Below are 72,089 nucleotides of genomic sequence, written 5' to 3'. Positions count from 1 at the left end.
CTCTGCCTGCCTCTCTGCCTACTTGTGATCTCTGTCAAATAAATAAATAAAATCTTTAAAAAAAAAAAAAGAATTGAACTTTACCTCTCAAATTGAAGTTCAAAACCCATACCATTATAATAGGCTCCAAAGAGTTAACAGCATAAGAATTTGTATACGATATTGCTTGTTTAGTGAAAAACGTTAGCAGAGTTATATAACTATTGTCCTAACCTATTTCAGCATAAGATGACTGCATATGAAGTTTTTAAGTTTTTAATCAAATTCCAGTAAGTTAACATACAGTGTAATATTAGTTTCAGGTGTACAATATAGTAAAAAAATAGAATGAAACACTGTCATTTACAAAGACATGGATGGAGCTAGAGAGTATTTTTCTAAGTGAAATAAGTCAGTCGGAAAAAGACAAATACCGTATGATTCCAATCATATTTTGAATTTAAGAAATAAAACAACTGAGTAGAGAGAGAGGCAAGCCAAGAAAGACTCTCAACTACAGAGAAAAAACTGATGGTTATTAGACGGAGCGGGGGAGGCTAGTGTGGTGGGTTAAATAGGTACTAGGGATTAAGGAGTGCACTTACGATGTTTTTTAAACTAACACAATTGTTTTGAGTCATAAAGTTGTTCTCATTTACCTCATTTCTTCCTAATCATCTTACCTGTAGAAATCGTTTTTTTTTTCTTTTTTAAAGATTTTATTTATTTAGTTGACAGAGATCACAAGTAGGCAGAGAGGCAGGCAGAGATAGAGGGGGAAGCAGGCTCCCCGCCAAGCAGAGAGCCTGATGCAGGGCTCAATCCTAGGACCCTGAGATCATGACCTGAGCCAAAGGCAGAGGCTTTAACCCAGTAAGCCACCCAAGCACCCTGAAATAGTTCTTTTATTAGAAAAGTTTTTAAAAAACATTTATTCACATTTTCTGTGTCAGCAGATATTAACTTTGTATTTCTTATTTTGAAAATTAATCAAAATTTTAGACTATTGACATATTGCATTTCTTATAATGAGATGCCTCAGAGTTCCAATATTGTATACCATCAAATAGGGTTTTTATTTATTCATCATTTTCATTATGAGTACTCTTCATGCTCAATATTTTAGTCATCTGAATAAATAGCAAAATTATACTGTACAATGTCATGAAAATGAGGTTAGTCTATGTACAAGTCAAGTGAAAAGACTTTCTATCATCTAACTGAATTTGTGAACTAATAAATAATGTAAGAGGGAAAAGATTGGCTGCTGAAAATCAATTCCACTATCTAAAGTATATCAATAAGTTGAAAATATAGAAAACTGTAATAAGACAAGTCATTGCAGAAGTGAGAGGGAAAAAAAAATCCACTAACTTGCAATATAGAATTTCATTATATATAATATTCCACATCACATTTGGTCAAAAGACCATGATTCAAGTCAAACTTTCTAAAATAAGGCATAAATTTCCAGGAAGCACTGTTATAAATAAACTTATCAACTAAGATTTGAAGAGTATTTAAAGATTCAGTATAAACCTTCTTTAATTTTGTGCCTGGGTAGTCTCTCAACTTGTAACTTATCACATAGTATTTTTATTAAAGTGCCTCTCAAATGAAGAAAGTACATTTATAATGCTTTCAATTAAAGACTTTCTATTATCTAATATTATCAAAATTACTTAGAAGGAAAAAAAGTATTTTTTTCTCAAAGCAAAAACTCATTTTTAAAAAATTTAAAATTTGTGTCTATGACAATGGCTTTCCTCAAAATTAAATGCTAAGAATTGTTTAAAAAAAAGAATATCAAAATATATAAAGGAGGAAAAATTTCACTGTCAAAATCAAAGGCATATAGTTATACACACATACACACAAACACACACACAATGAAATATTATTCAGCCAGAGAAAAGGGAATGGAGTTCTGATTCATGCTACAATATAGATGAACCTAGAAAACGTTGTTCAGTGAAAGAAGCTAGACACAACAGTCACATAGTGTATGATCCCATTTATATGAACTACCTAGTATAGGTAAATCCATAGAGACAGAAAACATCTTTCTGGTTGCCGGGGCTTGGGGAATAAGTAGCATAGGGAATGACTGCTTAATGAGTATGGGATTTTGTTTTGCGTGGATGAAAACGTTTGGAACTACAAAGAGGTGGTAGTTGAACAATAATATGAAAGTACTAAATGCCATGGAATCATATGCTTTAAAATGGTGTATGCTGTTTCTATTAAAAAGCATACCAGGTGCTGGGTATTATAGAGGGCACGGATTGCATGGAGCACTGGATGTGGTGAAAAAATAATGATACTGTTATGCTGACAATAAATAAATTTTAAAAATATAACAATTTTTTTAAAAAGCATACAGATTAATACATTTCATAAAATGAATGCTACTGTGTAACTAGCATAGATGAAACAAGAGAATGTTACAGAACAGAAATTCCCTTCAATCCCACTAGACTGACCATCCCCTATTACTCTTGCCCACCCCACACTCTGACACATATAGTTTTATAGCTTGACCACTTAACATTGCAAATTAGTTTTGTCCATTTGTGAATTTTCCATAAATAAAACAAGGAAGTATGACTTTTTGTTTCAGAAAATATGAAGAGTCCTCCCTGCTCTTCATGTGGCTAGACTTTTGTTCTTGTTTTCATTGTTGTGTAGTAATTCATTATATAAATATATCATCAATTATACATATGACTTCTGATGAGCTGTTTCTAGTTTGGGACTACTACAAATAGTATTCTACTAAGTAACATTCATACACATAACTTTTTATTAAATACATCATTCCTTTATCTTGGGTACGACTTAGAAGTAGAATCATTGAGGCATAGTATAAGCATATATTGAAGTATATATGTACACTGACAAACAGTTTTCCAATATATGTCAATTTTCATTTCCACCAGCAATGTAGGAGAGTTGATGTTGCTCCAGGTGATCATGAGTTCGTTCTACTTACCTTTTTTTTTTAACTTTAATTTTTTATTTTTTAAAAATAAAACATATATTTTTATCCCCAGGGGTACAGGTCTGTGAATCACCAGGTTTACACATTCACAGCACTCACCAAAGCACATACCCTCCCCAATGTCCATAATCCCACCCCCTTCTCCCAAACCCCCTCATGCAGCCATCAAAAGAAATGAAATCTTGCCATTTGCGACAGCATGGATGGAACTAGAGTGTATCATGCTTAGCGTTCTACTTACCTTTTAAAAAACAGTTTAGCCACCTTGGCAGATGTGTAGTGGCCTCTAATTGTGGTTTCAATTTGGATTCATTTTATATCTCATAGAATAAACCACCTTTTCATAAATTTATTTGCCAATTGGATATTCCTTTTTTGTGAGGTTATGTTTCCAGTTCCTTTTGCCCTTTTATATGAATTTATCTGCTTAACTAATTGAGGAGTTTTGTATGTATTCTGGATATAATTTCCTTCCTTTTTTGTAAATAATTTATTTTAGAGTGAGGCTTATCTTCTTAAAGATGTGCTCTGAAAAACAGAAGTTAAATTTTAATGTAGCTCAACTTACCAATTTTTCCTTCTTTGTTTTTAAATAATATTTGCTGTCTACAAAGTTATGAAAATATTAAGTTCCCTTACTTTTTACATTAGGTATACAATATAGACTGAAACTGATTTTTATCCATAACATGGGGAAGAGGTCAAGATATAATTTTTCATATAAATATCTAATTAAACTAGCACCATTTATGAAAAGACTTTTTCTCATCTTTTTATCAATATATGGTAATGCCATATTTAGCATAATTTTTATTATGTATATTTGTGAATGTTTCTGAACTCTATAGTGTTCTATTGGCTGTTTTGTCTTTCCTTATACCAGTATAATATTACCATAGGATTTATTTGGTAAGTCCTTTAGTTTTTCTTTTCAATATCACATTCTTTTTTTTTTTTTTTTTTGCCATATGAATTACCACATACAACTTGGAATCATCTATCCATCTCCCTAGAAAAGTTTACTGTGATTCTGATCAGATTTGAACTGCACTGAATTTATGTATCAATTAGGGAAGAACTGATACCTGAAAATATTAAGTCTTCTAATTCATACACATGGTACATCCCTGCACTTACTGGATCCCCATTACTCTCAATAAGGTTTTACAGTTTTCACTGTAGAGATCTTGTACATTTAATTTTGTGGTGGTTGTTATTTTGTTTTCACAGAAATAATATTTGTTTTCAATAATAACACTGTAAAATATTTTGTATTTATTGCAAAGGAAATTTATACCCACATTTATATTATGATATTATACTGTTAATGGGTTTACTGTCATATTTTTAGTACTTCATTTATTATTCTGTAAGAACACCTTCAACAAATTTTTAAGTGAGCAGTGCACTACTAATAACTATAGGCACAATATTATATAGATCTCTGGAATTTTTTCATCTTTCACAACTGAAACTGTATATAAATTGAACATCAACTCTGTATTTCTCCTAACCCCCATCACCTAGCAATCACCATCCTACTGTCCATTTATAAGAGTTTGACTATTTTGAATCCCTCACATATATTTTATTATACATCATAAGTGGAATCATGTAGTATGTTTCCTTCCATGATAGGCATAATGTTCTCCAGGCTCATCCATAATGTGTATGGCAGAATTTCCTTCTTTTTCAGGAAGGAATAATATTTCATTATATATCTATCAAAATACCACCAGCAGTTTTCACAGCGTTACAACAATTTTTTCCTAAAACTGGTGTGAACCACAAATGACTCCAAATAGCCCAACCAATTTTAAAAACAAAAACAAAAACAGAGCTGGAGGAACCGCAATTCTGGACTTCAACTTGTATTACAAAGCTGAAGTGACCAAGACAGTATGGTACTAGCATGAAAACAAACACATAGATCAAAAGGACAGAAAAGAAAACCCAGCAATGAAACTACAACCATATGGTCAATGAACCTTCAATAAAGCAGGAGAGAATATACAATTGAAAAAAGACCATCTCTTCAACAAATGGTGTGGGAAAGCTGGACAGCAACAGGCAGAAAGCTGGACAGCAACAGGACCACTTTATTACACCATACACAAAAATAAATTCAAAATGGATGAAAGACCTAAATGTGAAATAGGAAATAATCCAAATCCTAGAGGGGAACACAGGTAGCAACCTCTTTGACATAGGCCACAGCAACTTCTTACTATAGATGTGTCCATTATATATCTATATCACAATTTCATTCACCTATTGATGGACATTTAGGTGGCTTCCATAATGTGGCTATGATGCTTCAGTAAACATTGGAGAGCTCTATTTCTTTAAGATCGTGATTTCAGTTATTTTGGACATATGCCCAGAAATGGAATTGCTGTAGCATAAGGAGGCTAAATTTTTAAATTTTTGAGGAATCTCTATGTTGTTTTATATAGTAGCTGACCCATTTTAGATTCCCCCCAAGAGTCTACAAGGGTTCTAATTTCTCCACATCTTGGTCAACACTTGTGCTGTTGATGTTGTTGTTGTTTAACAGCTATCCTAACAGGTGTGAGGTGGTATTTCTTATGGCTTTTATTTACATTACCCTGATAATTAGTGATACTGAACATTATGTCATATACCTGTTAGTTATTTGTATGCATTTTTTTTGAAGGAACATATATTCAACTCCTTTGCCCATTTTAAAAATCATTTTCTTTTTAACTTAAATTGTAAAAGTTCCTCATATATTTTATATATGTATTAACTCCTTATCAGATACATAATTTGTAAATACTTACTCCCATTCTATAGGTTGCCTTTTCAGTTATTTGTTTCCTTTGGTATGCCAGAACTTTTTAGTTTGATGTAGTCTACTTGTATATTTTGCTGTTGTGGCTTGTGCTTTTTGTATCACGTCCACAAAATCACTGCCAAATCTAACTTTATGAAGATTTCCCCCTATATTTTCTTGTAGGAGTTTTACAGTATTGGGTCTTTTCTTTAAATCTTTACTCCACCTTGAGTTGATTTTTTTATATGGTATAAGACAAAGTTTCAATTTCATCCTTCTGTATGTGGATATCTGTACTTCTCAGTAAAATTTATTGAAGTGATTGTCCTCTCTTCATTATGTATTTTTGGCATCCTTGTCAAAGATCAGTTGACTGTTTTATCTTTGGGTTTATTTCTTGCTATTTGGTTCACTGGTGTGTCCATAAGTCTGGTTTTTGCTAATCCCGTACTGTTTTCACTACTATAGCTTTGTAATATAATTTGAAACCAGGAAGTATGATGTTCTCTGCTTAGTTCTTTTTTTTTATTAGTTCTTTGTGTTTGATTAGTTTTTATACTTAACATATTACAGTAACATATATAAACAGTATAAAAATTCTAATAGCTCAAAATTTTTATTTAAATTTTAGAACGGTATAACACATGAAATAAGAGTATACAAATCTTCATTTTAGCTCAATAAATTAAATATATTTAGACACATATGCAACCCCTATCAAATCAAGATAGAGAAATTGCCTAGCAATCAAGAAAGTTACCTAAATTACCTTCCCTTATCCCAGCCTTAAATGCAACAACTTTTCACTATTTAATTCCTTTAACCTTACACCTATCTTATATACTATTACTGTTACATATTCTGCTATGACATTATTTTATAAGCATTACAATTATTGTTTCTTCAGACTGTTGATAGCCTTTTATATTTACCAAACTATTTCTTTCCTGGTACTCTCCATTCTTTCTCATTCCCCTCTGCCTCCCACTGGGGTAGTTTACTTTCAGCTTGTTCAAATATTTTCTATTATTTATGGTAGTGCATCTGATGTAACAAAATCTCTCAGTTTTTTGCTGTTCTGAGAACTTGTTTTTTCTTCGCTGTCATTTTAGAATAAAGTAAACAAAGCAATAAACATTTAGGAGCAAAAAAAAAAAATCCATAATATTGAAGTATTATATAGCTAACCTAAATTTTGATAATGCAGGTAGTAAAAAAATAGTTATTTGGATTGATTAACTGTGATTCACTGTCTATTTTTTCCTATGAACCATATACTGTTTTCTATGTCCAAGGAATCATTATCAATATGTATTTCCCATCATAATAATTATATACCCAAAATATAATTTTCCATGCCACTTTTCTTGAGAGTCATAATAAAATTATTTACTGATAATAAAATTTTAATTTAAAATACACCATATGTCAAATAAATATAAAAGTTGTACTCACCTGTATTATGGACTGATTACTTATTCTCCCCCAAAATTCATATACAGAAGTAGCCCTAACACCAAATGTGATGGTATTTGGAACTGGGGACTTTGAGAGTTAATTTGGTTTAGCTGAGGTCATCTGGATAGAGCCCCCATGATGGGATGTCCTTATCAGTTTCCATATAAGAAGAAGAAGAAAGACCAGAGCTTTCTGTAAGCTTGTAAGGCCACAGTCACTGTCTGAAAGCTAGAAGGCGGCCATCAGTGCAAAGTGAATTGGCCACCACTTGATCTTAGACTTCTCAGCCTTCAGAACTGTGAGAAAAAAATGCCTGTTTAAACTACATGATCTATAGTATTATATTACAGCAGCCTGGGCTAAGACAACCTCCTACAGTTATAATGAAATTCTAACAGATAATGTACAAAATACTTCGCATAAAATCTGGAACACAGTAGTTCTGAAATAAAAGCTGTTAGTAGAGACAGTGTTTATAATATGCAGTAGCCTAAGAACAAAAATGTCTCAACTTTCTCATTTCCCCTTCAGAGACAGCTATTCTTGCAGTGAGAAGCAGTCTCTTACCCAAAATTTTGAAACTAGACTAGCCTTGTTACTTGATTTGAAAAACCTAATGTGGATAAAGTGAGTTTTTCCACTTCCAAGCCCAAATCTCAAAAGGCTTTACAGGCTTTCTATCTCTGTTTCTCTCTCTTTGTTTCTGTCTCAAACTTGCCTTTCCCAAAAGGACAAGCTTCGGCTTCTTTGATAGATTCTGAGAACACATTGAGAAGAACTGAGCCATTTCAGCAAGGTCCCAGATCATGCAAAAAACACTAAGTCAATATAGCCACTTATCTTACCAGCAGTTGACCACAGATGTATGCTTGAAGCCATCTTAGCAAGGAAGTTTAGAATAATTAGGTACTAGTTAATGAACAGTAAGTAATTAGGTAAATTAATAATTAGAATCATTTTGAAGAATAAAGGGAGAAAAGATATATAATCATCAAAATAAGAACAGAAAAACCATTTGAATAAATTCAGAATCTATTCATGATTTTTAAAAAAGAGCAAACTTGAAACAAAAGGCATATCTTTATAGAATAGCTTTTCTAAAAACCTTCAATTATCTTAATGATAAAATGTTGCTCATGTTCTTATGATTGAATAAGAGACAAGAATACTTTTAATGACTATATCTATTCAAAGTTATGTTAAGGTTATTGAAACCAGATTGATATTCAATAATTAATTATACATTAATGTGCCAACAACAAATTAACTGAAATTTTAAAAAGTAGCAGTAAAAAACATCAAATAAAATCAGTGAAATGTAAAAACTCTTGCAATAAAATCTCCCTATATCATGAGGAGATATTTAATAAGATATACAGAAACAAAAGGAAAAATCAGGTCCATGGTTGACAGAACAAAACTGAAAGTTTGTGAAAGTATAGCAAACAACATTTTTTTATTCCAACAAAAATTATTGCATGATTTTTTTGTAGAAATTTACTAGCTAGCTAGAAAACTATTATAAAAATACCTAAGGTTGGGGCACCTGGGTGGCTCAGTGGGTTAAAGCCTCTGCCTTTGGCTCAGGTCATGATCCCAGTATCCTGGGATCAAGCCCCATGTCAAGCCCTACATCGGGCTCTCTGCTCAGAGGGGAGCCTGCTTCCTCCTCTCTCTCTGCCTGCCTCTATGCCTACTTGGGATCTCTGTCTGTCAAATAAATAAATAAAATCTTTAAAAAAATAAAAAATAAATAAAAATAAAAATACCTAAGGTAAAAATAGTAATCACAATCTTGACAAAGGACAACAAAAGTAGAGTACCTGCACTACCATTATCAAGCTATATTATAAAGTCATATTAATTATAAAATGTGATATTGTATGATACAAGGACAGATAGATTGGTTAAATAGAAAGTTCAGATGATGCCACTACAATGCCATGAGGAAAGAAAGGATTATGTATCTAATCTAGGTGGGTCATATCTATGAAAAAAATCAGACCTTGTTCCCTACTTCTCAACACACACAAACAGTCTGACATGTAAATGCCCACAGCAAAACAATAAAAGCAAACAAGAAGAAAGGCATAGAAGAATATATTCTCAATATGATTGTATGTAAATATTTCTTAAATTCAAAAAATAGCATTAGACATATAGGAAAAATTGAAACTATTAAATAAACACTAAGAATGTCTTTTCATTAATCAATACATCAAGAGAGTAAAACTACAGATACACAGGTATGTATTAAAATTAAAGGATATCTATACATTTGGAATGATAAAATACTGTCATTGTATAAGTCTAACTATTACTAAAATTCAATTGTCCGTATTTTATCTATAGATTTACTGCAATTTCAGTAATCATCACAACAGGATTTAGGTTTGTTTTTGTTTTTGTTTGAGGAAACATACAGGTTTATTTAATAAAGATGGTCTTTAAAAAGCCAAAATATGAGACAAATGATGAAAAACCAATAATGGTATCCAAGCCAACCTGATATGTTCACTTTTCAGCAATAAGAGAGCATAATATTGGCACAGGAAGACAACAAATAAAATGAAATAAAAACTGGAGGGCAGAAACAGACCCAAGTTGATTTACTCAATTTCGCACAAAATGAGTGAACATCAGTAAGTGGTACTTGGACTATAGATTAACCTTATGGAAAAATACTGTTAAGTGTATCAGAAAGATTTCTTTTAAAAAACACCAAAAGGTCAAATCCTTAAGGAAAATGTAGGTAAAGCTGAAAATATAAATTTCTATGTCTCAAAAGATGAAAGTTAAGGGCAAATTAGGTAAAAATAAAAGCAACAATCTGAGAGACAAATATTCAGAATATACTGAAAATGCCTAGACATCAATAAAAATAGGCAAGCAAGTATTGTATAGAATATCAGCTTCAAGGGCAGGGATTTTTATCTATACTTTCATAATTTTTTCCCAATTTCTGAAACAGTGTCTCACATAAAATCTGTTCAATAAATATTTTGTTCAACAAAATAATTGATAAATACCAACCTAAATATAAATCAGGGAATACACACTAAAACCAAAATGAAATACACTTTTAATATAAAGTAGAGGAGTCAAGATGGCGGAGAAGTAGCAAGCTGAGACTGCTTCAGCTAGCCGGAGATCAGCTAGATAGCTTATCTAAAGATTGCAAACACCTGCAAATCCATCGGCAGATCGAAGAGAAGAAGAACAGCAATTCTGGAAACAGAAAAACAACCACTTTCTGAAAGGTAGGACTGGCGGAGAAGTGAATCCAAAGCGACGGGAAGATAGACCCTGGGGGGAGGGGCCGGCTACCGGCAAGCGGCGGAGCAACCGCGCACAAAATCAGGACTTTTAAAAGTCTGTTCCGCTGAGGGACATCGCTCCAGAGGCTAAACCGGGGCGAAGCCCACGCGGGGTCAGCGTGGCCTCAGGTCCCGCAGGGTCACAGAAGGATCGGGGGTGTCTGAGTGTCGCAGAGCTTGCGGGTATTGGAACGGGAAAGCCGGCTACAGAGACAGAGCCGACAGTAAGCTCGCAGCTCCGTGTTACCTTGAACCGGTCTCAGGCTCGGTGAGCTCGGAGCGCGGCCGGAGGTCAGGCCGACGGGAGTAACTCGGCGCGGTTCTCTGAGGGCGCACTGAGGAGTGGGGCCCTGGGCTCTCGGCTCCTCCGGGCCGGAGACCAGGAGGCCGCCATTTGTATTCCCGTCCTCTGGAACTCTACGGAAAGCGCTCAGGGAACAAAAGCTCCTGAAAGCAAACCCGAGCGGATTACTCACCCCGGCCCCGGGTAAGGGCGGTGTAATTGTGCCTGGGGCAAAGACACTTGAGAATCACTACAACAGGCCCCTCCCTCAGAAGATCAACAAGAAATCCAGACGAGACCAAGTTCACCTACCAAGGAGTGCGGTTTCAATACCAAGGAGAGCAGCAGAATTCCAGAGGAGGAGAAAGCCAAGCACGGAACTCATGGCTTTTTTCCTGTGATTTTTTTTAGTCTTGCAGTTAATTTAATTTTTTCTTTTTCATTTTTTTTTTTTTCTCGCCTTCGGGTAAAATTTTTTTTTAACTGTTACCTTTTTCTTTTTTAACGATTTTTTACTAGTTTATTTAATATATATATATATTTTTTTTTACATTTTTCTTAGGTGTTTTCTTTTTTTAAAAATATTCTTTTCTTTTCTTTTCTTTTCTTTTTTTTTTCTTTTTTCTTTCTTCCTTTTTGAACCTCTTTTTATCCCCTTTCTCCCCACTCACGATTTTGGATCTCTTCTAATTTGGTTAGGGCATATTTTCCTGGGGTTGTTGCCACCCTTTTAGTATTTTACTTGCCCCTTCATTTACTCTTATCTGGACAAAATGACAAGACGTAAAAATTCAACACAAAAAAAAGAACAAAAGGCAGTACTGAAGGCTAGGGACCTAATCAATACAGACATCGGTAATATGTCAGATCTAGAGTTCAGAATGACAATTCTCAAGGTTCTAGCCGGGCTCGAAAAAGGCATGGAAGATATTAGAGAAACCCTCTCGAGAGATATAAAAGCCCTTTCTGGAGAAATAAAAGAACTAAAATCTAACCAAGGTGAAATCAAAAAAGCTATTAATGAGGTGCAATCAAAAATGGAGGCTCTAACTGCTAGGATAAATGAGGCAGAAGAAAGAATTAGTGATATAGAAGACCAAATGACAGAGAATAAAGAAGCTGAGCAAAAGAGGGACAAACAGCTACTGGACCATGAGGGGAGAATTCGAGAGATAAGTGACACCATAAGACGAAACAACATTAGAATAATTGGGATTCCAGAAGAAGAAGAAAGTGAGAGGGGAGCAGAAGGTATACTGGAGAGAATTATTGGGGAGAATTTCCCCAATATGGCAAAGGGAACGAGCATCAAAATTCAGGAGGTTCAGAGAACGCCCCTCAAAATCAATAAGAATAGGCCCACACCCCGTCACCTAATAGTAAAATTTACAAGTCTCAGTGACAAAGAGAAAATCCTGAAAGCAGCCCGGGAGAAGAAGTCTGTAACATACAATGGTAAAAATATTAGATTGGCAGCTGACTTATCCACAGAGACCTGGCAGGCCAGAAAGAGCTGGCATGATATTTTCAGAGCACTAAACGAGAAAAACATGCAGCCAAGAATACTATATCCAGCTAGGCTATCATTGAAAATAGAAGGAGAGATTAAAAGCTTCCAGGACAAACAACAACTGAAAGAATTTGCAAATACCAAACCAGCTCTACAGGAAATATTGAAAGGGGTCCTCTAAGCAAAGAGAGAGCCTACAAGTGGTAGATCAGAAAGGAACAGAGACCATATACAGTAACAGTCACCTTACAGGCAATACAATGGCACTAAATTCATATCTCTCAATAGTTACCCTGAATGTTAATGGGCTAAATGCCCCTGTCAAAAGACACAGGGTATCAGAATGGATAAAAAAAAAACCCATCTATATGTTGCCTCCAAGAAACACATTTTAAGCCCGAAGACACCTCCAGATTTAAAGTGAGGGGGTGGAAAAGAATTTACCATGCTAATGGACATCAGAAGAAAGCAGGAGTGGCAATCCTTATATCAGATCAATTAGATTTTAAGCCAAAGACTATAATAAGAGATGAGGAAGGACACTATATCATACTCAAAGGGTCTGTCCAACAAGAAGATTTAACAATTTTAAATATCTATGCCCCCAATGTGGGAGCAGCCAACTATATAAACCAATTAATAACAAAATCAAAGAAACACATCAACAATAATACAATAATAGTAGGGGACTTTAACACTCCCCTCACTGAAATGGACAGGTCATCCAAGCAAAAGATCAGCAAGGAAATAAAGGCCTTAAATGACACACTGGACCAGATGGACATCACAGATATATTCAGAACATTTCATCCCAAAGCAACAGAATACACATTCTTCTCTAGTGCACATGGAACATTCTCCAGAATAGATCACATCCTCGGTCCTAAATCAGGACTCAACCGGTATCAAAAGATTGGGATCATTCCCTGCATATTTTCAGACCACAATGCTCTAAAGGTAGAACTCAACCACAAAAGGAAGTTTGGAAAGAACCCAAATACATGGAGACTAAACAGCATCCTTCTAAAGAATGAATGGGTCAACCGGGAAATTAAAGAAGAATTGAAAAAAATCATGGAAACAAATGATAATGAAAATACAACGGTTCAAAATCTGTGGGACACAACAAAGGCAGTCCTGAGAGGAAAATATATAGCGGTACAAGCCTTTCTCAAGAAACAAGAAAGGTCTCAGGTACACAACCTAACCCTACACCTAAAGGAGCTGGAGAAAGAACAAGAAAGAAACCCTAAGCCCAGCAGGAGAAGAGAAATCATAAAGATCAGAGCAGAAATCAATGAAATAGAAACCAAAAAAACAATAGAACAAATCAACGAAAGTAGGAGCTGGTTCTTTGAAAGAATTAATAAAATTGATAAACCCCTGGCCAGACTTATCAAGAAGAAAAGAGAAAGGACCCAAATAAATAAAATCATGAATGAAAGAGGAGAGATCACAACTAACACCAAAGAAATACAAACTATTATAAGAACATACTATGAACAACTCTACGGAAATAAATTTGACAATCTGGAAGAAATGGATGCATTCCTAGAAACATATAAACTACCACAACTGAACCAGGAAGAAATATAAAGCCTGAACAGACCCATAACCAGTAAGGAGATTGAAACAGTCATTAAAAATCTCCAAACAAACAAAAGCCCAGGGCCAGACGGCTTCCCGGGGTAATTCTACCAAACATTTAAAGAAGAACTAATTCCTATTCTCCTAAAACTGTTCCAAAAAATAGAAATGGAAGGAAAACTTCCAAACTCATTTTATGAGGCCAGCATCACCTTGATCCCAAAACCAGACAAGGATCCCACCAAAAAAGAGAGCTATAGACCGATATCCTTGATGAACACAGATGCGAAAAAACTCAACAAAATACTAGCCAATAGGATTCAACAGTACATTAAAAAGATTATTCACCATGACCAAGTGGGATTTATTCCAGGGCTGCAAGGTTGGTTCAACATCCGCAAATCAGTCAATGTGATACAACACATAAATAAAAGAAAGAACAAGAACCATATGATACTCTCAATAGATGCTGAAAAAGCATTTGACAAAGCACAACATCCCTTCCTGATCAAAACTCTTCAAAGTGTAGGGATAGAGGGCACATACCTCAATATCATCAAAGCCATCTATGAAAAACCCACCGCAAATATCATTCTCAATGGAGAAAAACTGAAAGCTTTTCCGCTAAGGTCCGGAACACGGCAGGGATGTCCATTATCACCACTGCTATTCAACATCGTACTAGAGGTCCTAGCGTCAGCAATCAGACAACAAAAGGAAATTAAAGGCATCCAAATCGGCAAAGAAGAAGTCAAATTATCACTCTTCGCAGATGATATGATACTATATGTGGAAAACCCAAAAGACTCCACTCCAAAACTGCTAGAACTTATACAGGAATTCAGTAAAGTGCCAGGATATAAAATCAATGCACAGAAATCAGTTGCATTTCTCTACACCAACAGCAAGACAGAAGAAAGAGATATTAAGGAGTCAATCCCATTTACAATTGCATCCAAAACCATAAGATACCTAGGAATAAGCCTAACCAAAGAGACACAGAATCTATACTCAGAAAACTATAAAGTACTCATGAAAGAAATTGAGGAAGACACAAAGAAATGGAAAAATGTTCCATGCTCCTGGATTGGAAGAATAAATATTGTGAAAATGTCTATGCTACCTAAAGCAATCTACACATTTAATGCAATTCCTATCAAAGTACCATCCATCTTTTTCAAAGAAATGGAACAAATAATTCTAAAATTTATATGGAACCAGAAAAGACCTCGAATAGCCAAAGGGATATTGAAAAAGAAAGCCAACGTTGGTGGCTTCACAATTCCGGACTTCAAGCTCTATTACAAAGCTGTCATCATCAAGACAGCATGGTACTGGCACAAAAACAGACACATAGATCAATGGAACAGAATAGAGAGCCCAGAAATAGACCCTCAACTCTATGGTCAACTAATCTTCGACAAAGCAGGAAAGAATGTCCAATGGAAAAAAGACAGCCTTTTCAATAAATGGTGCTGGGAAAATTGGACAGCCACATGCAGAAAAATGAAATTGGACCATTTCCTTACACCACACACAAAATAGACTCAAAATGGATGAAGGACCTCAATGTACGAAAGGAATCCATCAAAATCCTTGAGGAGAACACGGGCAGCAACCTCTTCGACCTCTGCCGCAGCAACATCTTCCTAGGAACAACGCAAAAGGCAAGGGAAGCAAGGGAAAAAAATGAACTATTGGGATTTCATCAAGATCAAAAGCTTTTGCACAGCAAAGGAAACAGTTAACAAAATCAAAAGACAACTGACAGAATGGGAGAAGATATTTGCAAACGACATATCAGATAAAGGACTAGTGTCCAGAATCTATAAAGAACTTAGCAAACTCAACACCCAAAGAACAAATAATCCAATCAAGAAATGGGCAGAAGACATGAACAGACATTTCTGCAAAGAAGACATCCAGATGGCCAACAGACACATGAAAAAGTGCTCCATATCACTCGGCATCAGGGAAATACAAATCAAAACCACAATGAGATATCACCTCACACCAGTCAGAATGGCTAAAATCAACAAGTCAGGAAATGACAGATGCTGGCGAGGATGCGGAGAAAGGGGAACCCTCCTACACTGTTGGTGGGAATGCAAGCTGGTGCAGCCACTCTGGAAAACAGCATGGAGGTTCCTCAAAATGTTGAAAATAGAACTGCCCTATGACCCAGCAATTGCACTATTGGGTATTTACCCTAAAGATACAAATGTAGTGATCCAAAGGGACACATGCACCCGAATGTTTATAGCAGCAATGTCCACAATAGCCAAACTATGGAAAGAACCTAGATGTCCATCAACAGATGAATGGATCAAGAAGATGTGGTATATATACACAATGGAATACTATGCAGCCATCAAAAGAAATGAAATCTTGCCATTTGCAACAACATGGATGGAACTAGAGCGTATCATGCTTAGCGAAATAAGTCAAGCAGAGAAAGACAACTATCATATGATCTCCCTGATATGAGGAAGTGGTGATGCAACATGGAGGCTTAAGTGGATAGAAGAAGAATAAATGAAACAAGATGGGATTGGGAGGGAGACAAACCATAAGTGACTCTTAATCTCACAAAACAAACTGAGGGTTGCTGGGGGGAGGGGGTCTGGGAGAAGGGGGTGGGATTATGGACATTGGGGAGGGTATGTGATTTGGTGAGTGCTGTGAAGTGTGTAAACCTGGTGATTCACAGACCTGTACCCCTGGGGATAAAAATATATGTTTATAAAAAATAAAAAATTAAAAAAAAAATAATAATATAAAGTAGACTACCAATAAATAAAATGACTAACAGTAACAAGTATTAGGGAAGTAGAAGAGAAACAGAAATCATATACACAGGTAGGAAAATAAATACATAAATCAATGCATTCTAATAATGACTTATTATCTAGTATGTGTGAATAAATGTATATCTTAAGGTCTGGAAATTCCAGACTTTAAGATGTATATGTAAGATTTAATATACTTATTAGAGAGAGAGAGAGAGCACACACGATCAGGGAGGAGCAGGGGCGAGGGAGAGAGAGAGAATATGAAGCAGACTCCACGCTGAGTGCAGAGCCTGATGCAGGGCTCGATCCATGAGATCATGACCTAATCTGAAACTAAAAGCTGGAGACAACTTACTGAGCCACCCAGGAGCTCCTAGAGCTATATGTTCATAGCTATTATTTAAAATTTTTCATTGCTAATATTCTATTGTATGAATATATCTTCAATTAATTTTTCCATGTATATGTTGATGGATATTTAGGTTGTTTCTAGTTTTTTGCTATTAAAAAGATTATTTTTGAAAATTAATAGTGCCACTTGCAAACTTAAGTTTGGTAAGGATTAAAGGAATTAATATACATATAGAGCATACTGTTACATTCAGTACTTAATTAATGATGTTATTATCAATGTTATTATAATGAACTTCCTAAAACACAAAGAAAAAAATCTGCTATGCCTTCTCCTGGGTGTGGAGGTTGGAAGAGAAATGAAAAACTCAATGTTCCCCTTTGCTTGCATGATATAAAGGAACTCCTCAGGATGCTATTCATATTACTTTCTACAGTGCCATACTATTTTTTCAATAATATTTCCTACTTTATCCCACTCAAAATGTGTAATTTTTGAGTACCATAATACTACCTTCTTTTTCCTAAAGTATGAATTTTCATACCTCTATGTTTTTGCTGACACTATTATTATTGTGTCACATATTCTTTCCGAACTTCTGAGATCTAAAAAATCATTTCCCTACAACAACAGGACATGATCTATGAGAGAAGGTATTCATAACCTGAACTTCATTAAAATTAAAAAATGTCTGCTTTGCAAGAGATACTGTCAAGAGTATGAAAATACGAGCCACAGACTGGGAGAAAATATTTGCAATAGACATACCTAACAAAGGACTGTCACCCAAAATATACAAAGAACTCTTAAATTCACAATAAAAAAAAGCAACCTGATTAAAAAATAGGCAACAACCTGAACAGATATTTCACCAAAGAAGTATACACATGGTAAAAAAACATGTAAAAGTTGCTGTGTATTATGTCATTAGGGATATTGCCAAACTTTGAAAGCAACTAAGATGTCCTTTAGATAGTGAATGGATAAACTACAGCATATCCAGACAATGGAATATTATTAAGCAGTAAGAGAAATGAGCCATCAAATCATGAAAAGACATAGCAAAAACTTAAATGCATATTGCAGAAGTCAATCTGAAAAGAGTACTTTTTGTATGATTCCAGACATGTGACATTCTGGAATAGGCAAAACTATGAAGACCATAAAACACCAGTTGTTTCCATGAGTTAGGAGGAAGATAGGGATGCACTGGTAAAACACAGAACATTTTTAGGGCAGTGATAATTATCTGTTTGGTATTATAGCAGGGGATAATAAAATTTTATTATATACTTGCCTAAAGCTATAGAACATATAACACCAAGAGTAAACCATAATATAAACTATGGCTTTAAGGTGATCATGATTTTTCAGTGTAGGTTCATCACTTATAACAAATGCACCACTCTGGTGGGAGATGCTGATAGGGAAGTTGTATGAGTATGGAGACATTGGGTATATGGGGAATCTTTGTCCTTCTGCCCAATTTTTCTGTCAACCTAAAACTGCTCTGAAAAAACATCTTTTTAAAAAAGTTTCTTATCTCTATAACATGACATCATTTTTCTGTACTTCAAATTCCTATTCAATTATACCTGAATACAGTTATTTGTTTTTGTGTTCATTACTTTATTTTACATAGTTGATCATTTCAATACATCTTATAAATTGTCTGAAGTAGGATTTTTATGCAACAGGAAACTAAAAAGTGATTTTAAAGTGGAGTTATAAAGTACTGTAAGGAATGAGAAAGTTTATTCTGTGTTGCTTGATATTTGGTAATGCATGAGACTAATAAAAGTACCCTTTTTTTCTCTTAAATACAGAATACATACACAATGTAATTACCATTGACAATTTTTTTTAGTAAGTTGCTAAAGAATTTGAATGTATATTTAACTTCAAATACTACCTTAAAATTATTATAAAATGTTAAAATATCACAAATATATTAGAATAAAATATGTCTTTGCAGTCCTACATCAGATATAACAAAGCTAGAGATAAATAATTTCAAACAAAATCTTTAACATTTAAGGGCTGGCTGAACATTTCTTCAGAAACCTTGACTAACTGGAGATGCTAGACTCTAAAAAAAATGGAAGATAATTGTAAATGTAATTATGCATAACATGCCTAAGAAGTTTTGTTCTGGGGGACCTGGGTGGCTCAGCTAGTTAAGCATCCCAACCTTGGTTTCACTCAGGTTATAATCTCAGGGTCATGATACTGAGCCACGGGTTGGGCAATGTGCTCAGTATGCTTGAGATTCTCTCTCCCTCTTCCTCCGCCCTTCCTGCTTGTGCTCTCTCTCTTCTAAAAAATAAGTAAATAAATCATTTAAAAAAAAGTTTTGTTCTGAAGCCACCCGATTTTATCCTTTTCTTCTCTATGAGTTTTTTTTTTAATTTTTGAAAGTTTAATCATTTAAGAAAATTTACATATATATTGAGATTGAACACATTTTAGCCTTTTATTAACAGTGTCAGTGAACAGTTTTCTAAGTCAAATGTATTAACTTTTTGTGTTCTTCCTTCCTTCATCTGTAGGTATGGAGTAATTTTTTAGAAATTTCTTTGTTCTTCTGCTCAGAGAAACTATACTTTTATTCTTGCATAACTAATCTCTTTTAAAGATCTGTAATTATCTCTGGAAGTATTTTCATATGCATTAGAATTTAAAGATAGAGGCTGAGATTACTTTTCTACATTTTGTGAATTTTTGTATCTATTTATCTCTTCCTGTATGGTTTTTAAAATTGTTGTTATACCTCAAGTGTTTTGTTTTGGGAAATTAAACAAGTGCTTAAACTGTAAATAGTACTTTTATCAGAGAGGAAATAGCAAAGCACAGAAATGGAGAAAATGCTGTATCTCACTATTTCCATAAAATACTTTCTAAAAAATTAATTTAAGAAACAAAAAATTAAAGCAGGTAAGGTCTATTTTAAGGTATGTTTCAAATATCAGTAGAAATAAGAGCTGATTGCATATCAAGGCTGTGTAACTCTATTAGCTGTCTGTGGCCTTTTACAAATGATTGTTTTAAAGATAAACAGTGATGATAATTTTGTTGTAGTTTATGATCCATTCATATGACTTTGTATAAGAATAAAAGCCCAATAAAATAGGTCTCAAAGGAACATTATAGAATCTATGAAATAGAAAACAAATAGCATTTTGTGCCACATGTAAAATTTCTATCCCGCTAATGTGTGCTGGAACTGAAGACAATAGATCATAAAATATTTTAAGCTAGAAAATTCAAATAAATCACCTAAAGTAAAAACAATGATACTTTTGTTTATTTCATCATACATTTATTTGCTGAATATGCAAGCTTCAATGGGGAGGTTTGTCTCAATTTGTTTGTAGTTATTGATTATAACTACAATTTTATTGATAAAATACTATTAGGAGGTTAAAAAATGTGATAATTCGCCCAGAAGTTCCACTGTCAATTGTTCATATAATATTATTCTTATCAAACCAACAAATTCTCTAACTACTAGCTAAAATTACTTTAATACTTGATTGATATTGGCTTGTGTTAAGTACAGATAAGTTTGACAGAAACATTTGCAATACAGAAAAAAAGAAAATATACTCATAATACAACCAGACCTGAATAATTTTTAAATAATTTCAGAATCTAAATTCTACCAGACATTTAATTAATGTTCTGAGAAATTACAGTTAACTAATTTCTTTGATGCTGTTAAATTATTTGACTATGGAAAGAAGCCCAGTTATAGGGTAACTATGTTAACATTATCAATAATATCAATAAACCACCCAAGGTTTAACAGATAAATATGTTTATGGAATAAATAGCTGAAAAGTATTCAAAGGGGATCTGGTTTGATTCAACACTTTAAAGTATGTTTTATTAAAAATATTATGAAAATACAAGTAATAATTTAAGAAAAAAGTAACTTCAAAAATTACAATTTAACCTGCCATAAAGTCTAGGACATATAAAAGTGGAAACACAAATGATCTTAAATAAATCAGAGAAGATTATTTTAGGCAGAAAGAAGACCAGATATCAAGGCCTGGAAACAGATATGCAGCTAGCAGTGAACTCAGAGCTGTTTTATAAAAATAAAATTATTTCATAAGTAATTTTTATAATTGCCAGTTTTTACTTAATAAAATTATCAGAATGCTGTTATTATATGCCACAAGTTATCATATGTTGTTATATCTATAATAACTTAATTTTGGACAGCTACAATTTTTATAGATTTTGTCTAAAATCCAGAACACATTAAATAATCTTGTGGTTGGATCTTTACAGATAAGCCTAAATATTTCTTTAGAATTGACTTAAAATATGGGCCAGTGTTTGAAATTACTGCTTTTGATCCATACCACCATACTATATGTATAATGCTTACGGAAGAATTTTAAAAATACTAAATACACACACACACACACACACACACATCTCAGTATTAACATATGTGTATATGTGGGTATATATATTCATACCTATATCCATACTTATATCCATATTTTTAAAAATAATTATTAAAAGTATTTAAAGGAAAGCAAATTCATATTCAGTACTCATCAGGGTGTACGTAGACAGAAACACTGTGACAACTACTGTAAGTGAAAGCTACATGAAACCTGTAATTCAGAAAATCCACTTATGTGTGTGTGTGTGTGTGTGTGTGTCCATATACGTGTGTATCTACTACAAGAAATATATGTGTAAAAGTAGTGAGGGACAAAACATCAATTAGCAGACTTGTTTCTGATAGTAGTAAGTCGGAAACTACCTAAAAATCTTCAGTAGAAGAATGGTTAAACAAATACATGGCACACACAGTAGTAAAAGTTAACAATATGGATAAATGTACAATCTCCATTTTTATAAAAAAATAAATCACTGTACTATACATAAGGCAGATTTTTTATAAAAGTATGAAAATATTCAAATCAATCGATATATACTACTTAAGAACCATACATATATTAAGAATGTATTTAAAAATCATGGAAACAATAACAGCCAAATTCAGAATATTTGTTTCACTGAAACAGGAAAGGGAGAAGAAGAATATATTCATTAGAAATTAAAATACATTTATAAAACTGTTCATTCCTTAAACTCTGTTTCTTCCATGGCTACACGTTTTCATCATTATATACTTGTACTTTTGTACAGCTAAAAATTTATCAACTGGAAGTTGTAACAACAAATGATATAAAGAAGCTATCCTTTCTTCATTGTATATTCTTTGCACCTTTGTCAAAGATCAGTTGACTGTACATGCCTTAAATTTATTTCTGGCCTCTTTTTTGTGTTCCACTGGTCTGTATGGCTTTTTTTTTCTTTGAAATTTAATGAGGTTTAATTGACAAATAAAATTACATATATTTAAGGTATACAATATGATGTTTTTGATATATGTATATACTGTGAGATGATTACCACAATCAAGCTAATTAACACAGATCTGAACAGAGCTACCTTTTTGTTTGAATGTAATGAAAATACATAGGATCTACTATCTAAGAAACTTCCAAGTATAAAATGCAGCATTATTAACTATAGCCACCATTCTACTCTCTGCTTTTATGAGTTCAACCTTTTTTAGATTCCACACACAAATGAAATTATGCAGTATTTTTCTTTTTGTGTCTTATTTCACTTACTATAATGTTCCCCAGTTTCATCCAGGTTGTCATATGTCAAGATTTCCTTTTTTAAGATTGAATATATTCCAATATTACACACACACAATTTCCTTACCTCTTCATCCATTTAATGGGCACTCAGGTTGTTTCCATATCTTGATTATTGTGAATAATGCTGCAATGAACAAGGTAGATCTTGTAGATACATATATACACTGAAAGTGCAGGTATATCTTGAAGATAATGATTTTATTTCTTTTGAATATACACCCCGAAGTAAGCTTGCTGGATCATATGGTAGTTCTATTTTTTTCTTCTGATTGATTGATTGATTTTTATTATTTTTTAATTTTAGAATAAACATATAATGAATTTTTATTCCCAGGGGTACAGTCTGTGAATCGCCAGGTTTATACACTTCACAACACTCACCATAGCACATACCCTCCGCAATGTCCATAACCCCACCACCCTCTCCCGACCCCCATCCCCCCAGCAGCCCTCAGTTTGTTTTGTGAGATTAAGAGTCACTTGGTTTGTCTCCCTCCTGATCCCATCTTGTATCATTTATTCTTTTCCCACTCCCCAAACCCCTCACGATGCATCTCCACTTCCTCATATCAGGGAGATCATATGATAGTTGTCTTTCTCCGATTGACTTATTTTGCTAAGCATAATACCCTCTATTTCCATCCACATCATTGAAAAAGGCAAGATTTCATTTCTTTTGATGGCTGCATAGTATTCCATTGTATATGTATGTATGTATGTATATATATATATATATATATATATATATATATATATATATATACACCACTTCTTCTTTATCCATTCATCTGTTGATGGACATCTAGGTTCTCTCCATAGTTTGGCTAGTATGGACATTGCTTCTATAAACATTCAGGTGCACATTCCCCTTTGGATCACTACGTTTCTATCTTTAGGGTAAATACCCAGTAGTGCAATTGCTGGGTCACAGAGTAGCTCTTATTTTCAACTTTTTGAGGAACCTCCATGCTGTTTTCCAGAGTGGTTGCACCAGCTTGCATTCCCACCAACAGTGTAGGAGGGTTCCCCTTTTTCCACCTCCTCGCCAGCATCTGTCACTTCCTGACTTGTTAATTTTAGCCATTCTGACTGGTGAGAGGTGGTATCTCAATGTGGTTGTGATTTGTATTTCCCAGATGCTGAGTGATGTTCAGCATTTTTTCATGTGTCTGTTGGCCATCTGGATATCTTCTTTGCAGAAATGTCTGTTCATGTCCTCTGCCCATTTCTTGGTTGGATTATTTGTTCTTTGGGTGTTGAGTCTGCTGACCCTTTATAGATTTTGGATACTAGTTCTTTATCTGATATGTCATTTGCAAGTATCTTATCCTATTCTGTCAGCTGCCTTTTGGTGTTGTTAACTGCTTTCTTTGTGTGCAAAAGCTTTTGATCTTGATGAAATCCCAATAGTTCATTTTTGCCCTTGCTTCCCTTGCCTTTGGCAATGTTCCTAGGAAGAAGTTGCTGTGGCTGAGGTCAGAGAGGTTGCTGCCTGTGTTCCTCTCAAGGATTTTGATGAATTCCTTTCTCACATTGAGGTCCTTCAACTATTTGGAGTCTATTTTCATGTGTGGTATAAAGAAATGGTCCAGTTTGATTTTTCTGCATGTGGCTGTCCAATTTTCCCAATACTATTTGTTGAAGAGGTTGTCTTTTTTCCATTGGACATTCTTTCATGCTTTGTTAAAGATTAGTTGACCATAAAGTTGAGGGTCTATTTCTGGGCTCTCTATTCTGCTCCATTGATCTATGTGTCTGTTTTTGTGCCAGTACCATGCTGTCTTGATGATGACAGCTTTGTAATAGAGGTTGAAGTCCGAAATTGTGATGCCACCAACTCTGGCTTTTTTTTTTTCAATATTCCTTTGGCTATTCGAGGTCTTTTCTGGTTCCACATAAATTTTAGGATTATTTGTTCCATTTCTTTGAAAAAAATGGATGGGATTTTGATAGGGATTGCATTAAATGTGTAGATTGCTTTAGGTAGCATAGACATTTTCACAATACTAGTTAAAATAATAACTAATTAGCATAATTAGCACAATATTGGTTTCTGGAGTGAAATTCAGTGATTCGTCACTTCCATGTAACACCCAGTGATCAACACAAGTGCCCTCCTTAATACCGACTACCCATTTAGCCCATCCCCCACCCACACCCCTTCTATTAACCCTCAGTTCTTTCTCCATAGTTAAGAGTCTCTTATGGTTTCCTCCCCCCTCTTTCCCCTCCACCTTCCTCTATATTTATCTGTTTTGTTTCTTATATTCCACATATGAGTGAAATCATATGGTATTTGTCTTTCTCTAACTTATTTCACTTAGCATAATATACTCTAGTGTAAATCTACTCTATATTTTATTCTTTCTGGTGGCTTAGTAACATTCCCTTGTGTATGTATGTGTATGTGTGTTTATGTATGTGTATGTGAGTATATGTATGTGTATACAGACACAACCATATATATACACATCACTTCTTTATTCATTCATCAGTCTAGGGACATTTGAGTTCTTTCCATAATTTGGCTATTATCGATAATGCTGCTATAAACATGGGGTGCCTATGCCCCTTCCAATCAGTATTTCTGTATCCTTTGGGTAAATACCTTGAAAGTGCAACTGCTGGGTCATAGGGTAGGTCTACTTTTAACTTTTTGAAGAACCTCCACACTGTTTTCTAGAGTGGCTGCACCAGTTTGCATTCACATCAAAGTGTAAGAGGGTTCCCCTTTCTCCGCATCCTTGCCCGCATCTGCCATTTCCTGTGTTGTTAATTCTGATACATGTGAGGTGATATGTCATTGAGGTTTTGATCTGTATTTCCCTGATGATGAATGATGTTGAGCATCTTTTCATGTGTCTGTTGGCTATGTGGATTTCTTCTTAGGAAAAATGTCTATTCATGTCTTCTGCCCATTTCTTAACTGGATTATTTATCTTTTAGGTGTTGAGTTTAGAAGTTCTTTCTAGATTTTGGATACTAACCTTTTATCAGATATGTCATTTGCAAATATCTACCCCTATTCTGTTGGGTGCCTTTTGGTTTTGTTGATTGTTTCCTTTACAGAAACAAACTAAATCATTAATAATGACTGTATTGGGGTTGGAATTGGGAGGAGGGGATAAATGAACTTTAGTACTATACTCTTCATTATTCTCTAATTTTGACATTTTGACTATGTATGAAGCTTTCAGGAGGCAGGTTTCACAGGCAAGGATGAAAGAGGATGCCTACTACCCATCAGCTAAGGTGAGTCAACCAATCCTTCACAACAAATGGGGATACAGATTATTTTGGAACTCATACCATGTAACAAGCATTATACTAAGTGGTAGAACTCCTGTAGGGCTGGGGAAATTGGCACTGTTCAATGTTTTTGATTAAATAAACTCAGCATTACATGATTCAAAGTGTATAGCATTGGGTGTATTATTTCTTTCCTTACTATTTCAAATTTCCCATTTTAAACTAAATACTGATGACAATAATCTCATTGAGCTATTGAGGGGACTAATGAGTTTAATATTAGGCCTTTGCCTAGCATGTTATATGTGCTTGGTAATACCAGCTGCTATTACCCTCTCCATTTTACAGATAATGAAGTTGAGATAAATAAATTAAAAACAATTACTCAAGGTCATTCATTTACTATACCATGAAACTAGGAATTGAATGTAGGCACCTGATTCCAAATTATGATATTTATCACGGTATCTGATGGCCTTCATCCTACATTCATCATTCGGCAAAATAAGTTGCAAATGATGATTTCTGCAAATGAAACATAGGATATTAACTCTGGGAAGAGATGAATGGTAACTCTACTACACAAAGAGTGAACAACATTATCAACACAGTTATTTTTTGAAAGGAACAAAGGAACAATAATTTTTAAAAAGTATGTGCTTGGGTATGGATTTATGTCTGAACTGACATGAAAGTATGGTAAGGTGTCTTTTAGTTGATGAATATCAGAAATTATTTTATAGCAAGCACATTAACTGTTATAACTACTTAGTAACTGGCCGTGGCACACCTGGATGGCTCAGTCAGTTAAGTGTCTGACTCTTGGTTTCAGCTCAGGTCATGATCTCATAGTGATGAGATCAAGCCTGGAGTTGGGTTCTATGTTTAGCAGGGAGTCTGCTTCAGGATTCACTCTCTCTCTACCCCTCTTCCACTCTTTCCCTCTCTCTAAAATAAATAAATCTTTAAAAAATAACTGACTGAAATACTGACTCCTTAGAACAGTTGTATAAGTATTTTTAATAAACCTAGAATTGTAAATATGTTAAGAAACTGGCAAGAGATGTTTGTCAACGGAGCCACAGTTTACTGATAGAAGAGGATAATTTGCATGGTTGGATATGTGTCTTTTCTATTAGCTGTTACTCTTTTCTATTAGCTGTTACTCTGGCTCTATGATTAATGAATGTCTCTTATTTTGCTTGCAGAAATATCTGCCACTTCAACAGGCTCAATTTTAATTTAATGCTATAAGGAACATTTATTTTATTTTCTTAAATATAATTGTAGCATTTAATCACTTTTTTAAAGTTTCTTTGTTAATAGTTCATTATTTCATAAGAAATAGTAAATTTAATAGTTTTATACATAAATTATGTGCTTACATATTCTAAATGTTCATATTATGTTTTTTGGTTGCTTTCAAAGTGTCCTTTCCCTGAGATAGCTGTTGTACTTTTTGAAGGAGAGTAAGTCTGTCCTGATCTTCATTTTAATTTTCTACAAAGTATTTCTTTGGTAGGAAGATAGTTTTTTTTGAATGTTTGTTAATTATCCTATCCATTAATTTAAAACAATGCAGAAGAACAGCAGGAAAGTACATTAAGCTCTGCCCAGCAACGTGTGTGTGTGTGTGTGTGTGTGTGTGTGTGTGTGTGTACACAGCTTCTGTATGAAATAAAAAGGACTCCAAATAGAGCCTTTGCATATGGATGGAACACAAAATTTAGTGCACAGTTAGAACCATATTTAGGAGCATACATGCTATGTCCAAGACATCAGAAGACATCTTCATTATCCTTTACTATTTCTACTTTCTGAAAGAATAATTCTGCTATTCATAATATATACTTTCCTTATTTTTATATCCCTTCTTATCTATCATTCAGATTCCATGGTCTTCAAATCATGTTGCCAATCTGTTAACTTTTGCTGTTTATAGTATGAGTAATAAAAACTGAATTATGATCAACATAAATACATTAATAGTTGATTATGCACCAATAATGAATGGATGAACTTTGGAAAATTACAAAGTCAATCAAACTGATTCCATTCTAAATCTGTGATCATAAGTGTAGGATTCTTTCTCTCTTATTTATTGTTCATCTGTAGTCTTATAAAAAATAGCATCTGGTAAATAAAAGGCATTCTAAATTATCTGCTGAACCAATGAATAAAAACCCAAAGTGGGAATAAATCGATCCTTTATCTGCATCCTCTTAACAATACCAGTAGAAGTTGCAATTCCTGAAAATCTTCTCTTCTAACTCTTTCAGGAAGCTTGATCTACATTAATAGTTCAATTACTCCTAAATGCCAATGGCAGACAGATTCTCTGATACATGCCTCTTAGTTCCAATCCCATAAATTCATTTATTACATGGCATTTTTACTTGTATATATCAAAGGCACTTCCAAGTTAAGTTGGAATTACAGCCCTCTTCCTGCTAACTTTAGCTTTTTTCAGTCTAGTTCTTCCCCAAGGTTTCCTGCTTCAGTGAAAGTACACCTACCCAAGCCACAAACCTCAGAGTTAGTCTTGAAATATTACTCATCCTCTTTCACTGTCACTTCCATCATTAAATCCTCTTTTAAATATCTAAAATTTTCCAAATTCATATTCTTCATTCAATCTCTATTGCTGCCACACTGGTCTAAGTTACCTTTTATGAAAAATGTATTTAAGTTGAATTTACAGGGTATGTGTGTGTGTGTGGTCACTGTATCAATCAAGATAAGGAAACTTTCCACCATTCTAAAAAGACCACTTGTGACTCTTAGTGTTCAATTTCCCAACCTTACCCCCTAGGCAACAAACAGTTCAATTTCTATTACTGTAGCTTAGTTTTGTTCATTCTAGAACTTCACAAGAATGGAATTAGAGAGTATGCACTCTTTTTTTGTTTAGCTCCTTATTTTTCATGAAATAGTTTTGAAATTCCTCCAAATAGTGCATATCAATGATATATTATTATATTTCTCAGTAATAGTCCATTATATAAATACAGGAAAATGTGTTAATCCACTCAAGTTTGTTGTGCTTTGGGATTATTTAAAATTGTAGATATTATAAATAAAGCTGCTATGAATATTTGTATATAGGTTGTTTTCTGGATCCATGATTTAATTTTTCTTGGTAAATGCCTAGGACTGGAATTTTGCTACTTTATATGTTAAGCTCATGTTTGACTTCACCAGAAACTGCCAAACTGTTATGTTTCAGCTCATGAAGGAATACCTGCCAAAGGAATGTTGTCCAGCTCTAACCAATTAAAAAAGCCAGTGAAAAAAGAAATGAAACAATGGTTTTCAGACATTGGACAATAGTCAGTACAAGACCATGATCCCTGAGAGAAGAGAAACAAATGAGATGAGCTCTAAAATTATGCCATCTTATGGTTATGGGATAGCCTCCAAGGTTCAGTGCAGAGAATGAACTCACACAGTGTTTCACTCTTTTACTGAGTTGAGGATGTAGAGACCAGATTTCAAGGCAGCTGAAGGAACTAGAATTTGCAGGGCTGAGCAGCACCGAATGGGGAACAGTATGAAGAAAGGGCTAAGTATCCTTGGGTCTTTGGTGCATTAAATATGTACATGCATGACATGAAAGTCCACAAAGTTAATGAAAGAACCAAAGACAAGTAAGTCACACAATTCCCAGAACCCAAAGCAGCCATCTTGGATAGACCTTCTACTCTTCAGGATATTGGGCAGTCCTGAGAAGAGTCTTGCCCTAGAATGAAAGCTGCTCTATATCTACTACAGTACTATGTTTAAAAAAAAAAAAACAGTGATGACAGTGATGAGAGTGGACATTCTGTCTTGTTCCTGACAGTAGAGGAAAAGCTCTCAGTTTCTTCCACAGAGGATAGTATTGCCTGTGTGTTTTCCATTTCTACACACCAATAATGAATCAGCAGAAAGAGAAAGCATGGAATCAATCCCATTTACAATTGCACCAAAAACAGGGAGATACCTAGAAATCAACAGGGAGATACCTAGAAATCAACCTAACCAAAGAGGTAGAAAATCTGTACTCTGAAAATGAACACTTAAGAAAGAAATTAAAGATGACACAAAGAAATGGAAAAGCATTTCATGTTCATGGACTAGAAGAACAAACATTGTTAAAATGTCTATACTAGTCAAAGCAATCTATATATTTAATGTAATTCTTATGAAATTATCATCAGCATTTTTCCTAGAGCTATAACAAAAATTCCTACAATTTGTATGGAACCACAAATGACCTTGAATAGCCAAAGCAACCTTAAAAGAGAAAAGCAAAGCCAGATGCATCACTATTCCAGATTTCAACCTATACTACAAAGCTATAGTCATCAAAATAGTACCATATTGGCACAAAAACAGACATATAAATCAAAAGAAAAGAAGAGGAAACTCAGAAATGAACCCACAACTATATGGCCTATGAACCTTCAACAGAGCAGGAAAGAATATCCAATGGGAAAATGTCTCTTTAACAAAAAGTACTGGGAAAACTAGATAGCAACACGCAAATGAAACTGGACAACTTTCTTTAACCATACACAAAAATAAATTAAAAATGGATTAAATGCCTAAATTCATGAATAGAAGCCACAAAAATCCTAGGGAACACAGGTAGTAACCTTTTGACATCAGCTATAGCAACTTCTTTCTAGATGTCTCCTAAAGCAAGAGGAATAACAGCAAAAATAAACTACTGGGACTTCCTCAAAATAAAAAGCTTCTGAACACAAAGGAAACAACAAAATTAAATGGCAACCTATGGAATGGGAGAAGAAATTTGCAAATATATCCAATTAAGGGTTAGGATTCAAAATCCATAAAGAATTTAACAAATATAATACCCAAATACCAAATAACCCAAATAAAAAAATAGGAAGAAGAAATAAATATATATTTTTCCAAAGAAGACATCCAGATGGCCAAAAGATTCATGAAAAATGCTCATCATCATTCACCATCAGGGAATTACAAACCAAAATCTCAATGACATATTACCTCACACCTGTCAGAATTGCTAAAATCAACAATACAAGAAACAGGTGCTGATGAGGATGTGGAGAAAGGGAAAGCCTCTTGTACTACTGGTAGGAATGCAAACTGGGACAGCCACTCTGGAAAAGAGTATGGAGGCTCGACAAAACATTAAAAATAGAACTTATCCTAGATGGAGCAATTGCATTACTAGGTATTTACCCAAATAATACAAAAACACTAATTCAAAAGGATATATGCACCCAGATGTTTATAACAGCATTATCTACAACAGCCAAATTATGGAAACTTCCCAAATGTCCACAAACTGATAAATGAAAAAAGGAGAGGCAGTATATACATACAATGGAATATTACTCAGTCATAAGGAAGAACAAAATTTTGCCATTTACAAGGATGTGGAAGGAGCCAGAGTATTATGCTAAGAGAATTAAGTTAGCGAAAGACAAGTACCATATTTCACTCATATGCTGAATTTAAGAAACAAAACAAATAAATTAAAGGGGAAAAAAGAGGGTGGCAAACCAAGAAACAGATTCCTAATTATAGAGAACAAAGTGATGGTTATCAGATGGGAGGTGGGTGAGGGGATGGATAAGATACTTACTATGGGGATTAAGGAGTACACGTGCTATGATGAGCACTGGTTACTGTATGCAAGTGCTGAATCACTATACTGTATACCCAAAACCAATATTTTACTGTATGCTGACTAGCTGGAATTAAGAACCTAAAAGGGAAGAATTCTCTGTATACAATTTTTAACAGAATTGAGACTTAAGTTCTTCCTTTTCCAGTCTTGGAAGTTTATAGGTTTCCAGGAATCCATCCATTTCATCTAGGTTGCTTATATAGGTTGCTGGCATATAACTGCTGATAATAATTTTTAATGATTGTTTCTATTTCCTTGGTGTTAGTCATGATCTATCCCCTTTCATTCATAATTTTATTAACTTGGGTCCTCACTTCTCTTTTGGATTAGTTTGGCCAGAGGTTTATCCATCTTACTGATTCTTTCAAAGAAGCTTCTAGTTTCATTGATGTGTTCTATTGTATCTCTAGTTTCTAACTCACTGATCTCTGCTCTAATCTTAATTACCTCCCTTCTTGTACATGGGGTTGACTTTGTTGTTGATTTTCCAGTTCTTTAAGGTAAAAAAAGAGTTGTGTAGTCAGGATTTTTCAATTTTTTTGAATGAGGCTTGGATGGCTGTGAGTTTCCCCCTTAAGATAGCCTTTACCATATCCCATAGGTTTTGGACCAATGTGTCATCATTCTCATTGGTTTCCATGAATTGTTTAAGTTATTCTTTGATTTTCTGGTTGATCCAAACATTCCTGAGCAGGATGGTCTTTAGCTTCCAAGTGTTTGAATTCCTTCCAAACTTTTTCTTATGGTGGAGTTCTAGTTTCAAAACACAGTGGTCTGAAAATAGTCAGGGAATAATCTCAATCTTTTGGTATCAGTTGAGCCCTTATTTGTGACCCAGTATGTGGTCTATTCTGGAGAAAGTTCCACGCACGTATGCTTGAGAAGAATGAGTATTCTGTTGTTTTAGGGTGGAACGTTCTGTATATCTCTATAAGGTCCATCTGGTCCAATATGTCATTCAAAGCTCTTGTTTCTTTGTTGATTTTAGGCTTAGATGATCTGTCTATTGCTGAAGGTGGCATGTTAAGATCCCCTACAATCAATGTATTTATATCAATATGACTTTATTTTGATTAACAGTTGGCTCATGTAGTTTGCTGCTCCCATGTTGGGGGCATAAATATTTACAACTGTTAGATCTTCTTGGTGGATAGTCCCTTTAGAATGATGTAGTGTTCTTCTGTATCTCCAGCTACAGTCTTTAGCTTAAAATCTAATTTATCTGATATGAGAATCACTACCCCAGCATTCTTTTGAGGCTTGTGGGCATGAAAGATGGTTCTCCATCCCTTCACTTTCAGTCTGGATTTATCTTTAGGTTCAAAATGTGTCTCTTTTACACAGCATATGGATGGGTCCTGTCATTTTATTCAGCCTGCAATCCTGTGCCGTTTTTGGGGAACACTCGGGCCATTCACGTTGAGAGTGATTACTGAAAGATAAGTTTTTATTGACACTAATAATGAAAATATAGGAACTTAGAGAATCAAGTCCATTTACTATAGCACCAAGAACACAAGATACCTTGGAATAAACCTAACCAAAAAGGTAAAGGATCTATACTTGAAAAACTACAGACACTCATGAAAGAAAGTGAAGAAGACACAAAAAGATGGAAAAGCATCCCATGCTCATGTATCAGAAGAATAAACACATTAAGATGTCTATACCGCCCAGAGAAATCTAAATCTCAATTCTATCCCGATCAAAATTCCACTGGCATTTTTCAAAGTGCTAGAACAAACAATCCTAAAATTTGTATGGAACCAGAAAAGACCCCAAATCACTAAGGAAATGTTGAAAAAGAAAAACAAAACTGGGGGGCATGTTACCTGTTTTCAAGCTTTACTACAAAACTGTGATCACCAAGACAGCATGGTACTGGCACAAAAACAGACACATAGACCAGTAGAACAGAGTAGAATATGAACCCTCAACTCTATGGTCAAATAATCTACAAAGCAAGAAAAAATATACAGTGGGAAAAAATAGTATCTCCAATAAATGGTGCTGGGAAAATTGGACAGCTATGTATAGAAGAATGAAACTCAACCATTCTCTTACAGAATACAAAAAATAAACTTGAAATGGATGAAAGACCTCAACATGAGGCAAGAATCTATCAAAATCCTAGTGGAGAACATAGGCAGTAACCTCTTCATTGACCACAGCAACTTCTTTCAAGACATGTCTCCAAAGGTAAAGGAAACAAAAGCGAAAATGAACTTTTGGGACTTCATAAGATAAAAAGCTTTTACATAGCAAACAGTCAACAAAACAAAAAGGCAACACAGAGAATGGGAGAAGATATTCTCAAATGACAGTACAGACAAAGGGTTAATATCCAAGATCTATAATGACTCCTTAAACTCAACACCCAAAAAACAGATAATCATGTCAAAAACCAGGCAGAAGACATGAACAGACACTTCTCCAAAGAGGACATACAAATGGCTAACAGACACATGAAAAAATTTTCATCATCATTAGCCATCAGGGAAATTAAAATCAAAACCACACTCAGATTATCACCTTACACCAGTTAGAATGGCCAAAATTAACAGGACAGGAAACAAGTGTTGGAGGGGATGTGGAAAAAGGGAACCCTCTTACACTGTTGTGGGAATGCAAGTTGGTGCAGCCACTTTGAAGAACAGTTTGGAGATTCCTCAAAAATTAAAAATAGAGCTACCCTATGACCCTTCAATTGCACTACTCGATATTTACCCCAGAGATGTAGATGTAGTGAAAAGAAGGGCCATCTGTATTCTAATGTTCATAGCAGCAATGGCCACAATCACCAAACTGTGGAAATAGCCAAGATGCCCTTCAACAGACTAATGGATAAAGAAGATTTGGTCCATATGTATAATAGAGTATTATGCCTCCATCAGAAAGGATGAACACCCAACTTTTGTATCAACAAGGATGGGACTGGAAGAGATTATGCTGAGTGAAATAAGTCAAGTAGAGACAGTCAGTTATCATATGGTTTCACTTATTTGTGGAGCATAAGGAATAACACAGAGGACATTACAGAAGGAAAGGAAAAGTGAATTGATGTAGATCAGAGGGGGAGATGAAGCATGAGAGACTGTGGACTCTGAGAAGCAAACTGAGGGTTTTGGAGTGGAGGGGGTTGGGGGATGGGTGAACCTGGTGGTGGGTATTAAGGAGGGCACTTATTGCATGGAACACTGGATGTGGTACATAAACAACGAATCTTGGAACACTGAAAAAATAAAATTAAAAAAAAATTGAAACTTAAAAAACACTACAATATGAGGCAGAGAAATCTTTTTAGTTATGAGTTATTACGGAAAACAATTATTCAGATAACAAATGTGGAGATGACAAAGTTCTATATAAATCTGTCAGGGAGTATCTAGCTAGAATAGAATTCAAGTACTTTGTAATAGCTCATTTTAATAAAATAGCAAGAATAATAATATTTACAACATTAAGTGTGTGTCCCATTTAGTCCAGAGTAGCCCTGCATCAAAATTAATAGTCTTACTCAGTAGAAAACATTTCCTCCTCTGTGCAGAGTGAAACACCTCAGAGAACTGAGAAACACAGCAGTTATTTAACACAATGGCTTATAATTTGTTGGGAAAGGAAAGAACAAAAACACACAGACTACTGAAAAATGTTTTTCTCGTATACCAGATTCCACATGATTTTGTGCTTTTAAAAGTGTTTCATTTGTTAACAGAAGGAAGCCAAAGACTCAGTTGTAATCTCTGAAAAATGAAATGTAGAACTCTAAGCAATGCTAGATATGAGATCACAAAAAAAGTGAGACAACTTAAGGATGAACTTATTTTAAGTTTAAAGAAAAAAAATGATGATATTAACCCACCTGCAAATTGTGTTTTAGTTTATGTTACTGTTTCAAATATGCATTTTCTCTCTCATAGTATTAGAAAAGATTTTAATAGTGAGCCATTGAGGTCAAAGATGTTAATGGCTTCTTCCAGTTTACACAGCCAGAATTATCTGGCAAAGCAGATATCAGAATCTAAGTGTTTTTACTCCAACAAAGTGCTTTATCTTATAGACCAGAAAGGAGTTTCTCACTGAGGACATGTCTCATAGTATGTCACATTTTCCAGTATAAGAAAACAACAAGATTATTTTTCCTGTAGGGCACAAAATTTCTTTGAAAAATTCTAATTCTTTTTTTTTTTTTAAGATTTCATCCATTTATTTGACAGAGAGAGATCACAAGTAGGCAGAGAGGCAGGCAGAGAGAGAGGAGGAAGCAGGCTCCCCGCTGAGCAGAGAGCCCGATGCGGGACTCGATTCCAGGACCCTGAGATCATGAACTTAGCTGAAGGCAGCGGCTTAACCCACTGAGCCACCCAGGTGCCCGAAAATTCGAATTCTTAAACCAGTTAAATGCTGAATGTCACTAATATCTAACACTATATTAATACTATATAAAATAAATGAACATGATTGAAAGTTTTCGGTTTCATACTAATACACGTACACACACTCAGATTAGTACTCTTTTCCAATTTATGTAGCTGATTCTATGTGCTTTTTACATTTATTGTATTTCCACAGTATTAGATTTTTTCTTTTCTTTAGGACATTAAGAAATTAAGCTGGGTTTCCTATGTCAGGTCTACTGATACAGTTGCCCAATCCATCTTGTGGAATTTTTTTACAATAGATTTTTATTTAAGAAACTAATGATAACCATCATTCTTTATTCCAAGCTGGACACTGTATTGTTAAATTTATACTAAACAGCCCCAGTTTTTTAATCTGCCGCTCATATTACACTGAAAATGAAAACAAATATATTTTCTCTTTGTGCTGAATAATTATGAGACAAAATAGATTCACCCTTCCCTGTCTGTGCTAAGCAAAGTTGTGATCCAGCCAAATACCTCACTTAAATAAGACAAAACTTTGCTGATCAAGGCTCTCTTCAAGACGACCATCACAGCCTGCCCACTAAAATGAAGATAATTTGTCATAAACTTTGCCCATCCACCAGTACACCAACCTAAAATCAAAGAACCAATGCCTTAAAACACTATAGATATCTTCCACTAATTTTTCTTTTTTGAGACATTACTAGGATCATCTCAAATTTGGTTCCTCCTTCCTAAAGTTAGTCTAGTAAATTCATCTTTACTTTATCCACAAGATTTTCTTATGATCCTTAGGAGAGTTGACTATCAACAATATAGCTTCCTACCCACTAATTATACTGGCCACTTTCTTTTTTACACATTCCAATTTGTTAGAATTCCTTATAAAATGCATAATGAGAAAAAAAATCCACAACATTGTGGGTGTGGCACATTGTCAAAAGAAGCAAAGATGTAACCAAATAAATGGGATAAACGATGTTCATAGATATTCCCAAAAATATGTTTTAATACTAAACTTTCTAATACTTAAATATATTCTCCAAATTATAATTTTGAAATATATGTGTATATATATATAAATACACAGAAGTAAAAATGTATATTAAATTTATTTCTAGTGTCATTTAGTTTATTAATAACTGTAACTTTAAGAGCAAGATAATTTTGTATTGATGTAAAATTACCTTCACACATAGTAGATATTCAATAAATGCCTCTATAATCAAAGAAGAATATGAAAATAAAATCATAACAAAATAAAAATATGTATCCATTTTTTTCCTGCATTTCTTTCTTTTTTTAATTTTTTATTTTTTATAAACATATATTATTATCCCCAGGGGTACAGGTCTGTGAATCACCAGGTTTACACACTTCACAGCACTCACCAAAGCACATACCCTCCCCAATGTCCATAAACCCACCCCCTTCTCCCAAACTCCAAGCAACCCTCAGTTTGTTTTGTGAGATTAAGAGTCACTTATAGCTTGTCTCCCTCCCAATCCCATCTTGTTTCATTTATTCTTCTCCTACCCACTTAAGCCCCCATGTTGCATCACCACTTCCTCATATCAGGGAGATCATATGATAGTTGTCTTTCTCTGTTTGACTTATTTCGCTAAGCATGATACGCTCTAGTTCCATCCATGTTGTCGCAAAAGGCAAGATTTCATTTCTTTTGATGGCTGCATAGTATTCCATTGTGTATATATACCACATCTTCTTGATCCATTCATCTGTTGATGGACATCTAGGTTCTTTCCATAGTTTGGCTATTGTGGACATTGCTGCTATAAACATTCGGGTGCATGTGCCCCTTTGGATCACTACGTTTGTATCTTTAGGGTAAATACCCAATAGTGCAATTGCTGGGTCATAGGGCAGTTCTATTTTCAACATTTTGAGGAACCTCCATGCTGTTTTCCAGAGTGGCTGCACCAGCTTGCATTCCCACCAACAGTGTAGGAGGGTTCCCCTTTCTCCGCATCCTCGCCAGCATCTGTCATTTCCTGACTTGTTGATTTTAGCCATTCTGACTGGTGTGAGGTGATATCTCATTGTGGTTTTGATTTGTATTTCCCTCATGCCGAGTGATATGGAGCACTTTTTCATGTGACTGTTGGCCATCTGGATGTCTTCTTTGCAGAAATGTCTGTTCATGTCCTCTGCCCATTTCTTGATTGGATTATTTGTTCTTTGGGTGTTGAGTTTGCTACGTTCTTTATAGATTTTAGACACTAGTCCTTTATCTGTTATGTCATTTGTAAATATCTTCTCCCATTCTGTCAGTTGTTTTTTGATTTTGTTAACGGTTTCCTTTGCTGTGCAAAAGCTTTTGATCTTGATGAAATCCCAATAGTTCATTTTTGCCTTGCTTCCCTTGCCTTTGGCGTTGTTCCTAGGAAGATGTTGCTGTGGCTGAGGTCGAAGAGGTTGCTGCCTGTGTTCTCCTCAAGGATTTTGAAGGAATCCTTTCGCACATTGAGGTCCTTCATCCATTTTGAGTCTATTTTTGTGTGTGGTATAAGGAAATGGTCCAATTTCATTTTTCTCCATGTGGCTGTCCAATTTTCCCAGCACCTTTTATTGAAGAGGCTGTCTTTTTTCCATTGTACATTCTTTCCTGCTTTGTCGAAGATTAGTTGACTGTAAAGTTGAAGGTCTATTTCTGGGCTCTCTATTCTGTTCCATTGATCTATGTGTCTTTTTGTGCCAGTACCATGCTGTCTTGATGATGACAGCTTTGTGATAGAGCTTGAAGTCCGGAATTGTGATGCCACCAACGTTGGCTTTCTTTTTCAATATCCCTTTGGCTATTCGAGGTCTTTTCTGGTTCCATATAAATTTTAGAATTATTTGTTCCATTTCTTTGAAAAAGATGGATGGTACTTTGATAGGAATTGCATTAAATGTGTAGATTGCTTTAGGTAGCATAGACATTTTCACAATATTTATTCTTCCAATCCAGGAGCATGGAACATTTTTCCATTTCTTTGTGTCTTCCTCAATTTCTTTCATGAGTACTTTATTAGTTTTCTGAGTATAGATTCTGTGCCTCTTTGGTTAGGTTTATTCCTAGGTATCTTATGGTTTTGGGTGCAATTGTAAATGGGATTGACTCCTTAATTTCTCCATCTTCTGTCTTGTTGTTGGTGTAGAGAAATGCAACTGATTTCTGTGCATTGATTTTATATCCTGGCACTTTACTGAATTCCTGTATAAGTTCTAGTAGTTTTCGTGTGGAGTCTTTTGGGTTTTCCACATATAGTATCATATCATCTGCGAAGAGTGATAATTTGACTTCTTCTTTGCCAATTTGGATGCCTTTAATTTCCTTTTGTTGTCTGATTGCTGAGGGTAGGACCTCTAGTACTATGTTGAATAGCAGTGGTGATAATGGACATCGCTGCCGTGTTCCTGACCTTAGCGGAAAAGCTTTCAGTTTTTCTCCATTGAGAATGATATTTGCGGTGGGTTTTTCATAGATGGCTTTGATGATATTGAGGTAAGTGCCCTCTATCCCTACACTTTGAAGAGTTTTGATCAGGAAGGGATGCTGTACTTTGTCAAATGCTTTTTCAGCATCTATTGAGAGTATCATATGGTTCTTGTTCTTTCTTTTATTGATGTGTTGTATCACATTGACTGATTTGCAGATGTTGAACCAACCTTGCAGCCCTCGAATAAATCCCACTTGGTCGTGGTGAATAATCCTTTTAATGTACTGTTGAATCCTATTGGCTAGTATTTTATTGAGTATTTTCGCATCTGTGTTCATCAAGGATATTGGTCTATAGCTCTCTTTTTTGATGGGATCCTTGTCTGGTTTTGGGGTCAAGGTGATGCTGGCCTCATAAAATGAGTTTGGAAGTTTTCCTTCCATTTCTATTTTTTGGAACAGTATCAGGAGAATAGGAATTAGTTCTTCTTTAAATGTTTGGTAGAATTCCCCCGGGAAGCCGTCTGGCCCTGGGCTTCTGTTTGTTTGGAGATTTTTAATGACTGTTTCAATATCCTTACTGGTTATGGGTCTGTTCAGGCTTTCTATTTCTTCCTGGTTCAGTTGTGGTAGTTTATAAGTTTCTAGGAATGCATCCATTTCTTCCAGATGGTCAAATTTGTTGGTGTAGAGTTGCTCATAGTATGTTCTTATAATAGTTTGTATTTCTTTGGTGTTAGTTGTGATCTCTCCTCTTTCATTCATGATTTTATTTATTTGGGTCCTTTCTCTTTTCTTTTTGATAAGTCTGGCCAGGGGTTTATCAATTTTATTAATTCTTTCAAAGAACCAGCTCTTAGTTTTGTTGATTTGCTCTATTTTCTTTTTGGTTTCTATTTCATTGATTTCTGCTCTGATCTTTATGATTTCTCTTCTCCTGCTTGGCTTAGGGTTTCTTTCTTGTTCTTTCTCCAGCTCCTTTAGGTGTAAGGTTAGGTTGTATACCTGAGACCTTTCTTGTTTCTTGAGAAAGGCTTGAACCGCTATATATTTTCCTCTCAGGACTGCCTTTGTTGTGTCCCACAGATTTTGAACCGTTGTATTTTCATTATCATTTGTTTCCATGATTTTTTTCAATTCTTCTTTAATTTCCCGGTTGACCTATTCATTCTTTAGAAGAATGCTGTTTAGTCTCCATGTATTTGGGTTCTTTCCAAACTTCCTTTTGTGGTTGAGTTCTAGCTTTAGAGCATTGTGGTCTGAAAATATGCATGAATGATCCCAATCTTTTGATACCAGTTGAGTCCTGATTTAGGACCGAGGATGTGATCTATTCTGGAGAATGTTCCATGTGCACTATAGAAGAATGTGCATTCTGTTGCTTTGGGATGAAATGTTCTGAATATATCTGTGATGTCCATCTGGTCCAGTGTGTCGTTTAAGGCCTTTATTTCCTTGCTGATCTTCTGCTTGGATGATCTGTCCATTTCAGTGAGGGGAGTGTTAAAGTCCCCTACTATTATTGTATTATTGTTGATGTGTTTCTTTGATTTTGTTATTAATTGGTTTATATAGTTGGCTGCTCCCACGTTGGGGGCATAGATATTTAAAATTGTTAGATCTTCTTGTTGGACAGACCCTTTGAGTATGATATAGTGTCCTTCCTCATCTCTTATTCTAGTCTTTGGCTTAAAATCTAATTGATCTGATATAAGGATTGCCACTCCTGCTTTCTTCTGATGTCCATTAGCATGGTAAATTCTTTTCCACCCCCTCACTTTAAATCTGGAGGTGTCTTCGGGCTTAAAATGAGTTTCTTGGAGGCAACATATAAATGGGTTTTGCTTTTTTATCCATTCTGATACCCTGTGTCTTTTGACAGGGGCATTTAGCCCATTAACATTCAGGGTAACTATTGAGAGGTATGAATTTAGGGCCATTGTATTGCCTGTAAGGTGACTGTTACTGTATATGGTCTCTGTTCCTTTCTGATCTACCACTTGCAGGCTCTCTCTTTGCTTAGAGGACCCCTTTCAAGATTTCCTGTAGAGCTGGTTTGGTGTTTGCAAATTCTTTCAGTTTTTGTTTTTCCTGGAAGCTTTTAATCTCTCCTTCTATTTTCAATGATAGCCTAGCTGGATATAGTATTCTGGGCTGCATGTTTTTCTCATTTAGTGCTCTGAAAATATCATGCCAGCTCTTTCTGGCCTGCCAGGTCTCTGTGGATAAGTCAGCTGCCAATCTAATATTTTTACCATTGTATGTTACAGACTTCTTCTCCCGGGCTGCTTTCAGGATTTTCCCTTTGTCACTGAGACTTGTAAATTTTACTATTAGGTGATGGGGTGTGGGCCTATTCTTATTGATTTTGAGGAGCGTTCTCTGAACCTCCTGAATTTTGATGCTCGTTCCCTTTGCCATATTGGGGAAATTCTCCCCAATAATTCTCTCCAGTATACCTTCTGCTCCCCTCTTTCTTCTTCTTTTGGAATCCCAATTATTCTAATGTTGTTTCATCTTATGGTGCCACTTATCTCTCTAATTCTCCCCTCGTGGTCCAGTAGCTGTTTGTCCCTCTTTTGCTCAGCTTCTTTATTCTCTGTCATTTGGTCTTCTATATCACTAATTCTTTCTTCTGCCTCATTTATCCTAGCAGTGAGAGCGTCCATTTTTGATTGCACCTCATTAATAGCTTTTTTTATTTCAACTTGGTTAGATTTTCGTTCTTTTATTTCTCCAGAAAGGGCTTTTATATCTCCTGAGAGGGTTTCTCTAATATCTTCCATGCCTTTTTCGAGCCCGGCTAAAACCTTGAGAATTGTCATTCTGAACTCTAGATCTGACATATTACCAATGTCTGTATTGATTAGGTCCCTAGCCTTCGGTACTGACTCTTGTTCTCTTTTTTGTGTTGAATTTTTCTGTCTTGTCATTTTGTCCAGATAAGAGTATATGAAGGAGCAATTAAAATACTAAAAGGGTGGCAACAACCCCAGGAAAATATGCTTTAACCAAATTAGAAGAGATTCTAAATCGTGAGGGCGGAGAAAGGGGATAAAAAGAGGTTTCAAAAAGGAAGAAGAAAAAAAAAAGAAAAGAATTTTAAAAAAGAAGAAAACAAATAAAAAAATATAAAAAGAAAAAATATATATATTAGATAAACTAGTTAAAAAACCTTAAAAAAGAAAAAGGTAAAAGTTAAAAAAAATTTTACCAGGACCCGAGAATAAAAACAAAAAATGAAAAAGAAAAAAATTAAATTAACTGCAAGACTAAAAAAAATCACCGGGAAAAAGCCATGAGTTCCGTGACTTGCTTTCTCCTCCTCTGGAATTCTGCTGCTCTCCTTGGTATTGAAACTGCACTCCTTGGTAGGTGAACTTGGTCTCGGCTGGATTTCTTGTTGATCTTCTGGGGGAGGGGCCTGTTGTAGTTATTCTCAAGTGTCTTTGCCCCAGGAGGAATTGAACCGCCCTTACCAAGGGCCGGGTTGAGTAATTCGCTCGGGTTTCCTTTCAGGAGCTTTTGTTCCCTGTGCGCTTTCCGTAGAGTTCCGGAGGACGGGAATACAAATGGCAGCCTCCTGGTCTCTGGCCGGAGGAGCCGAGAGCCCAGGGCCCCACTCCTCAGTGCGCCCTCAGACAACAGCGCCCAGTTACTCCCGTCTGCCTGACCTCCGGTGGCGCTCCGAGCTCACCGAGCCTGCGGAAGGTTCAAAGTAACACCAAGCTATGAGCTTACTGTCGGCTCTGTCTCTGTAGCCGGCTTTCCCATTCCAATACCCGCAAGCTCTGCAACACTCTGACACCCCTGATCCTTCTGTGACCCTGCGGGACCTGAGGCCACGCTGACCTCGCGTGGGCTTTGCCTCAGTTTAGCCTCTGGAGCGATGTCCCTTAGCGGAACAGACTTTTAAAAGTCCTGATTTTGTGCGCCGCCGTTGCTCCGCCGCTTGCTGGGAGCCGGCCCCTCCCCCCAGGGTCTATCTTCCCATTGCTTTGGATTCACTTCTCTGCCAGTCCTACCTTTCAGAAAGTGGTTGTTTTTCTGTTTACAGAATTGCTGTTCTTCTTCTCTTCGATCTGCCGATGGATTTTCAGGTGTTTGCAATCTTTAGATAAGCTATCTAGCTGATCTCCTGCTAGCTGAAGTAGTCTCAGCCTGCTACTTCTCTGCCATCTTGGGTCAATCTAAAAATATGTATCTTAAGGGAATAACTGAATTCACCAGTTCCCAGAAGTGCTATCAATAAATTCTACATATTGTTTTTTATTACAAACTTCTATTAAAAAAAAAAAAAGTATCTTTACCATGATCTGTTAAATGCCTTGACTTAAGTGGATTTTCTGTTTTATTGATTATAAGAGCTTCTGTCCAGCTAGGAACTATAATGTTTTAAACATTTCTGTTGTACTGATTCATGACTACTGGCCCCTTAAAATCGGTTGACGAATACCGAAAGAACTAAAGATATTTATCAAAATTTTCTTCTATTATTATCCTAAAGTAGTACTTGTTTGAAATATTGTCCAGTAAAAAATTTTCTTCTGAGCTATGTAGAAAGTTATCACATATGCCCAATATTTGGTAAACAGTGAGTCATGATTCAGTTCACAGTCATAGTTTTAACTAAATATACATTTACAGTGCCTATTTTATTCCTGCAATGGTGTTAGGTTCTGGAATGTAAGGAAAAAGAGTTATTTTTTAATAGGTAACACATATGTTGATTCAAAATTCAAAAAACATACTAAGATAACCTTCCTGAAACAATTGCCCTGTAAAAGAGCAGCTGATGTTGGCAGCGTCTCATTTGTTAACAGAGACAATAATTGCATATGCAAACCCAATGCATATATGTTTCACTTTACATTCACTCTTTTTTTTAAATTAACTTACTGAGGCATGATTTACAAACAATAAAATCACCCACTTAAGCATACATTTTAATAAAATATGACTAATATATAGTATAAATACCACCAAAATCAAGATATAGAATATTTTCATCTTTGCCAAAGTGCATCTATAGATACACCCTTTTGTAATCAGTACTTATACCCTCACATCATACCAGGCAACCACTGACCTTTTTCCCTGCCATTAGCTTTTCCATTTCTAGAATTTCACATGAATGGAATCAAAGGGCATACTTCTGTCTGATTTTTTTTTCCCTACCTTAGTATTTCCGAGTTTTATCCATGTAGTTTTTATGCACTGGTAGTTTATTCCTTTTTTATTAACTATATTATATTGCATGGATATAGCTTATTTTACTCATCTGTTCATCTATTGATACATGTACACATTATTTTGGGGTTTTGGGCTCTTATAAATAAAGTTGCCATGAGCAGTCACATGTAATTTTTTCTGTAAAAAATATGTTTTCACCTCCTCTGGATAATTTTCTAGTATGAGAATTACTTACCCATATAGTAAGTGTATAATAAACTCTCTAAGAAATGCCAAACATTTTCCAAAGTAGTCGTATCATTTAAAGTCATAGAAGTAATGAATGAAGCATTAGTTATGCATTCTATCACTTGGTATTGTTAATACTTTTACATCCTTTCTACTGATTCGTTATTGGTAGTTCACGCTGGCATTAATTTGGATTTCTTAACTAAATGCCTTGAATGTCTTTTCATGTGCTAACTGGACATTTGTATTTCTTCTTTTATAAAGCATCTTCCCAATTTTTTTTTGTCCACTGTTGGGGCTACTTTTCTTTTTGAGTTGTTACGGTTCTTTATTGTGGAATATAAGTCTTCCATCATCTATATTAATCAGTTCAAGCTGTCATAGTAAGTACCATAGACTACATAGATTAAACTACAAGAACTTATTTTTTGAAGTTATGGGAGTTGGGAAGTCCAAGTTGAAGGTGGTGGTTGACTGGATTCCTGGTGATGGTTTACTTCCTGGCTTGTGAATAGTTCCCTTCCTGTTATGTCTCCATACAGTAGAAGAAAAAAAAAAAAAGAGATTTCTGTTGTCTTTTCTTATACAGATACTAATCCTACTGGATCAAGGCTTCAAACCTATGAACTCATTTAGTAATTACCTTCTTCAAGCCCTACCTCCAAATATCCAGAGTTAAGGCTTCAATATATGGATTTGGGGTGACATAGTTCCGTTAATTTTTCTTTTGTGATTTTTGCTTTTTGTATTTTATGTAAAGAATGACTGCCTAAGTTAATGAACATTTTCTATTAATTTTTCTTCTCAGAAGTTTTATTGTATTAGTCTAAGTATTTTGACCTGTGACCAATTCCAAATTGATTCCAATACCATCTGTTGAAAATACTGCTGGATCCAAGATGTCCAAGGCTACCAGCAGACTCAGCAATTTGCTCTAAGGACTAACAAAACTCAAAAAAGCTGTTATACTCATGCTTATAGTTTATAATAGTGAAAAGGTACAGATTAAAATGAGCAAAGGGAAAGGAAAAGGCATATGGGTGAAGTCTAGGAGAAACCAGGCATGAGTTTATAGCTATTTCCTCCCAACAGAGTCACATGGGAATTTGCTAATCCTCCAGCAATGAGGTATGAGAACAATTGTGCAGTTTGCTGACCAGGGAAGCTTACTAAAGTATTGCTTTGCTGGGCTTTTACTGACAGTCAGTAATGCAGGCACACAGTGTCTACCTGTCCTGGTTTCTCAAATCCTGCATGCTTATTCTTCCCTCACTGAATTACTTTGGCACTCCTATCAAAAATCACTCGACCTGGGATGCCTGGGTGGCTCAGTTGGTTGGACGACTGCCTTCGGCTCAGGTCATGATCCCGGAGTCCCGGGATCGAGTCCCGCATTGGGCTCCCAGCTCCATGGGGAGTCTGCTTCTCCCTCTGACCTTCTCCTCGCTCATCCTCTCTCTCACTGTCTCTCTCTCTCAAATAAATAAATAAAATCTTAAAAAAAAAAAAATCACTCGACCATAGAGGCACCTGGGTGGCTTAGTGGGGTAACCATCTGACTCCTGATTTCAGCAGGTGATGATTTCAGCAGGTCATGATCTCTGGGTCATGAGATGGAGGCCCACACTGGGCTCTGTGCTCACCAGGGAGTCTGCTTGAGAATTTTTCTCTCCCTTTCCCTCTGCCCCTCCCCCAACCCTCGCTCACATGCTACAATAAATAAACAAATCTTTGAAAAAAACTGATTGACCATATATATATTTGTTTACATCTGGGCTTTCTGTTCTTTCCATTGATCTCAATATATATGCTTACATTAGTATCAGTCTGTCATAATTACTGTAGCTTTATAGTGTCAGTCTTAAAGTAGTATCATGATAAGGACTCTCTAAGTGCAATAATGGTGATTTAATTCTGTAACCCAGAAGTCCTGCATTTGCTTAGGATAGTCAACTGGATGCTCAGTTTCTCGTTAGGAATGGAATGACAGCAGAAAACTAATCAGAGAATAAATTATTTTAACTAAACTATGCATGGTCTCTAACATAGTATTATGAATCTATGTCATCTAATGACTATTATTCTATTCTGTTCTTTTACTCCCGGTCATGTTTCCTATTATTGATCACAGACAGATCAATGATATTAAATGATATTCTAAAGATACATTTTTTGTTGTACTTTATATCCATTCTTTCAGCCATTATTTTTTTTCTACAGAAACTTAATACATTTGTTTACAAAACAGGAGCTATATATTAAGTGAACTATTAATATAGGGAGATACTGATTTATATGTATCTTTTAAGATTTTATTTACTTTTTTGAAAGACAGAGAGAACTGGGGGAGGGGGGAATGGGGAGGGGGGAAGGGGCAGAGAGGAAGGGAGAGCAAGCCGACTGAAGAATGCAGAACCTAAAATGGGGCTCAGATCTCAGGACCCTAAAGATCATGACCTGAGCCAAAATCAAGAGTTGGACAATTAACCAGCTAAACCACCATGGTGCCCCCTGATTTATATTTTTAAAACCTGTACCCACTCATTAAGAGGTTCTTTGAATTTTCTGGAACTTGATGTTTCCTCATATAAAGACTATGGTAAAACCCCTATTATTTCAAACTAATTAGAAATAAATCATTGATAAACGTGGTGAAATGTTTTTGGAATTATTATCAGAACAAAAAGAAACACCAAAAAAATATGTTTTTAAAACTGATTATACTAACTGCTAACCAATAAAATGCCCAATTCTAAACTATACTACAGTTTATTTATAAGTTACCATTAACAATAGATCCAAATACTATATGTAGAAAAGTGAATCTTTGTTAATGCTTTGTGTGTACATGTATGAGTGGATATAGTAGTACTGATTTCATTTTTAATGTGAAAATGCTATACTTGGCTCTGTAACACCAATTTAATGTCCTTTTCTCAGATTCTCTAAAAACAAGTGGGAGGTAGGGGTCAATCATAGTTTTCCATTCCTGCCTGCTTCATGGTAATTTGCAAATTAAAAAAAAAAGTTTTTAGAAGAGGACGAATATCCAAGGAAATTCTAAAACAATAATTTTCAAGCTCCTTCAATATATATAATTTAAATGTGTAAGCATTTTGTACTTAAATGTGGATATACATTTATTAAGCTATGTAGAAAAAGGAGTAGTAATGAAGCCACTCTTATCTGTTCACATTGTCCACTTAAAGTTAGAGAAGTTAAGGAGCTCACATTTTATAGATACAAATGTCCTATTTGTAAGAAGGGCCTAATTTAAGGCTTTAGCAAAGAGTCCATAAATGTAAGGAAAAAACACACATTTTTAATGCTTTTGATTGACTTAGGCTTTGAAATAAGACAAAGGCAAGGAGAAAGAGATGATGAAAGACAGAGGAATGAAGCTGTAAAAATAGTCTTTATCTTGTTTCATTCAAAAGCTTAAGGATTTGGTATGGATTATACACGTTTGAAGGCTGACTTCAGCAATATTCAACAGTATGATCTCCCCACAACTTTGTCCTTGAAAGTTATGACACTAAGTTATGACACATAAGTACTAATAAAGTACAAATCTGAAACCTTGACACAAATACAAAAAATTCTACCTTAACTTCTACATTTGCTTTTTCTTCCCAATTCACTTTTCACATCCATAATTTATATCTCACTGTCATTACAAAACTACTGAGGATGAATAGTTATAACTGTTTTATTGTTGATAAAATGAGCATTACTTAGGATTTAGTACTCTTTATTTCTTTTAGAACATATAGTTTGAACACCAGGTGTATATAAGATACTACAGACAATGAGGAAGAAGGATAAAATACTATTGAAAACAGAATGTCTGTTCTAAAAAGCATCTATGATATCCTAAGACAGAAGATATTATATGAACACCAAAATATAGAAAAATAAGTGTACAAGTAATCTAAGCAAAGTAAAGAAAAACCTCTCTGGGAGTCAGCAAAAGAAAGATTATTTTAGCTATAATTATTTTCTTTTGATTTTAAGAATACAGCAAAATTTGATCTGAGATTTGATGATACAATATATGCCAAAATGGGAGTAAGAAAGGATGTGACATCTCATTATAATCCTTTAGAAGGTACTACTTCTTCAGCACTTACTCCATGCCAAGTCTTAGCTTAGTGCTTTCATTGTCCTAGTTAGTTCATAAATTATCACATCAGCCCTATCAGAGAGACAGCATAAGTATTCCCTTTATGTAGATGTGGAAATTATGTTAGAGCTTTTTATAGTATATGTAAGTCACGGAGTTAATAAACAATCCAGGATTTAAGTCTACATTGACCACAGAGCCCCAAGACTGCAGTCATTGCAATCAGTCTCTCTCTTAATCAATCATGTTTGAACATAGGAAGGTATATAATATATCATCATGTAAAAGATGCCATAAAGTTTTAAAAACACACTGGTATTACTTGATTAATCCAAATTAGAATTTTTTTCCATAACAGGATGGTTTATAGCAAATATTAAAAACTGAGTTACATTTTTAGGAGGGTACAAAAAATTGGAACATAAAAATAAAACTGATTAAAAAGAAGAATGAGTAAGTTTGTCAATATCGTTACATAGAAGAGAAAGCAAAAAAACAGTGAATAAAAGAAAGCAAAAAAACATTCATTTGTCCCTGGATTTTCAAATCTAATTACCAAGTCCTGCTGATTCCAACTCAACATTTTTCAGCCTGGGATATGCTGGATCTGATAAGGACGAAAAAGCTCACACTCGGAAGATGATACTAGTTTCAGCTAGCATGTAAGTGTAGGAGCCTAAGGAATATCCGTAAGTTTGAATTTTCGGGGTGTTTCATCAAAGGGGATAGTAGTAAGACTAAATATTAAAAATTTATTAATTTGGGGGTACTTCCTGAAGATACAGGATTCAATACCTGACAAGGATCCCAACTTGCTGCAAGAATGACTCCAGAGGCCTGAAGTAAGAATGACCCACAATAAGTAAAATAGAAATGCCCAAGTTTTTGGTTTTGGTTTTATCAGGATGACAGAAAAACGAGTAAGGTTCAGGGAATTATATTTCACAGGAGGCACCAGAGGACACATCACCCACCCAAAGTAATCAGTACTGTGCTACTGAAAGGAGTACTTTGATCAGTAAGAAGTTTAGAGCTTCCTCTTCACTGCAGTCCAGGAATAACTTAGGACTAGTCTCAGTGTAAACAGGAACACTGACACAGGTGGTAAAATAATAGAGGCCAGGTGGTGACACTTAAACACAAGAATCCAAGAGATTACAGTTAATAGAAAGAAAGGTGGGCAAGGATGGAAAGGCAGACAATAGGAATGAATCCTCAGGGAGATATAAACAACACTAGGGGAAAAAATAGCCAATGAAAGTGCTTCTTAACATCCATAATAAAAAAGCAAGAATGGAAATGTAGGAATGTGTTTGATTGTGTGGGTAAAATATAACAAAACACTGCCTGGTTTCCAGATCTAAGTCAATATTTAGATCTGGAACAAACTGACAGAAGAGATAGACTTTGCAACACCATGGTAAGTATATGCTATGAAGATTCCCTAATTATCCCCAAAGTTATCTTAACATTTACTCAGGTAACTGTACAGTAGAAAAAAAGGGGAGTGCTCAGATATTTTGAGGGTTCAGCAACTGAGTTGATACAGATGCCCAGAGACCAGAAGTGTCTCTCAGAATGGAGCTCATGTGGGGACAAATAGGATCTATAGGATCTAGAGGTAAATACATGGAGCAAGTATTAAGCCTTGCTTGGCTATGGTCTAGTTTAAAATGGGTCCACAACTTTCCAGTAGGCCATTTTCCAACTCTGAGGACAAATTTCGATGAACATACTTAGAAGTTGAAGTAATGCCCAAAATGTTTCCTTGGCCTTTAAAGTGAGGGTTATCATAGTGGTGGAAAACCCAGTAAAATACCCCAACACTGCCCTATTTTTCTACCAAACAGTAAATTTTTTTTTTAAGATTTTATTTATTTATTTGACAGCGAGAGATCACAAGTAGGCAGAGAAGCAGGCAGAGAGAGAGGAAGGGAAGGAAGCAGGCTCCCTGCCGAGCAGAGAGCCCGATGCGGGACTCGATCCCAGGACCCTGAGATCATGACCTGAGCCGAAGGCAGCGGCTTAACCCACTGAGCCACCCAGGCGCCCCCAAACAGTAAATTTTTAAATTCATCTCCATTTATTTACATGAGAAAAATATTTCTGCACTGAATGCTAAATAAAACTATAGCCCCTAACTTAAGTGGTACTCTCTATAAATTTAGAGTTCAAAGGAATTTCTCACTCTCAGCACTTGGATAATTTTTTAAAAAATTAACCTTTAAACTGTGTCCATTGTTTTTATCTTTACATAGGCTCAACCAAGCTCAGATTTATAATATAAAACATGAGAAAAATAAATACCAAAGAAGACAGGAGTTACTTATTGGCCCCCTCAGGGTCAAAGGTAGCATAGATAAATCAAATATATAATACTGAAACATCACTTTAATAATATCCATTAACATTGCTGGTAGTATTATAGAATCACCATTGTGAATATCGTCAGTGGGTACTCAGTATGCGCCAGATACTCAATAAATTTCAACATTTGAATTCTCCAACCAGTATTGTTAAACAGCAGTATTATTTCTTCCAATTTACAAAGAGGCAAAGCCTCTGAAAAGTCAGACTTCTTGACTAAAGCTAATTGAGTATCAGTGGAAGACCAGTTTTAAACCCACATATATCTGGGCTTTTAGGTGATTTGGTTTTTTCCTTTCTTGTATTTCAAGGCTAAAATGATGATTTTTTGAATGCTAGATCCACTTAATATGTGTTTTAGGGACTGTCTGTAGGGAGAGCAGCTTCTAACATAACCTCCATGATCAAATAAATTTACAAAATATTGCCTACCCTATTCTTTGCTTAGGGAATTTAATATGTACCTTAGCATTTGAAAGGCTTAGTGAAGTTCTCAGTAAACAAAAAACCAAACCAAAACAAAACAAATAAACAACAACAACAAAAAAAAAACAAGCTAAAATTAACCTTCCAAACAATAGCCTTTAATATTGTTAATTCTAGTGTTTCCCAGACCTGTTTGACTATTCATCAGTTAGGACACCAGCTAGAAGTAACAGTAAATTCAGCTCAAAGTGGTTTAACCAATGTAGCCTTTCATCATCTCTCATAACAAGAAAACATAAGTAAAGTAGCTTCTGAATTGGATAATTCAATGGATTAATACAAATAGGAAACACGCAGGAAATCTTTCTTCTTTTCACTCTGCCAGCACCAACTTTTAAACTATTTTTCAGTGTCAGACCATAAAATCTTACATCAAAATATGCTTGGAAATACTTTTCCTGGCATGCCAACTGATCTATGTAATTTTGTAAGGTGGTACTATGGTAAAAAAGGAAATTTCCCATTTAAAAATATGGGTTTAATTTAGACACATCTTAATTTTCAAGCTTCTAGTGATATCTATTTTCCTTAAGAATTTTAAAATCTACTGTGTCAGCAGTATATGAAATAAATAACATTTCTAAATGAGCAGGGGGCAAGCATTACTTAAACATTTAATGGTAGGATTTATCTTCTACCTAGACTAAAAATTTACAACTAATTTTGCATTTCTTAGAACACAGCAGAATCATGAGATCAGTAGCTTCATAATTAACATCTGTTTTGAGAATTCTATCATAACTGACAGTATTAGGTTTTTTTCCCAAGAAAGTTAAGAATGATGGCATTCTAGCCATATCATTTAGAAGTTCATTGGGCACCAAGTACCTAAATAACAATAACTTATTCAAACTGTCATTTATTTATCCATATTCAGGTCAGCTGTCTTGTGATGCCATTAGAAATCTAGGCTCTGTCATTCTTTTGAACCCACCAGCCTTTAAGTACAGTATTTTGTTTTATTTTGTAATAAATGGCAAGATGGCTGCTGTAGCTCCACCTGGCCTAAGTGTTTGATATAGTTATAAAGGCTGAATATGAAACAAGGATAGTGCTAACCGCACCAGTCTCTTTTAATTAAGAAAGAAATATTTCCAGAGACATTTGTAATAAAGTTTCACTTTATTGTCCATAATTGGACCACCCATATCTGCAAGTGATGCTGGGAGAGTGAAGAAGAGAACTGTTATAATGGTTTTAGATCGATTATGATTAAATGCCTAGGTTTGTTCACATTTCCATCACAAAATAACTGGGGTTTGGTAAGAAAGGAGATTTTTTTGGGATCTTGTCTTGATAGCATTGTCTGTAACAATGCCTTCTTGCAGATGCTATGATGCTTATAGGAAAAACATATGAACAGACTCTTAAGTTTGAATATGTTTCTTACCTTTATTAGTGACGAGATTTTGGGGTGCCTGTGGCTCAGTCAGTTAAGCATCTGACTCTTGGTTTTGGCTAGGTCTAGATCTCAGTGTGGTGGGATCTAGGCCCATGGTTGGCAGGCTGATGGGCAACCTCTGATCTGATGGGCAGGTTCTGATCCCAGTGGGGAGTCTGCTTGAAGACTCTCTTCTTCTGCCTCTACCCCCACTTGTGAGCATGGACATTTTCTCTCTCTCTCAAATTAATAAAAGTCATTACTAGTTTATTAGTGTGATGAGACCTTGAATAAATTATGACAATATAAGAATATTTCAGGAAGTGAAACAATTACATGAAAGATTTCAAGACTTCCACAACTATATGTTCTTACCTCCCTACATGCATACTCAAAAATGTCCTGTGTAACTTGACAACATGCATGGATTATCTGGGTTATCTAAATCCATCTCTCTACTTGATCCTTACCTCTTAGCCATTCTTACCGTTTCAAGGATATTACTTCACTCCTTTCCAACTCTCTTCTGTACTATTAATTTTCCTACTCTACTAGGTATTTCTCATCAACTTCCCCATTTTTTTCTTCTACCTTCTTTGCTTTTCTTATAAGTTTCCACCCCACTTCTTTGTTCTCCTTTGCAGCCAGTCATCCTTGAAAGAGTCACCTATATTAATACACAAAATTTTAAAAAACTGCTTGAGACTTGTGACAATTGTAAAAATGATACTCAGGTATGACACGATTCAAATGGATCATCTTTTCTTCTGTGTCTCAAAGGCAAGAGTACATTTCTCCTCATTCATTAATTCCAGAATTTCATCACACAATGATGACTAATGGGACCCCCATAACCATTAAAGTAATCTAGGGTAAGCCTTTCTGAAACAAGTATGTTTGACTCACTGGGGAAATGAGAGTGGATATCTGGAGAAAATTCAGAGTTCTGTTAGTATAGAAGGAAGGATGGATATATAACCAACAGTGCTCGTGCTACCCATTGTCCTTCCAGTGACCTAGCCAATTAAGGAATAAATATCAGATATCTATGAAAGCCCAGCTTGGACATCCTTTCTGATAAAACCTTAGTTCCTTTTTGGAGTAAAAGCAGCTAATATGCCACAAGACACTTGTTTTCCGTGAAACACAATTGGAGAGAGCCAATATAAAGAAATGGCATAGTATAAAATGAGGCAGAGAAAGTGATATGAATGACTTGGTTAAATCTCTAAAGAATAATCAGTGTAAGTTAAATATGAATTTATTCAGAATTGAAAATGTGGTGAACACTCAAAACAAGTAAGATGCTCTAGGAAGAAAATACGTTAAAAAATAACAGAAACTACTCGGCCTGAGAAACAGCTTCGTGGTCTTTGGAAAGTAATTCATAAACAGTCAGCTTTGACATGTTATTTAAAATAACAATAAAAATACAATAACAATTTTCAAAGTATTTAAAAGAGTTAAAATAATCACAGATTCATACCAGAGTAGTTAGTAATTTTTTTGTTTTGTTTTTAGCCTTACAATGAGATGTAATTTGCCAGTATCATCATCCTTCTCATATCCTAATTCACAGAAAACTAAAAAAGAAGAACAGCCACAGCATAAATGAAGATCTTTAGCCAAAACGGAAGTTATCCTTCGATGTCTGATTCTGGCTTAATCAGAGATAGGATTTACTCCCAGGTTTCTGATCATTTTTAGCTATAAACAAAATAGATGGCACTTACTCACCTAACACGAAGTTAAAAAAAAAAAACCAGATGAGCAAAGAACCAGAACCTTTTATCAGCAATCTTCCTTATGAATGTTGATCACGTAGGCTCCATGACTGCGAGGATGTAGATAGTACCTTCTCCTTATTTTACCTACCCTCAGAGGATACATCTTAGTGATATGATATAGCAGGGTAAAAACTGAAAATAGGAAACTGAGCTCCAAATTCCTCCAAAGTTTCTGTTGGTGATCTGTTGCTTTGAGGTAGGAACTGCCATTCTTCTTTAAGTTAGAGTATAAATCTTGAACCTCTGAAGTATAAATATGTACTGTTTTCCAGAATAAAAATGGAGTACAATGGGAGAAGGCTACAGTAGTTAACAATGATCCATTATCCTCCCAATGTCCTAATAGATTGAGAGATAAGTATAAGATGGCTATTAGAACAGAGTATGGGCATTATTTGTGGTAAAATCAGGTAAGAAGATGGGAGAGACCAGGTTCCAAAGTGGGGTTTCTTGATCTCTGATACTCTCTAGATAAGTTGGACTGCAGAGCAACACCAAACCGACTATCCACTCATTTCCAAGCTCCAAAGGCACTATAAAACTAGGTGCACTTACTTCATGGGAACTAGACTGTGAAAGAGATTTTTATTTTACCTAAGGACATTCTAAAGAAGGGGAAAGAAAGAAATAGTGAAAGAGAAAGAAAAGATGGAAGATAGGCTGGAAGAAAAAAGGAAAGAGAGGAAAGGAAAAAAGGAAGGGTGGAATGTATGAATGATGAAAATGTCCCTCAGTAGAATATAATCTCCATGAAGGATCTTTGTTTTGCTGTATTTCAAGTTCCTGAAACATAAGAGGGTGCTCAATAGTTATAGAGTAAATTTCACAAAATGATCACCAACACATGTACATACATCTTTGAAGTTTTCAAGGGTAGGATCTGTTAGCGCAACAAAAAAGTCTATTCCTTAACCTAGTATCAGAAAATATTCTGCAAATTTCCATTTTAATGATTAAGCAGCACATACACCTTTTTTAAGTGAGGGTTAATTCTCTTTCTAGTTAACTCCAGCTTCTGAAGTACATCCTCTGGCACCAGAAATTCACAATTCTGTGTTAGGCCAGAATGAACATGTGCTGCACCTGGAAACAATTAAGCGCCAAGACCATTTGAGTGGCGCAGGTGTTCTGGCAAGCCGAAAACTTCCATTCTCTGTAACCAGCTGAAGATCTTGATTAATTGACTTGATTTTAACCTCAAGTAATGTCCACTGAGTTGGCTAAGAGAAATGAGATGACAATGAACCTTAGTTACACGGGGAGAGGAGCCATTACATGTTTGTGTGAAAAATAAACCTAATTTGTCTTAGCAGTATCTATAAAAAGATAGTATTAATAATTCTTTGGGTTCTATGGATGCTTTTCTGATTCTCATTAGAGTTTAATGAAAATAATGGACCTTATGGTAAAGTGGTGCAAGTTCTATTTACTTGAGGGAAATACAATAGTTTCAAGAATCTCCTGTTGAGGAATTTATTTTCCTATACCCTAGAATCAAGTTTCTGCTTTTTTTCTTTATTTTATTGTAAGGAATTGAGGATGATGCTTCCAGAGAAAGAAGATTAATACAAATGTGTGAAATCAGTGTATCACCAATGCCAAAACAATTATTTCCCTTTTTGGACCATATTCTTGTTTAGACTAATGACACACACGTTAAAAATAGTGGCATTCCAAATTTGTGGTTAGTGGTATATCTAGCAGAAGTAAAATCTTTAGTAACACAACATTTGATAGTTGACTGATCACAAATGGAACATCTGAATTTTTTGTTTTTAATTTTTATGCTAACAGATCTTGATCTGATTGCTTTCCACACTGCTTATACCAGCAGGAACCAGTTTCTGAAAATTAATTCATATGCTTCTTTTCACGTACTTTAAAAATATATTTAAAGAGCTGCTTGCCATTTTTCTCTTCTCACTTTTCCTCCAACGGTCATCTACCTTTAACAGAATAATATTCAACTCTTGTTTTGAATAATTTATATGTTTACTTCATGTTACCATCTAGCAACTAGACAAGGCTATGGCAGAAAAATGTTTCAGAGCATAAAAATAAAATTCATTCAAAGAAGGTTGTTTACTACTTGAAATAAAGGTGTTATGTAAGTTCTAGAAAAAAAAATAAAGATACACTTCTGTCTCTATTAGCCTAGAGATGCATTCTAATGACCAACCCATTTGCTGTGACTTCACCACGGAAATATAAAAATATATAGACAGGGCTTTTTGTCTAAAGTAAGCAGGTAGATATAGCAATGAAATGTTTTAAATACAAAGAAGGGGTGCCTGGGTGGCTCAGTCTGTTAAGCACCTGACTTTTGATTTCAGTCATGATCTCAGGGTTGTGAGATTGAGCCTTGCACTGGGCTCTGTGCTCAACAGGAGGTCTGCTTGAGATTCTTTCTCTCTCTCTCCTTTTTCCCGCCACCCCCCAGTCCCGTGTGTGTGTTTGTGTGTGCACACGTGCGTACATGCTCTAAATAAAGTCTTTAAAAATTTTTTTAAAAGATATGAAAGATGTAAGGCCATTAATAATAAAAGGTTCTATTTCTTTATATTGGTCTGTGTGTCTGTATTTTTATTAAGCCAGCTCAGTTTACTCAGATGATAAACTATTTTTTTTCTGCCACTCATATTTCCTGTCACCCTTCTTACACATATCACTTCTTAAATTACTACATATTTTCTATATATTTTATCATTTTTTAAAAATTGCTCCTTCCCATTGTATTTGAATCTAAGCTTCAGGACCTACAAAAGATGGTGAGAAAGGTGATAAATAAATATTTCTTGTGTAAGTAAATGCATGAATTAAGATATTTCAAAAGCAATACCTTAACCTCAATACTGTCATTTGCTAGTTCTACAGTAATCAACAAGTCATTTAATGCTTTGAATCACAACATAAGCACAAGGAAGAAAGGAAAAAGGGAAACAAAATGGAGAGGTTTAGTCACTTCCTTCCCTATCCTTAATAGTAAGATATAGGTTCTCAAGAGCAACTGGTGCTTAGAAAAAAATTGTGAAGAGCTGACCAAGTCATGGAAGCTTGTCAACAGCCACTTGATGTGTTGAACATCAGAACAGTATTACAGAAACTAAAATTTATTCTGGAGTCCAGGTTTGTAGTAATTTACATATAATTAATTTTTGCTTATAGTGTTTATAATCATTAAGCATTTTTAAAAGATTTTATTTATTTATTTATTTAGAGTGAGCGGGGTGGGGGGCAGAAGGAGAGAGAGAGACAGAATCCCAACCAGACTCTGCACTGAGCGTGGAACCCAACATAGGGCTTAATCCCATGAGCCTGAGATCATGACCTCAGCTGAAATCTGACTGAGCCACCCAGGCATGGCAATCATTAAGCATCTTCATGAAGGAGCTTCATATTATTCATTTACTAAGGCTTTATGTAATTCCTTTATTTACACTTACTTTATAATAATCTTCCTTATATATGAGTCTGAGTTTTCACTGGGTTTAAAGTCACAGGAAAGATTGGGAGTTAGAAAATGATAAAATATTATCATAATATAGTTCCCAGACATTTAAAGTTATAGCAACATTAAGATTTACAGAAAAATTACAAAGACAGTTCAGAGTTCCCATATAAGACATACCAGTTTCTCCTCAAATTAGCATCTTACATTGGTATGAAATGTATTGTAATTAATGAACCAATATTGATATAATTATTACTAAGTAAAGTCCATGCATTATTCATATTTTCTAATTTCTAGGCTCATCCTTTTTTTCTCCGAGATTTTGTTAATTTGTTTATATCTTCATGTTGTAATGACCTCTTCCTAGCAGTAACATCTAGGCTTAGGATTCCTTAATTGTTTTCTTTGCAATAAGACATTTTTAAAATTTTTATATGTAATTTAAAGCTTTGGTGGAAGAGAATTGGCACATAACTAAAAGAATACTAATCATGAATTCAAGAATTTGGAGAAGAAAGAACATTGGCACTTTCTTTTCAGAGAGTTTGGCTTAAGACAAAGCTAAACATTCTGGGGCAAGATACTTGGTCCTATTTGTTACAAGCATTTCTTTATGTTTTCTGAAGCCACTGATAATTGTGATCATTTGGAGTTCGGTATATATGAAGAGGGGAAAATGGAAGGCAGGTTATCACTAAACTGAGTAACTTGGTCAATTCTTTATAGGCCAAATGACTTTTAAACACCATTTGCAGGGGTGTACACCACATTAGGACAAATATATTAAAAATAAAATAAGAACAAAAATAAAAAACAGAAAGATTCAGAATCCAAACTAAAGAAAAATTTAAGGAACACATTACTCCCTTTTCATACAAAAACTGCATAATGCCCACTTAACATAAATACTGTATTAATGATAAAGCATCCACAATACAAGCTGATTAGCTACAATAGCTTCTGTCTATTCAAATGTGTTAGTTCTGAAGGGACATTGCTGCACCTAATTTGATTTCCCCCTGAGCAGTACATGATGTGTTATTTGATGCCCTTCAAAGGACACGATTAGCCGAGCTATAAAGTGTCTGATTTTATTAGCTTTGCTGGGTTTTATCAGTTTGTAAATGTGTTATTTTCTCCATTTATTGTGCCTATGGGATCCAGAGATAGAGTAAGCATCAAGTTAATATGTTTTGGGGAGGCAGCAGCGGCCATACTTTAACACTTACACTGTGTTGTGATGACATTGAAGGTGGAGTCGTGGAAACTGTAATGTCAGGGCCATTTATCAAGGCAATTCTTCAATGCTATAAACCTCAGCTCTGACACTGAATTCAACAGTAGCCTTTTGTTTTAAATAGAACCAAGTGTTCCTGGGCTTCTCTGTTAACAATCATCCTTAACTGAATAACAAGAAGTCAATAATAAGAAAATAGGTCAGGCAGGTGTTCAAAGGAGAAAGGGAAGTAAAGGTGTTAGCCTAAGATCCTGTATTTGAGGTATCTTTGATAGAGAAAGGCAAGATTCAATTTTAGGTATTTAAGTAAAAAAAGGAAGTGTTCCATAAGGATATAAAAATGCCACCAACCCTTTGCTTTTAATTGGGATAGAAAACACAGTACATTCATTTAACAAGATCACCAGGCAGGAAACAATTTCAATGCCATTCATTCAAAGGGTGCCAAATGAAATGACATAATCAGCACTGAAGATGCTCAGAGTAGTTAACAGGTGTTTGTGGCTTAGAGTTCCTGTATTGTTTTCAGCTTGCCTTCCACTTAGTTTCCTCAGTGCTTATTCAAACAATTTACCAGTGCATCAGGGCTGAATACTATACTTACTATTCAAGCAATTAATTCATTAAAGATAATGCCTACTCACACTATGTTTTTATTTTTTGCAATCCTATAATTAGTGTTTTCTTTTGGTCTACAACCCAAAAGAAAATCTGAGGTCTCCCTTCCCCCATTCCCCCCACCAGGCTTAACTGTTTCCTTCATTTGATCATTTCTATCCACTTACTTAAAGGGATATGAATATGGCTTATAAGTGATATGGTTAAGTGATATGCATTAATGGAGATAAAAATTGCTAAGCATTACTATATAAATTTAAGGACCTAAAAGCAGCTTGGGGGGTGTGTGTGTGTGCGTGTATGTGTATCTGTGTGTGTATGTACCTATGTTATATCTTTATTCTACAATAATGGAAACAATTAAAATTATGGATCATTGTCTCTCTGTTTTCCTGCCAGTCAAGAAATAATGTCTTCTTCACTAGATTTTTGTATACATTAATCACTATATAAATTATTTTAATTTTCAGATGACATTCTTTTACTATATTATGGAACATACTATATTTTCACTATTTTTAAAACCCTTTAAAGCTTGGATAAATTATTTCAACGTGAAAGAACATATCAATGTCGATATCTATTATCTATCTATCCATCTTCGTCTTCAACATGTCCTGATTTATTATTTTTCAAGATTATATCCAAATGTGAGGAGTTCAAGACTGACATTAAGTGCCAAAAAATTCTTCTGTTATGAATTGTTTTATCTTATACTGAATTAAAGATACTTAGCACACACAAATATACACTCAATTACATTAATTCAGTTCCTTCTTAAAAGATGTTATTTTTCATATGTCATCCAAGCTGAGATTAAAATAGCAGTTAGGAATTTATATGTGGTAACTCAGAGAAATGTAGGTATTTAAAACAATGTATATGTTTCAGAAAATAACTTCTATACCTTTCTCTTTTTCTAATTAATGTTGTATTTTTCTTAAGTTCTCACAGTTTGCAGTTGGTCTGGAAAAGTAGTACTGAAGACATACACAAAATAAAGTATCTTTGACAGACTTCTATTCCTACCATGGGTTTAGCAGTCTGTAAGATGATACATTCTTATCTTCCTGAACTTGCACTTTGAACATATTAAATTGTAATCTAATACTCTGAGTACAAATTCTAACATTCTTATTCTTATAATACTATTCTATTAAAGGTGAAGAGCAATGTAAGAGTACTGATTTTCAAAAGTGGTTATTTTCCTACTAAATGGTCATAGAAATTGAAGATGTGGTCTCTAAGATGTTTTACTTTAAAATGGAACTTAGCTCATTAATGATGGAAATCACAAAGGCCTTTTATTGTCAACTCTTTTTTTCTGTTCTCACTTTTTAAAATAAGTCAATTATAATTACACATCCATTATTTTCCTATTATCACTAACTATATATTTACCTGAGTTAGTCATCCTTTTAGATTTCTCCCTTCTCGCTTGGCTAAGAAATCTGAGTATGTATGTATGTATGTATGTGTGTGTATATATGTATGTGCGTATGTGTGTGTGTATGCATGAGCCCTTGCATGTGCAATAATTTGGACACATAATGTATACATGTATATATAATACATATAATTATGAATGCAATGTATGTGTAAAATATGCAGAACATATATGTGAAAGATGTAATTCATTACATTCTCTCCATGAAAATTTTATACTTTTTTATTCATAGAGCAGTGATGCAGAAAATAAGATAAAAAATTAATATACAGAAGCTTGTTGTGTTTCTATTTACTAACAATGAACTAGCAGAAAGAAAAATTAAGAAAACCCCATTTACAACTGTATCAAGAAGACTAAAATACCTAGGAATTCACCAAGGAGGTGAAATACTTATACTCTGAAAACTGTAAGAGACCAATGAAGGAAACTGAAGGCAACAAAAATATAATGGAAAGATAGTTATACTCATAGATTGGAAGAATTAATATTATTAAAATATCCATACTACCCAAAGCAACCTACAGATTCAATGCAATTCCTCTTGAAATACCAATAGTGTTTTTCACAGAGCTAGAGCTAGAACTAATAATCCTAAAATTTGTGTGGAACCATAAAAGACCCCAAATAGTCAAGGCAATCCTGAGAAAGAAGAACAAACCTGAAACTATCATAATCCAGATTTCAAGATATATTACAAAGCTACAGTATCAAAAGAGTATGGTATGACAAAGCGATAGACATATGTATGAACAGAACACAACAGAGAGCCCAGAAATACATCATGCTTATAAGGTTAATTAATACACCACAAAAAAAAACAAAACATACAATAGGGGAACGATTGTCTTTTCAATAAATGGTGCTGGGAAAACAGGACAGCAACTTGCATAAGAATGTAACTAGATAACTTTTTTGCAGTAGACACAAAAATAAATTTTGAATGGATGAAAGACCTAAATAGGAAGAGATAGGGAACCATCAAATTCCTAGAGGAGAAAATAGGCAGCAATCTTTTACCTCAGCCATAGCAACTTCTTACTAGACATGTCTCAAGAAGCAAGGGAAACAAAAGCAAAAATGAACTATTAAAACTTCATCAAGATAAACAGTTTCTGCACAGTGAAGGAAACAATCAACAAAACTAAAAGAAAGCCGGTGGAATGGGAGGTAGATGCTACATAGATAATTTACAAGGATATACTTTGATAATGTCAATATATTATGATATTTTTGCTTATTAAATGTTAACATCCATTGATGAATCCTGCCTGAAGTAAGTATTGCTATGGCACTTTCTAAATAGTGGTTTTTCTAATTTCATCATGCTTTCTACATTTATTATTTGAAGTTATATTCCAAGGAAGAGTGTTCTTTTTTCATTTGTATATATCAATAATGGAGTTATCAAATATTATTTTATTTTATAGTTACAATCCCTTTCACTTCATTATGTATTCTGTTGCCAAAATTGTCTCAGATTTGTGTCACCATCCCTCAGAATAATACAGCTTAAACTATAACTAATGAGGAGTTGTACTAGTCACGTAAACATGCTTAAAGATGACCTTGAGAAAAACATACTAGCAGCAGGCTTCTAGTGGAGGGGATGATACACATCCTTATTAAAGCCAAATGGCTGGGACCGCCTGGCTGGCTCAGGGTGGAACACCGCCCTGCTTTCCTTTTTTTCTTCTTCCCTACCTCAGAGAAAGCCTCCTGCTAAAGTAATCCATTTAAGTGCCTTTGCACAACTACAAATCCTATACAGGGAACAAGACACACCTTACTCCTCCTCTTGTTTACCTGTTTGCCTCTAAAACTTGTGACCAACATATGACTCACATTCCTTCTTGTTTACCTACTAAACAAATGGTTAATGTATTATAGCCTTTTCTTCTCCTTTGTTAGCCTTTTCTTCTCCTTTGTTATCTTGTATCTAATAAATCCGGGATTGAGGAGTTGTTTGGGGGCTCTTTGGGGCTGTTTGGGGCGACAGTATTGTCCCCTGCTCCCCTTCTCTTACAACTGACTTGTTTGTACCTCATTCTTCTCCCATGCGCCCTGAGGAAAGTGGCAGATTTTGCCAGTGGGGGCCCCTTCAAGCTGCTGACTCTAGTGTGTCCTTTTGGGTAGGCTTCCATAATTCTTCAAGGATTTCTTTATACTTGAATATACTTTATATTTCTTTATACTTGAATAAATTCAAGGCTTATCACGTACTTCATAAGCACCAGAATTTCTTGAATACATCATGCTCTTTCTTATTTCTAAGATCTTAAATCTCATAGTTTACTTTCTTCCTCCTTATTTTTCCTTATACCACCCACTCTGTACTCACCTAAATTCTAAGGCATTCAAATCTTAGTTCAAATATGGCCTTTGTTGTTCTCTTCTTTTTGAAAACTCAAGCACTAATATTCCTTTAAACTAAATTAAGCACTAAATAAATCACTCTAGGTTTGAAAACCTCAATCTATACTCCTATCATTGCATTTGGCAAATTGGCTTCTAAGTATGTTTCTTTCTTACTGCTTTTCCTAAACTGTGAACTCCTTGAGGTCAGGGACTATCTGCTGTGCTCACCACTATATAAACATGGAACTTTAAATACTGTGGATTCTCAGTGATTGATAAGTGGGACCATACGCAAGAGACCATTTTAAAAAGGCTAGTTTATGTCAAATGTATTTTTATTGATATATGTACTGTACAGTGTTTCTGTAGCAAGGAGAGACTATTGTATTACATTCTTAGGACATGACCTCTTCCTTCAAATAACTGCCAAAAAAGACATCTAGGGGTGCTGGGTGGCTCAGTTATTGGACATCTGCCTTTGGCTCAGGTCATGATCCCAGTGTCCTGGGATTGAGCCCCACATCAGCCTCCCTGCTCAGCAGGAAGTCTGCTTCTCCCTCCCCAGCCTCCCCTGCTTCTGTTCCCTCTCTCACTGTCTCTGTCAAAAAAATAAATAAAATCTTTATTTAAAGAAGAGAGGTCTATGGGGCACCTGGGTGGCTCAGTGGGTTAGGCCGCTGCCTTTGGCTCAGGTCATGATCTCAGGGTCCTGGGATCGAGTCCCGCATCGGGCTCTCTGCTAAGCAGGGAGCCTGCTTCCTTCTCTCTCTCTCTGCCTGCCTCTCAGTGTACTTGTAATTTCTCTCTGTCAAATAAATAAATAAATAAAATCTTTAAGAAAAAAAAAAAAGAGGAGAGGTCTAAAAAGTCAAAGAGAAAAATGCATATTACATCCCCCCATGATATGGGATATTATCAATAACTTGACTGAGAACTACATGGAAATTAAAGATTTCAAACCCTTGAATATTTTGTTCATTTCCACCCATATCTCCTAATATTGATTATCTGCATAAGGTTCCAGAGCTTAGACTTCTTCCTTGTTCCTCACCTTATCCTGTATATCCCTTAATACTTGGCGGATGATACTTACTCAATAAATATAAACTCAACCAATTATTTATTCAATAAATCATAGATTTATTTATATATACATATGGGGTTCTGCTTTTATAACTTTCCATGAATGCTCCCTTCCTATAAGGAAGCTTCCTAAAGACTTAGGAAACATAAAGTCTATTTTGGGGTAAGAACTCTCAGTGTTATTTCTTTAGTCGGTTTAGATATATAGGACCAGGAAAATAGGTATTTGTTATTACTAACCATTTTTAATTATTACAAGGATGATATTCATTTCAATAGGATGATATGTTTCTCAATACATATTTTATAAAATCTCCATATATGTATACCCTAAACAATTTTTCAATGTTTATTCATTTCAAAACATTTAAATTTTAACTAGATTTCCTCTATTCTGCCTGACTGCTATTTTGAAATTCTAAAATGTTAAATGAAATAATAGGAAATGCTGGAAATTATATTCATTTTCCATGCACTTGCTACATTAAAAAATATATGTTAATATCTACTAAAAACAAACATTATTGTTTAAAAATCTAAATTACAAATCATGTACCTTTCTAAAGAAATGCTGATTTGTCTTTATGTAGTTACTTTGAATTTGGAATACCTGCATATGCAATTGCTCTCAATTCAACATCTTCAGGTTGAACTTCATTTTATAATACATGCACTGTTGATAACCTTGGTGGCTAAGCTTTAATTTTTCTATTTTCTGCCTTTGTGATTTTAAGTTTTGGCCTAAAACTTTCTTCAATGCTCCAGCATACCTATTATTTCAATATATTATTTTTTATGTTCCCTAACAGAAGCAGTCATTTATGCAGAAGTAATAAATTCTAAGTATTCTTACTGGCTGTTTCTGAGGAACTATTGGGAATGCGACTGGGAAATTGTGTTCTTTGAATTGAAAATACAGGCTTTCATTGTAACTTTTTCCATGGCAGTAAGTGTTTATTTCTAATCAAGTCTAACATATTATTGCTTGAAAATAAGCATATAATGTCAATTAAACACTGTGTGCATAAATGTTTATATAATCAAAGAAATATACAGAATTATATAAACAGTAATTAACAGCATTAAAGGCAGGTTGGAGATAGAGAATGGGTGGGTTGGAAGTGGGATGAGAACTGTGCATTTTTTTTTCCCAGAAAGTTCTATGTCTTTTGAACTGCTAACAGAGCATTATTTATTTTTAATATCAAGCTACACAAATTTATTGTTGCTATTTTAAAGCATTGGGGAGAGAAAGGAGAATAAGAAATACAGTCAAATATTAGCATTTTGTGCTTGAAACATAACCCCATACACATGTTTTTACTATTGTTGGAAAAGTCAGTTTGTTTTCAATGAAAGTAAAGTTAAAGATACAATATTCAAATAAAGCAGCTCTATGACTTAGAATTTTGAAAGAGAAATGTGTTTCTACATTTATACATTATCTTCCTAGTGGAGAGGTGGTATATCAATAAGCATGAAGTTGGGGAAAATATGAAATGTGCAGAATGTTTCACTTTGAGTTTCAAACTCTGTAAGTAAATAACAAGATCTCTGTTTTTAAAACTCTGTGGTGTACCACTGTACTTACTCTTAAATGAGTTACAGATTATACTGTATAATTTTTCAATATATTATTAATTTTATATATATTGCTTCACATGAGATTATATTCTGTATTTTTATATATTGTAAATGCCTTGTGCCTATGATTTTCTCAAACTTCAGTTCAATTTTATTCTTCCTTTGGAATATAAAATTTGGAATAGGCTTATAAAAAATGTCACATTTAATTAACTATACTTAAAATTTAAACTGCTTCTACATGGGGACACAGACATTTTCATTCTTCATTTAACTGAAAGTTTATTTTTTACATTATTTCTAAGCATTCACAAAGTTGACTTTGATTTTTCTACACTTCTTAAATTTTTTAGTTCTCATTTCAAATTTTTATTAGGTTCAGGGAGTGTGTGAACATTAAATTTATTTATGTGTGTTTTGTTCACTTTTAACAGACTAGGTTTGATCATGACTCTTTACTATATTTGATCCATGTTTCATCGATCCCTCTTACCTTCTTAAATAAATGCTACTTTAGTACAAGTTTACATGAAATAATGCAAAAAACATTCTGTAGTATAAAACAAAATGACTACGAAAGGCAGAACATTTGGAATCTGCAAACTGAAGCAAATAAAGTAAAAGGGAACTTCTCCCCTGGAGTCCAGGAATGCCCTGCTGTTGTTTTTACTTGATAAAGTATTCACTAAGCTCATAATATACTTGATAAGAAGCACAGACCTTTAAATCTCTTAAAGATTCTAAAGAATAAGTAAAAATCATATAATTTTAATTTATTTTCATATTTATTGATGATAAATCATAGAAGATACAGCAATAGAACACTTACAGATTGGTTATCTTACATGATTAAATCCTTGAAATTAAAACAATAATTCTTGATGGTCATACGATTTATTAGTATGCAGATATATACATTACTGAATAACTTATTTAGTACCTAATATGGAACAAGCCTTGAACTAGGCATGGAGGTCATAGTTGTAAATGAGTAAAAACATTGCTCCTGCCCTCATATACACAATGAACGAGAAACTCCAATACTTCAGTGAGGAAAGTCAAACACTCTAGGAGTTGGAATTGTCAATATTTGATAGATATATGAGTTTTAGCTGTACAAAATGGAACAGGAAAAGTGAGTGACAAAAATATAAGCTTATTAGCTGTCATGACAATAAAAAGAAATAGCAAGAAAGGAATATCAAAAAAATCTTTATTCTTTCTTGAGAGCTTTAAAAGTGCTTCGAGTTGGGTTATTGTGGATTAAGGTATTCTTGAGAGTCTCAAGTGATGGTAGATAAATTCCACCAGTTTTCTGGATGTCTCTGTTTTTGGTTTTTGTTTTTATTTGTTTGTTTTGAGGAAATAAGAGTGGCAGAGTAAGAAAGGGATACCTATTACATGGTACTTAAGTACTCAAAATTAACAGAAAAAGAGTGTTTTAAAAACACAAAAATATACAAACCCATGTTTGTGACATTTAGAAATCAAGAGAACAAAAATAGGTAAAAGCACAGAATACAGAATAAAATTTAAAATTAATGAGGAAAGGAAGAAGACAGAGATGTCACTGTCACCATTACTATTCAACACAGTACTGGAAGTTCTAGCCACAGCAATCAGATAACACAAAGAAATAAAAGGCATCCAAATCAGCAATAAAGAGGTCAAATTTATATTCTTTGCAGATGCCATGATACTTTATATAGAAAACCCAAAGAATCTGCCAAAAAATAACTAGAATTGATATACAAATTCAGTAAAGTCACAGGATACAAAACCAACACACAGAAATCTGCCACATTTCTATATACAAATAATGAAGCAGCAGAAAGAGAAATGACTAAACCTAACCAAAGAGGTAAAAGATCTGTATTCTGAAAACTATAAAACACTTATGAAAGAAATTGAAGATGACACAAAGAAAGGGAAAAACATCCTATGCTCATGGATTAAAAGAATACATATTGTTAAAATGTTTATACTACTCAAAGCAAGTATACTACAAATTTAATGCAATCCCTATCAAAATGCCAAGAGCATTTTTAAGTGCTAGCACAAACAATCCTACAACTTGTATGGAACCACAGAAGACCTGGCATAGCCAAAAGCATCCTTGAAAAAGAAAAGCAAAGCTGGAGACATCACAATTCCAGACTTTGAGTTATATTACAGAGCTGTAGTAATCAAGAGAGTATGGTACAAGCACAAAAACAGACACATAGATTAAAAGAACAGAATAGAAAACCCAGAAATGAACCCACAACTATATGGTCAACTAATCTTCAACAAAAAGTATCCAATGGAAAAAAGACAGACTCTTCAACATATGGTGAAAACTGAAGAGTAACATAAATAAGAATGAAACTAAAGCACTTTCTTATATACCATACACAAAATAAATTCAAAATGGATTAACATCCTAAATGTGAGAGTTGAAGCCATTAAAATCCTAGAGGAGAACACAGGCAGTAACCTTTATACATCAGCCATAGTAAGTTCTTACTAGATAGGTCTCTGACACAGGGGGGGAAAAAAAGAAAAATAAACTTTGGGACTACATCAAAATCAAAAGCTTCTGCACAGCAAAGGAAAAAAATCAACAAAACTAAAAAAGCAACCTATGGAATAGGAGAAGATAATTGCAAATCATCTATCTGATAAAGGGTTAGCATCTAAAATACATAGAGACCTTATCAAACTCAACACCTCAAAAATAAACAATCCAATTAAAAATGGGCAGAAGACATAAACAGATATTTTTCCAAAGAAGACATCTGATGACTAACAGACACATGAAAAGATGCTTAATATCATTCATCATCAGGGAGATACAAATCAAAACCTCAATGAGCTATCACCCCATACCTGTCAGAAAGGCTAAAATCAACAATAAAAGAAACAACAGGTACTCATGAGGATCTAAAGAAAGAGGAACCCTCCTGCACTGCTGGTGGGAATGAAACTGGTGCAGCCATTTTGGAAAACAGGATGAAAGCTCCTCAAACTATTAAAAATAGAGCTACCCTAGATCCAGCTGCACTACTAAATATTTACCCAAAGGAAACAAAAATACTAATTCGAAGAGATACATGCACCACAATGTTTATAGCAGCAGTATCTACAATATCCAAATTATGGAAAGAGCCCAAATGTCCATCAACTGATGAATGGATAAAGAAGTGGTGTGTGTGTATGTATGTACACACACACATACACCTCAAATACTATCTGGTATTTCAATTATATTTAATACGGAATATTACTCAGCCATAAAAAGAATGAAATCTTGTCATTTGCAACAACATGGATGGAGCTAGAGTGTGTTATGTTAAGTGAAGTAAGTCTGTCAGAGAAAGTTAAAATACTATTATGATTTCACCCATACCTGGATTTTAAGAAACAAAACAAACGAACATAAGAAAGAAAAAAGAGGAAGACAAAGAAAGACTCTAGAGAACAAAGTGATGGTTATCAGAGGGGAGGTGGGCAGACAGATGGGTTAAACAGGCAATGGGGATTAAGGAGGACACTTGTGATGAGCACCAAGTGTTATACAGAAATGTTGAATCACACAATTCTATACCAGAAACTAATGTTACACTGTATGTTAACTAACTTGAATTTAAATAAAAACTTAGGAGAAAAAAATTTTAAAAAACATAGCAAAAAGTCAAAAAATTAAATTAATGAAGAAAAAGAAATGCTCTGAAATTCAAGTTTTAACAGCATTACATAAAGGAAAACTTTTATATGTACTAGAAATAATAATAAGTGGTATTTCATTTATGCCCTAATACAGCATAAATGTATGTTTACATTTTTCTTATAAGTCAGAAATTTACATTTGTAAATTTACATTTACATATTTCTTATAAGAAATTTATTGCATATATGTCTTTTATTCTGGGTAATATAAAATACGGAAATTTTTATGTCCAAGGTGTATTTTAAGAAAATCCTGAACATATAATTGGCAAAGTCAAAATTCTCAAAGAATTAAACTCAAGCCAGATGAGAAATTAGAATAAATCAAGAGGACCAGATAGTATCTATCAGAAAACCTAAGAGAATTAAAATGTGAGTTAGTGGAGACATTGACAAAGACTGTTATGAATAGTTGAAAATATAAGTATTCATGGAAGATTAGGAAGCAATAACATTGCCTTGTTTTTAGAAAGGATTAAAGTTATTGTCCTTCAAGTTCTGAAAAAGTATTCACTATTTTTAAATAGAGAATGCCATGTAACTTTCCACCAATGTTGATAAAAGTTTTAAAATGGTTTTCTCATTCATCCATGTCTTCAATCAACATTTACTGAGCACATTTTACATTCCAGGAAAAAATAAGGCTATTTATTGGCACATCTAGAATGGACAAATGCTGAAGACCATTAAGATGCTCACAATCTATGAGTGAATATTAATATATAGCAGACTACTTCCAGTAATGGTTATTAAGTGCTATAATTAGGATTGCCATAAATACAAGTGTCCAGGTGAAACATTTTTATCAAAATGGCAGAGGAAATGATAATTGCTGAGTGAAACTCTTTACTTTTATTAGAATTACATATATTACATAAGCGCAATTTAATTTTTTGAAAGAAAGGAATAAAATATTAAAGGAACTCTAACAATGGCTTGAAAGAAATACTATAATCTAAACAAATGCATCAAAATAATAATGTTTTTCAAGTGGTTCATTTTGGGTAAAAGGACCTAGGTACATCTTTTTTATTTTAAGGCTATTTGCATAGGACCCTCAATTAACCCTACCATGACAAGAATTGAGCAAAAACAGAACTAACCCAAAATCACCTAGTAACCAAACAGGAAACGCATTATAAAATCTGTTCACTAGACCTGTATTTGTTGCATGTTGGCCATAGAAGAAGAGTATGAAATAAGAGCGAGTCTCAAAAATCTGAATGGTCAGTTAAACCAGCATATTAATAGTCAATATGAATAAACTAAAATAGAAGTCAATATCAAGAAGAATATCAAGAAAATCAATATCAATATCAAGAAGATAGCCAAAAAATGTAGGTAAGTACTTTGTAGTTAGTCAAGAACTACAATGAAGAGGCATTGATCAATGCAACCCTGGGTATAATTTGGCATTACAAAAGGCAGGCAAGGCACTGATTAGGATCAGGGAGGCCTTAATAGCTTAACAACTAAAATATATTTTCTTATATATTCAAATATTTATTGAGCAAGTACTCTA

This window comes from Mustela putorius, unplaced genomic scaffold, assembly GCF_011764305.1.
Source record: "Mustela putorius furo isolate JIRA1106 unplaced genomic scaffold, ASM1176430v1.1 tig00003898_pilon_pilon_pilon, whole genome shotgun sequence".
NCBI classification, from domain to species: domain Eukaryota; kingdom Metazoa; phylum Chordata; class Mammalia; order Carnivora; family Mustelidae; genus Mustela; species Mustela putorius.
This window is presented reverse-complemented; position numbering follows the sequence as displayed.